Source organism: Opisthorchis viverrini (assembly GCF_000715545.1).
Source record: "Opisthorchis viverrini unplaced genomic scaffold opera_v5_71, whole genome shotgun sequence".
NCBI classification, from domain to species: Eukaryota; Metazoa; Platyhelminthes; class Trematoda; order Opisthorchiida; family Opisthorchiidae; genus Opisthorchis; species Opisthorchis viverrini.
Window position 1 is genome coordinate 1409037 of NW_008751727.1, and position 67927 is coordinate 1476963.

The 67927-nt window shown below is 45.2% G+C and overlaps 2 protein-coding genes across 2 annotated transcripts; both read left to right on the top strand.

The window, feature by feature from the left end:
• Positions 1–11443: 11443 nt before the first annotated feature.
• Positions 11444–49697, top strand: T265_13497 (hypothetical protein; the record flags this gene model as incomplete). Its single annotated transcript, XM_009169112.1, is given in 30 exon segments — positions 11444–11503; positions 11509–11725; positions 12311–12567; positions 12603–12794; positions 12840–12913; positions 16442–16507; positions 17462–17897; positions 17987–18356; positions 20741–21097; positions 22848–23077; positions 23173–23498; positions 23590–23924; positions 26175–26436; positions 27820–28129; positions 28464–28811; positions 28924–29045; positions 30295–30364; positions 30465–30544; positions 33367–33454; positions 35996–36253; positions 36366–36451; positions 37142–37439; positions 38634–38762; positions 39846–40133; positions 41213–41719; positions 42419–42829; positions 43203–43337; positions 46665–46726; positions 46821–46950; positions 49340–49697. Coding segments are annotated over 30 exon segments (6783 nt in total).
• Positions 49698–56090: 6393 nt separating this feature from the next.
• On the top strand, positions 56091–57365 carry T265_04368 (hypothetical protein; the record flags this gene model as incomplete). The annotated part of the gene is made up of 1 exon (XM_009169089.1): positions 56091–57365. One exon carries the CDS (start codon positions 56091–56093, stop codon positions 57363–57365), a length of 1275 nt encoding a protein of 424 aa, XP_009167353.1.
• Positions 57366–67927: the final 10562 nt, after the last annotated feature.

The window sequence follows — 67927 nt, forward strand, 5'->3', positions numbered from 1 at the left end:
AACCAATCCATCCGCATCCTTCTTAAGGGACAGAAAACGAGAACCGACGAATGACCCAAGAGTGGTCTCTGAGGTTTACAGAGAACACTATGTGGGTCAACACCAAGCCCCAGGGTCCTCATCACATCCACTTTTGTCAAGGCGGAACGACGAACAGCCTCTAACCGACTTGGTCTTTACGGTGGAGGACATTCGTCAACCCTTGCACAAGATCAACCCATTCTGCGCGTTGGAGCCCGGTGAGGTCCATCCAAGGATCCTGAAGGAAACGTCGTCCACACTGGCAACTCATTTACACCTAGTGTTCCGTCAGTCGCTTGACGAAGGCCGCCTTCTTTCTGCTTAGAAGGAAGCGAGTGTCGCGAAAATCTACAAAACTGGTGACCGACTATCGCCTGGCAGCCACATGCCTATAAGCCTCACTAGCGTGCCGTACAAGGTGATGGAACGCATTCTCAAGCGAGCTATCCTAAATCACCTTACTTCCTGTAACGTGAAGTCTCCAGCCCAACACGGATTTGTCCCAAACCGTTCTTGTGTGACAAACATGCTCGTGTTTATGAACAGCTTAACCCAAACCAAAAACGAAGGACTCATATCGGATGCCATATTTTTCGACTTCTCAAAAGCAGTTGATAGGGTCCCACGAGGAGACTCAGCGAATGCCTCTATGCATGGTGAGAAAGGACCAGAAAACATCATGAGGATAGATGCCAAAAAGGATTTGGGCACCTGGGCCTCCTCAAACTAGTCCTTCTCACTGCACCATCAGTCAGAAAGGCCTTCGCCATTTTACGGATGATCCGACGCACCTTCTCCCGTGTTACTCGCATGGACTTCCAAATACTCTATGGTACCTACGTCAGACCGCTCCTGGAGTACGCCAAACAAGTTGTCTACTCAGGACGAAGCGCGTCTCGCGATGCTTGATCTCTTTCCCCTGGAGTACCGTCGCCTCCGAGGTGACCTAATTCTTACTTATGCCCTGTTTGAAAAAACCTTGGCAAACAGGTTTTTTGCCGTTGACCCAGCAAACACACGGCTCAGAGCACACACATTCATCAGACAAAATTTTTTCTCATTTCGGGTAGTAGCTGCGTGGAATGACCTTCCTCCGACGGTTGTCCACGCTCCTGCTAGAACCCAGTTTGAAGCATTATTAGACATTTATTTATGCGAATCCTCGCGCTGGCAAGCATACTGCCTCGTGCTGCGAACATAAAGGGCAGTGCTACACCCTTTAGTCACTTGTGCCTTTCAGGGGAAGGACAGCCACTGACCGACAAGAGCAAAACCGACCCGGGAAACTTGGGCAAATGTCTCGATCCTGTGCATCAACCCGTGACTCCGTGTATGTGCAATCCGTGAATCCGTGGGCGACCTTGACGCGCGGTGTGAATTCGTGCGCCGTGTTAGGAATTCGAATTTTTGAGTAATTACGGAAAGGTAAGTCCTGCTAAATTCTCTTCCTGAGAATTTCCTCTGCTTCAGGTCACTACTCAGGTTGTGTGGCCGAAAGTTTTTCATGGTTTGAATTGCGTGCATTTTACATTCCTGCGCGCTGCGTAGAATTAAACCCACCTGAAAATTGAGACGTTATGTTGTTACTGATATTTACATGGGACAGGTTTCAGAGTTTTGATCACAGTAGGCTTCGAAGCTTTTGAAGGAAAGGATTAGAGAACGGCGGCTACAATTCTTACGTGTGCAACTTAGGAGGTGTAATAATAGCCAATGCTCGCTCCTTTTGAGACCATTTCAGAGCCGAGCTGCCATGCCAGCATAAAGAAGCACAAAGGCTGAGATATTACCAGGTTACCTAAGCTTAGGCACGAGCAGCTGAGTTGCCGCTATTTTGTTCTAAACACAAACATTTCGGTCACCAAGTTAGTGCCTTCACCATTGAACTATCTCGACAATAGAAGATAATCTGACTAGATGTTACCGTATATCTTTTACACCCTTTCCAGTGTGTGAATGAGACATCTCTTGGAGTATGAATGGTCTGATGAATTCTTATTTACCATTAAGGAGGGCGTGACGCTTGGACAGGCTCAGAAATATAACGTATTTTGGAGAAGTTAACACGGTTGAATTTTTCGATTTCTTATCGCCGGGTACGAGATGTATTGTTTTGTGTTCGAAGAATTCTGCACGGTGGCGTCACTCTAGATGAAAAAGGACCACTTTACGACATCCGTAAGCTGTTTAAGCACACAATGTGACGTTCTAACACCGTTTACGAGGATAGGCAGTGGTAGCTGCGAAATCCGAGAAAACTCTGAAGAAGCTCGACAACCACAGGTTGTTGCAGCCCATGGCCTGGTAAAGGAGCGTAATGGTAGTATGTGACTGGTAATTCAAGATGAACTCACTGGGTTCACGCAAATTTTTTGACGTGTGCATCAATGATACACAACCACAGGTTCTGAACGCACCTTGATTTCAAAGCGTACACGGAGCGTAACTGGAACCTACAAAGTGCGCACTCGTAATGCATCTGGTGGATAGATGAATTCGAGTCGTGACATAAGATAAGGTCCACTTCAGCGGCGCTCGCTACCGCAGAAATTACCTGGGCTTAATGCTCGTAGGCCTGGATTCGTTTGATTAATTTCAACTGTCAGAGCAACTCACCTGTTCTGTTGGTAACAAACGAACTGCATATGGCGGTGGAATGTTCGTACGTACCCTTACCGTGCACATTTTACTGTTTCACTCTTATCCCTTTATGTTCACCGCTCTCTACTATACATATTCAACGTGTGTACCTTCGACGAATAAGGCCTAAATTATTTGTCAGAAAATCGTCTGCCTGGAAGAGGTCTTTTCACCCAGTCCTATACTGAGTGAAGGAGACCGAAAGGTGGACACTGTATCACCTGGCAGTAAAGTGTGACGTCAGTAGCCAGTCAATTCAGTAGGTTGGATAACTGCCTCCTATCTGGATGACAACAAGAACGCCACTCACACCAATTAGCAATCATATCTTGCAGTATCTCCAGCCAGGCGCAGTGTGGGTCACGCCGCCCCCATCCTTGAAGATGAGTAGCACCGACAGCACCCAGACTCTTCGCAATCTCTTTCATACGCCTCTACCGGATCAAGGGTAGAGGCCATCCCTCTGCTTCCGTCACTCTGGATTGGGTACGGAAAACCGCATTTTCTTCGGCAGGCGATGATTCGGCATTTGTCACATGGCTTAACCACCACACATGGACACGTTCTTCGATCGAAACCTCTGTTGCACAATTCAACATTCGCTTTCCGATTACGTCGTTGCCAATTCCCCGGCACCAGCATCTGCATCTCGACGTGGGTTGTCTAGGCTTGAGCAATCTGGCAATATCTCAGCGCTGGCGCTTTCAGTGGATGGTATGACAGCTGTGTACCGACAGTGTGTTACAGCTGACCGGTTATTTTTTGGGGACAACTAGATGAGACTAATCGAAGGGCTGGCATAACTGGTCTGTCTAGCTTCTCCGCTTATATTTATGACCAACTGGGACAAGCGGCCAAAAATGACAATCCTATACTCTGTAGCCTACTCCGTTTGAAATCTTCTTAGAAAAATTTTGACGACCCCGGCTGACTTCTGGAAGGCGGCTCCTCGCTCCTGTGGCTCTCCGTGATTAGGGTCGCTGCTAATGATCCTTCGCCCCCCTGGACGGTTTTTTTCATAGGCCCATTTACTTACGCATTTTCACCTTACCGATGGAGTGAATTGGGAATTGTGAGCAGCAACAGGCATACAGACATCTAAGTGTTGTGTGATGGGGAACGGTTGGTCTTACAAATTGATTGTCATTACTCTGTATTAACCGGAGACCAGTTTAAGTAATATTGAAAATAATATTCGATCCTTCTGTTGTTGCACACCCTTAAAACTCTGAAGATCACTTATTCAGCGTTTGCTTCCTTGTTCTGTGTACCCAAGCGTAATCACACTCTGTGTTGACTGACTGCAAGCCCCGATTCCCGACCCAGCCAGCTGTTACTGATAATTTAAGCGTTTAACCAACGACTGGCGTTTCCGAACCGGAGACACGTTTGCCTTCTTGCAACGAATTAGGTGGAGTTGGCTGTTCCTAGTAAGTTCAAATATCGGGAGCTATTTCCAGAAATTTGACCTTTATTTAGTTCCAGGTATATTAATCTCCCAATTACAGGTCCACTGTTCTACATCCTCAAGAATTTATGAGGAACTTCTTTGCTTCTACATCTATGCTGCGAAAAGTGACGTTCATTAGACTAGAATTTCTGCACGGGTATAGCTTCAATCGTATCGCTACAGTCTATATAATCTAACTTAGTGTACTTCGTAACCAAACAAACGACTGCTGTATTTCAACGGGCTACTCTAACTGTCATACTGCGAACCTAAACTGCCAGACATCGCAAGTTTCATTAGGACCTTCTGACTAGCCTATATAAAGCGCTATCTCTGTATGCAGCAGATTGTGTAGTATGGCTTCTCCAGGCGTCTTATTTTCAGGGAACTCAATAGAAGGAAGAGGCCATTCTCAGAAATCCTTACATTTATCCTATAAAATCTGTTCTAGTTCTCTCACACCAGCTCCTTCAGGCGAAATACATGCTCCACAATCTTTGAACGCTTAATAGTTGACTGGGTGCCTCAATGCCGAGCACAGCACGGATACGAAACAATATTCCATTCCGGCGGGATTATTTCGATTCGAGAAAGCCATTCAACGAGAATGCTGAGAAGAGTGGCCTCAACTTTAATCAAAAGAAAACTTACTATACCAATTACCAGCTTCTAGTAAACCGGTAAATTTTAGAAGGATGTACTCATCTATCTTAACTAACTCACCATTCGTACATCAGTCACAACTAGTGCTTCTATTAAACATGCTTCTAGCTCTGCCTCAGTAGTAATTTAATATTAGTGAAGATACCTGAACTCGCATAGTTCTATTCCCAATGTATCGCCAGTCATAGTGTCGAACGTCGGATTACACTGCGGCACATTAGGTCTACCTGAGCTCGTTCAGGCTGGATTTCCGAAACCTTCCAAAATCAAAAAGACCTGGGAACTGCTTTTTGCTGAACTTCTAACAATCGTCATCACAGTTGACAACATTAGTTTTGACACTGATGCTTCACTGCCGTACAGCCACAAAGATAACTTAGTTGTGTTTAAAACGCTAAGCTAAAAAGAAGTAGCACACGGAGAATCATCATCATCGTCAGCTGTAAAAACCGCGTACTTTTCCTGCACTGGTTATAGGTGCCACATTTTCACTCGTCGGTGATTTGGGGAGGCGTGGTAGATAGCTGTGCATTGGAGGCCATTGAAGGCAATGGGTTGGATGCCCGGGCGCCACTGAGGTCACAACTTGGCCCAGTCTGACACTGCCTCTAACCATTGATGTGTCCCGTTTCGGGGTTCCTTTTCAGGGTCAATGCAATGACCACCGCAGGTGGCTTTGATTGTACTGGCTGTCATACTTCTCTCCCCTGGCTCTTTTCCACCCTTCACTTGGTTGCGCAAAAATGGCTCTTTGAGGGCGTCGGTCAACTGGCATACACAGCACGTGACCAAGCTAGGACAACCTGTGGAGTGTGATCAGTGGGAGAATTATTTCTTCCGAAAACTATTATGAGTACTTGAAAATTGCTTATCCGCGCTCTCACTGGAATCGGGCAATTCTCCGAACCCGTTACGAAGGGACTGGATCTTACCGTGGTGTGACAGTTTGTGTACCTCGGCGACCCACTAAGCTATACTGGGAGTGTCCGTGCGACACTCAGAGTCTCTTATGCCAGGCCGGTCAATGGTTGGCCTGGTACTGGTTGGGGTTTGTAACACGTGTGGCGAGTTGACGTTCCGTAAAAACGGTAAGGCTTTTACATTTCCCGCCAAACACCGCTGCCTTGCGGTTAGGCTTTCGAGCCAAAGACTGCTTGAGGGCCCTAATCGTCCTCCTGTCTACGTATGGGTGCCCCGACAGTATCCCGGCCCGCGTACAACCATGTCACTGATAACTAACAATGCTCTCATGCCACATCGGCCGTCGCGTGGTGCCATCAGCCGGGTCGTCTTATTCGTTGCATACAGCAAGGTGGGTAAGCGAACACAGATTACTGCTGAAGCTTTCCTTGTTTCTCTTTTACATACGTTTCTCCCCATGTCCCCACTCCATTAATAACTATCTTCTTGTAGGTCTATCACTTAGGACTGATGACTCCGTCCTTCATTGTTTTTGCAAGCAATATAGGACAGCGAAGCATCATTGTTGAGGTCTGATGTCATGTTGTCGATGATGATGAATGCTCCGAAGACATTAATAGTCAAACTTTGAAGGTCTTTTGACGTTCTCAGCTCGTAGCGCCCAGATTTCTGAGCCGTATAGTAATATGGAGCGCACGGCAGCACGGCAAACTCGATTCTTGACAGATAGGCTGATGTTACCACCCCGCTACAGTCGAGGCAGGCTCACGAAAGTTACTCTGGCCTTCCCAATGCGAATGTAAATATACTCTGGCTAGACCATTACCACTAATACAGCTTCCAAGGTAGACAAATTTGTCCACTGCTTCACCCGCCTCATCTTTAAACATGAGGCTGTGGTTCAAGCCCTCCCATTCTGGTGGCAGTATTCTAAAGTTTTCAGGTGCGAAACGCATGCCAAAGTGTGAGGTGGAATCATTTGGGTTATTTAATGTGGCCCGCATTACTGTGGTATTAGGTCCAAGAAGAACTATGTGGTTCGCGTACCCGATATATGTGTGTGCGAAATTCCTAAGAGAATTATGACCTCATAGGCTTTAGAGACTAGGGTGAATGCTCCATAATCGTATCGGTGACGAAGTTGAAGAGGAAAGGTAAAAGAGGACACCCTCGCTTAACACTGCTTAATGTAGTGAACTCAGGCGAGGGCTTCTCGTAGACCTTCACGTGCCAGCAATAATTAGCATGCAGCACCCTACGGAGGGTCAAGAATTTATGAGGAACTTCTTTGCTTCACAGACACTGTCTTAGTTGGTTGGTGGAAGCAGTTCTAGAATCTGCCGGAAGGTGAAAATGTGATCGATGCATCCTCTTGAAGGACGGAACCGAGCTTTTTTTTCTCTCACGGAATTGTCTCTCCATATGTTCAGTCTTCCTGGTAGTTTTTAAACAGTGTCCTAGTGCCCTTTTTGAAGGCAGGAGTAACTGTCGACCTGCCCCATTTTTCAGGCATTTTCCCGTTCACTCCATATATCATGACTGGACTGGGATCCAATCCAGCAAAGCGTGTTCAGCTCTGGGGCTAAATGTAACTCACATGCCATGTATTCGACGGATCATCGCTTCATAATTACCGGACATATGGAGGGAGAAATGTGAAATGCTCAGTTCATCCCTGGCGTTTTGAGATACATAACCACGGTTGGATCTTGCATATGTATTTCGGAGACACAGGATACCTCAATTTAAAGGGACTAAAAGATCTCCGTGAGCATCATCTGTTTCCTAATTTGACATGGAATGCGGACGGTAAAAGCTCATATAGAGAAAATCTTGTGGATTTTGCAGGATATTATTCTGTTTATTTTTAATAGGCAGTGGGGTGCATAAAACCCATCGGTCAGATAACTGACAGTCAATGACCCGGCAACGTTTGCTTGTGCGGAAGGAGTGAGTTGGGGAGGGAAATCGGTGGGCAAAGAACTGTTCGGGCAAATGGTACTTCCCGGTTTCCCAGGTCGAGTTGGGGGGTCTGGTTGAGGTGCCCCCACCTCGAATTTCTGACTCAAAAGGCAGTGGACATTAGGCCTTCCATCTGGGACCCTGCACGGAGTCGGTGACTCAATAGTCTGAACTGCTTGGCTGCAAGTGGCCGGCGTCACCCGAGAACTCAGGGAATAAGTCACCACTGTGTCAATCCTGATGTGCCTGCGCACTTTTGAGCAGCACCGTACTTTGTTTTTTTCAAGTATTCTAACCGTATTGAATAATGTGGTTACGGTCAACCGTGTGTGATCGGAGCGTGCGGTTTTTGGGTCCGACCTTTTCTAACCTCTATCTTCTTCGATGGAAGGCAGCTTCACTGCTCCTATGAATACGAACATTCTGGTCACCTTGGGAAACACCTTACTAACTTCAAACTCTTACCCCGGAGGACTTTGACTCCGCCTCGTAGCATAACTACGCGTCGTACGGGGTCTCACTGTTTTCGGTCTGACTGCACTCACTTTGCCTTCCTGGCATGTTTGCACCCTGTGGAGTAAAGCTCCAGTCACTGCAGCCCACAGAATCGTTGTGGCACTTAAGCCTAACCACCATATCAAGGTGACAGCCTTAGATCGGGAAATGGAGAATAGATCTAGTGCTAGCGTACCACAAATATCATCAGGTGTCTGCGCTTGAAAACATTCAATCAGATGATTTGAAAAGAAATTGAAAGCACGAATGCTATTGATATCGGTTTACCGCAATTGTCTGCACTGTCTCCGAGACACCTCTTCTTGAAAGGTAAATGAACACCAAACTTCTTGCTGTCTCCTTCACATTCTTCTGCCAAGTCACGCATCATCCACCTCGAATTTTGTGCCATTCTGCGTGGGGCATGGACAGCAAAATTCATCGGGGCGTTCGACGTTTTGGCGTGTGAATGAGCCACAACAGTTAATGGTGTTAGATCTTACCTAGTTCAAAGAGTGGAGCCTGATGCCTCTCAGAGGGCTATGGGCTGATCGCCATGCTTCCAGAAGCTGCGAAGATAACGGGAAGTCTAGTTGCCTAGTCACTACATACGCCCTCCGGCAACAGCTAACGGAGTTTGTGAAGAAGACATCAATAAGTAACTATTTGAAAAGGCAGTAAATTCAGCTGTGGTAGCCTTTCGGTGGGTGGCCCTGCACCTTTAAGGAGACATGGTGGCTGATATTGCAAAGTTGCTCGAGCCTAGACAGGAGCAATCTAAAACCGAGTGTTAGGATCAAACCACGGACCTTCTTACCAGTAGTTTCGCTGCTCAATGGTCTAAAGCGCCGTTGACCGATGAGCTCAAATCCAGCACCCAAACATGCAAAGTCATCCACACATGGCATTGACAAACACCTATCACGTCGGTGGCGACCCACTAGTCTACCCTGACAATGAGTGTGACTTGGAAACGTTGGTCTCCAGTGATCTTAGTCTGGCAAGCAACACAGAGCATATGACCAAATGAGCGTCCATGAAATGGATTTCTGAAGGAGCACCTTAATCAGATTTGACACGATTTACGCCAGAACTATCAGACCGATGCTAGAAATTAATATCCAGCCACATTCTTTGAAAGGGATGTTCCACTCCTCATATCCACTCAACATGGAGCCACTAGCAGCATTAGGGGTGTAGCAAATAAATTTTGTTAACTAAGGCTTAAAGCAAGCGAACCTTACAGTCTTGTGTTGTAGACCTCATGGAGACCTTATCCTGATACACAAAATGGTGTCAACCCCCCACCATCCATTCAGGTAACTATTCACCCGTTAAACACACGTTTTTGGTGGTCAGCGTATCACTCTTAGTCACTAGCATAGGAAGGAGAACAACTTCACTTCAGCCTTTGGACTGAATTAGTGTCTCCCAAAACACAGCACAATCCTGAAATATAGACGGCATGAATTCTACCACGAGCTGTCCACCAGTCCGTTGTACAGTGACGTTTCCTGACCAAAAGGGACTTCGCCTGTTTAGTAGTCACCGAAAAACCTAGTCCATCCGTTCAATAATTGATGTTGCTTTCTTCCGTTTTTTCTTCGTTGCCCTTTTTCTCATTTATGTTTCTTGGTCAGTATGCATACTCTTCATTCCTATTCAATTTCGAGATCGTTGAGATAAGAGAACGAACGCTGGAAGATTTTCAAACCTTCCGGTATTCAAATAGCCTCTGACGAAAACCTTGTCGATCTGGAATATGCAGATATCGTTCTCTTCTCCGAAGAGAAGCTGCGGATGTTTCTGATGACTTGACTTAAGTCATCCCGTCCTCTGGTATGCGCTCTGCGCCCACAAAGTGTAATGTCCTACTCGTAGACATGCGGTCATTGAACAAGCCACTTACAATCCAGGTAGAGGCACTCGAAGTTGTGGAGCATTTTACATACCTTGGAAGTTCTGATTTTAGTGGGACAGATAAGGTTAATGTACGATCTCGGGTCGCGTTCGCTAATTTGAGACAAAGCGGTGTATCCCTGGATCTCAAGGGACGTGTGTATCAGGCTACAGTGCAGGCTGTTTTCTTGTACGGCTATTCGAGCCGCGTAACTGAGACGTTTTCATTTGTTCGACAATTTTTGTCTCAGAACCACAGCTCATGTGGGTTGGTGTCGGCGAATTCGTAACGAGGCAATTAGGGAGCAAGTTTTCGGTCGTGCAACGGGTACTTCTATTGAAGAATGTGCCCAGCTCCAGAAGCTGCGTTGGTTGGGACATGTGTTGCGTTTGCCTAACCGTCGTTTGCCGAAGAGAGTGCTATTTTCCACGCCCAATTCAGAGTGGCTGAAGCAGATAGGTGGGCAATCATTATCTTGACAGGGGGATATGAAAGAGATTACGAAACGTTCGGGTGCTGCCGGTGCTACTCGCCTTCCAGGATGGGGAGCGCGTTATCCCCACTAGACCCGGTTGGAGACGATGCAAGATATGTATGCCAACCGATGTCAGTGGCGATTTTCTTATCAGTTTCTGTCCAACTAGCACTATATCCCTTCCCCGTCCACCTTTATTCTTTCCCTCACAATAAGGCTTTCAAATAAATCATAGTTAAGCGGCAGCGAAGCGTCGGTTTTGAACATCGATATCATGCTGCCGATGATGATAGTGATGATGATGACGATGATGATGATGATGATTTTGATGCATTCCTATTCATTTTATCTGAATAACACCATGTTCCCAACGGGGCAGTCAATGACCGTACAAGCGGTAATCAGTTATCGTTACTATTGGCCTGGCATTCCGACTGCCCAGTGTGAATCACTAAGTAGTTACCGATTTACTGAAGGAGGCGAAAGGGCTGAGGTGGTGCCAGGTTGTTCAAACCTAGATCGAGGCAGCCAAAAGTCCAGGCATGGAATCGGATAATGAGCTAACTGGAGTCGCTTTTTTGTGTTGGAGTGAAGATGGTAGCAGCTTGATGAAAACGCAGCTTTTGGTAACGGCATTGAGCAAGGTCTATATCTTTTCTTTAATTTCATCCAATCAGCCGGTGACTATTTGAAAGGCCAGTCAGGTTGGCCCTACAATACCGTTTTCAATGGACCAGCCCAGACCCCAGTAACTTTAATGGTACCATCAGCGTATTGAGCGCGAAGCCTCCCGTCAATTCCATGTAAATTGTTTAGTCGTAAGCTGCGCGACACTCGTGTCTATTCTTCCTTATTTTTACTGATCTTCATACATTGTCATTCCCTTCTCAACTTCATGGACCAGCGGCTATTGTAAATGCACCATTACCAGACTTCACAGCGACAAAAGTTAGTTGGAGGCGAGATGGCTAAAGTGGTTAGAGCGCGAATTTACTGACCGGAAGGTCCGTGGTTCGAACCCGACCTCTGCCTCTGGACTTCCCCTGTCTAGGCTTGGGCAACCTGGCCGTATCCCAGACCTCATGCTTCCTTCTGGTGGCATGGCAGTTAGGCAGCGAAAGAGTGCTACAGCCGATTGATTTTTTAAATTACTTTACTTGCACTTCAGCTTGCTTGCCCAGCTTCTTTTCATTTTCACGTAGGACTCCCAACCATAATGCTACTGGTTTCGAATGCACTGAACCATGTTAAGCTTAAATACATCGAACTATTAAGCGGTTGATCACGACTCACTCGGAATCTTCTTTATTCCAGATTTAACGGATGGCTTGCCTGAATGCGTTTATGTTCTGTACCACACATTACGGATGCGATGATGAGGTTTGTCTACATATGTCATTTTTGATCTCTCCGCTCGCGATAGAGCCTTTTAGCCAATGAGTTGTCAAAAGTTCGTTCTCATGTATCTAAAGGACTCGCCTATTTTTCAGAATCTGGGTAAGTTTCGTATACTTTTGTCTAGTAGCTTCGTCCAAGTGCTTCCTCATCTCCACAGTTGAAAGAACAATTGCAGCGCCTTATCAGCACCTTATCCACCTTCTTGGTTAGTGGTTCACCAATCTTTTCACTCTAATGCCCCATTTAGAATGTACCGGAAACCGTTTGTCGTGAGGTGTTCGTGCAGTTTTTGGCGGCTCAGGAAAACGGTGCAAACGGGTCACAGGTACAACAGTTTCACTTTAACAACGTGTGCTATCTCAACAATGATAGCCATTTTTCATAGATGGACGTATACATGGTCTATTCAACCGTATCCGCCTTTTCTATTGGCAAGAACGTTTGGCTCTTTGTGGCCTTTTGAAGCTTGCACTGTGTAACTGGCATGATGGGTGGTCCTCGGTCGCAGATGCTGTGTTCGCTCTGACTAGTTATGAGACACGTACCGAACTAATAAATGCCGTAATAACAGACTATTTACACGTGGTGTCTGAAACTGAGGAATTTGTAAAGAATCAAAAGGGCCCCACGACTTCTGCAGGGGTAAGTTGCTTCCCTTTAACTTGTGAATTTGATAGCGTTTTGCGCCATGTTTTGGTGGAGCCCTGGTGGACTTTGACGTGGGCGATAACTTTGATCTCATGATATCACAAAAACTGAAAGAACAGGTCGAATTACTCCAAGCGATTCTAATTGGAGTTCACATGGAACTACAACCTTCATCAACGTCGGCCGTATCTCAGTTCACAAAGCTTATGGAGTCTTTTTGGGTATGTCAAGTCCTCTGCTTGATCCCACTTAATCTTTGTTTCTAGTCTCAATCGTTAGGACTCCACCAACCCATCCTACGAGCACTTGTCAAACGGCCTTCTATACTGGATCAAATTTGGTGAGACAGTCTAATTCGTTTAACATTGCTGGTTGCATGGAGTCTTTTTTAACCTATTTTTTACATGGATTTTGCTTGAGATGCATCCAAAGCGAAGTTCACCGGCAGTCGATATCTAGCAGTTTTGTCTACCTAAATGAACATCGCTGCGTTCTTGGTAATCAGTTTCACATGTATTCACTCCCAAACACCTACTTTGGACAACAATATGATATAGGTGACTGAAAAGACGTTTAAGCCGTGAAAATTTTTTGTTTCAGGTTTATGCGGAGCTTTGTCCAATCGTTTTTACGAGGCTACGTAACCTAGTCTTTTTCGTTGTCAGAATCAGGCTCCAACAACCTAGAGTGTGCGAATTGAATGTTATGTTCATCTATGTATATGCGAATCTTAAGAATGGTTGAATCATTCTGTTTTACGTCCCCTGTTGAAGTGGTATCGATCTTCGTCCGAAAGCAAGACTCGCACGTTGACAAAACTGGCACAAGTGTGTGGAAAACCTTACTCGGTTTGGTGTCTGGTCTGTCGGTACGCTCTGATATTATCTCCTGAGCTTATGTTGTAACCGATAGCATGTTCGCTTTGCTGTATCATATGTACGCTTGTGAAGTTCTTCTCTGAGCATTGTTTTATCAGAGGTCGGCCATGTCCTTGTAAAGTTGTATCGTTGGTTGCGAGAAATATGCTTTTTTAATGAGCAAATCGAGCTACTTTAGTGCAAGGTGATGAGTCTGTGTGCCACCAGAACACTTTCATCGCTTTCCCCAGCTACATCATCAGTTACCTTGCTCCATCTGTCTGACTCTCATCCATTCAACAACTCTCTCCTGAATGCGGTCGTTTTTCTGTCCAACCGATCATTGTGTTTTCGGTCCCCCTCTATACAGCTAGATTTCCTCATCGTTCTGAAGTTTCTGACAAATTCAGGAAAATGGGACAACACTCATGCATGCCATGTTTGCCATGAATTGATTTTTGATTCTTCAGTGACCTTGTGTTTTGACATCATGCACTATATATTTCTCAAAATAAACTTCCGTTTGTCACTTATTCGTGTATACAACCCGGATTTCACGCTAGCTATATCGCTTCACATATTTCTGAGGCTTCTTTCTAACAACTGTACCACCGCGTGCCTCTAGAATTCGGTCTGGTTGGTCGGACTTTATGGCACAAGCACCTGATATGGTTGTCCGCTTTCCAAGTTCACTCACTCATGCATGCCATGTTTGCCATGAATTGATTTTTGATTCTTCAGTGACCTTGTGTTTTGACATCATGCACTATATATTTCTCAAAATAAACTTCCGTTTGTCACTTATTCGTGTATACAACCCGGATTTCACGCTAGCTATATCGCTTCACATATTTCTGAGGCTTCTTTCTAACAACTGTACCACCGCGTGCCTCTAGAATTCGGTCTGGTTGGTCGGACTTTATGGCACAAGCACCTGATATGGTTGTCCGCTTTCCAAGTTCACTCCCAATACACCGACCGCCGCTGCCCATGTTTGGCATCTGCCACTATTCCAGCCCCCTGCCATTCTATGGGTGACTAGCAGATAGTTCTCGAAAGAAAGTCACAATTGAAGGATTTGATGTGCTTGGTTCGAGCAGCACTTTTATGGTGCCATGGTGATTTTTTGGTGAAGTAGCGTTCTTGAGTGTCTGGTGTTTTCTGGACTTTTAAACTGTGTAAGCCCATCATTCCCGACGGACACCATCACAACAAAAACAACCGAATCCCCTATTTGTTATGCATTTTTAATGGTTGGCTGCCATGTAACCCGAAAAAGGTACAAAGGCAGTGACATAAGCCTAGACAGGAGCCGTCGAAAAGCCAGAGTCGGATATGAATCACGCGATTTCTGGTCAGCAGCTCGAGCCTCAGCCACCGGGCTAGTTGAGGCTCGTGTATGCCAACACCCATAATATACAGGCAATCTTATCGTTTTTCAGTTGTTCTTCGCAAGGTTCACCTTCGTGCCGACCTCATTAGCACTGGATGATCCCCATGTTCGACCGGACGTGGTTTAATCATCTCTGCTTTCCTGATAGAAGTCTTGCTGGGGCACTGCCTTGTATAGTCTCAGTTCTCGTTTTTCATTTATTCCATACACTTCGTTGTAATAGTTCTTGTCTAACATTTCGACACTTGATGGTGCTTGTTCACTGTAGCGAATCGTTCTCTGCAGTTTTCCTCTGGACACACGGTCCCCATAGATCAATCAAAATAGGTCCTTTCTGAGAATTGCTCTTTTAGGCAGAAACAGTGAAAGACTGTTTAAATATCTTTTTTACGCCACCGTTGATGGCGTATCATTTTCCGACGATTAATTGCACTGTTCCTTACACGGGCCAACAAGTTCCAACCTATGTTTCCATGCAGAAGGTTCCATTTCTCCAGCATTTTAAAACGCTTCCGTAATGCTCGTGATGATGGGTTGAGAAAATTTGATCAGATCCCGAAAAGCTCGGTGATGCGAATCATTTTTTTCTTATTTGGATCAACCAGGTGGGTTTTGCTGGTATCCATCTCCCAAAAGCTTTGAGTGGCTGAAATCTTTTGAATTCAACCAACTATAAACATTCGGTTGACTTCACTGTTCGTCAACTGGTGATTATGATAACTTTCGTTAGTTGAATAACAAACCTGAAGTCCGGTTTAGTCAACAGCTCACTTGAACAAAGTCCACTTTTCGTGTCCTACTCATTGTCAAACTTTCAGGCATTTTCCTCCAGGATTAGGAATTCCCCAAGATTGGAATTTCACACTAAGCAGAACTCGAATATATCGTCAGATCTCTTATATCGTACGTCTGGCTCAGTGGTTAGGGCGCAAATTTACTGACCGGAAGGTCCGTGGTTCGAACCCGACTTCTGTCTCTCGACTTCCCTTGTCTGGGCTTGGGCAACCTGGCAGTATCCCAGCCCTCGTGCTTCCTTCTGGTGGCATGGCAGTTAGACAGCTGAACAACTTACCATTATTTTTTTACGTCTGGAAACGGTTCACGATAGGTATTCACACGTCCCATCTAATCTAAATTGTTGTAGATATTCTCTCCTTTCCTTTAACCATGTGTTGTTATGCACGGGTTTTCAGCCGCATACCATACAATCGTATTTTGGACGAATCAACCCACCAAGGTATGCAATACAATTATTGGTTTTGAACTTCCCATGGTCAGTTTTAAGAACCCACAGAAGGCGATCTTCAAGAACACTAAAACCTTTAGCTGCACGTCAGATGAGCAGAATGGGTGAATTTTTGGTTTCATCTGAGAGCAACTTCAACCTGCGTTTGATTCCAAATCTGATCTGTGGTCCGAGCTGAGCAGCGGTGTCTCTAAGATTCCAAAATCCGATACAAGTCTCAAGGGACCATTCAGAGGTGGCTTTTTTTTCTGAGGCGGTGTGTCCACACGAAACAGCTGAATAAATTCCAAAATATACACCATCATGTACATCGCAATGGCTTAAAAGCAGCTTGTATGAAACAATTTTTTTGTCTCCTGCGTCCATTTCCAGCTTTTTACAAACACTGATTCTTATTCGTTCTGCGCGCTTGGATTGCCCCTCCCTGTTTCGACGCACGTGAGTCTTTGTTGCATGCCAAACGGGACATTTTTTGTTGGTTATTCTCATGTGATGTATCCATGATTGTGAGAATAGCAGCATGTGAGGGTTCCTGTATTGAACTCACCTTTCCCGAGATTGGTCACTGAGATCATTGAAAACGCTTGTGTGTTGTGTTGTCGTTGGTTGAAGTTTTATTAAATTCTTGAAGTGTACGTTGATTCGGATGACGAAGAAGTCACGAACAAGCTTTGGAGAATTTACTTATTTCGCCTTACGGCAACGGCCATGAGTCCTGTTCAAGTTCATTTCTTTGACAGCCTGAACACATTATCTAGCCACTGTAGAGTATATGGAACTTTATTTGCCCTATTCAGCTCTTATCATGTACACTGATTGAGCGTTTTTATCTCTTTGGAAATTGTTGGACTTCACTGATTGCCTTTCAGGTGTCAGCTGTGCCGAAATGACTAGCTTCGCAGGGTGAGCAGGTGCATTCAGGAAGGTGAATAGTGATTTAAATTATGACCCCGCTCCTGACGCTGCTCCCAGGTGAACATGACAGTCTTTTTTCTGATTGCTGCAAAACTCTGTGCAGACAGCGTCACTGCGATTGATGGTAGCGCGGTCTCGTGAGCTCATTTCTCTGTGTTTTTACCGCTCAGGAGATGGTTAAGTATGTTCTTGTGGATTTTTTCGATGAGGTTTCGGCGAGCACAAGATACGCTATCCAGTTCTCCGGCATTATTCTGAGGACACCAGTTACATCGATTGATTTCGATTCGCTGTTTATCAATAAGTCTGAAATAATCCTTCCGATGTGTCCACGTTTTGTTTTTTAAAGTTCTCCGAAGTAACAACTTTTAGCTTCATGTTTACTGTCGTCCTGTTACTACTGAGAAGAGCACGGTTTTTTTTTTGAAATTTGCACATCTACCTTGCATATCTTTTTTACTCTTTCTGGGATTGAAGTGATCCAAGAACCAAGTCGAGGAAAACTCCATCCAGGCACAGTAGAGTTGCCCCTGGTTCAACAAGGACAGCATCAACTTTGGAACCTGCAGCACCGCATTTTCTATCTGATACACGTCTGCTTAATCGACTGCTCGTCAGTCTGTCCGATTTGGGTGACCTTCCTGTTCACGGACCGTTGTTGCTATTCGGGGCTGTTTGCGCTTCCTCGTTCGCTCCACCGTCTGCTTCTTTGTCTGTTGCTGGTGAGCAGCGAACTGATGAAGAGGTTGAATGGGTACTTGCTAGTGGCGTTGGCGAGCAACTTGACCGGGGTGCAATCAGCGAAACTGCTCAATTACTTGCTGGTCAGTATGGAAAATTGGCTATTGAATCGTTACATGTATTCGATTTCCTCATGGAGCAGTTAAATGGCTTCGGAAATACCGATTCTGGAGTAAGTGTGATATATAGACTGGTTTTTATCAACGTTAGTCATTCACTCTTAAATCGGTTCTCACGACTTTGTTGTTTCTACTTATTTAGTCAAGTGAACTCATGGATCACACAGGCACTGTTGTTGCTGCTACTGGATTTGGTTCGGAAGCTCATATCGGACTTGTGGACTTTTGTGCACATGTGGCCGTTTTAGATTTACTTACCCTATTGACGAGAGATGTGGTTCTATGGTCACTTGATTCCCAACTTCCAGATGTGCACCATTATCCCGAGCTGTTTGGTCCTCCGAATCAGACCGCCTTCATTCAACTCGTTGCGAAGACACTGCACGTCGTTGTTCAGCATGTCCAGTACGTCAGTTCGCAGCCTCGACTAAAATCAAATAAGAATCACGAATCTGAGTCCGGTTCCGGCATAGGTAACCGTCTTGCGAGTTTGATCGAATCACTGACTGAAGGTTAGTTCCCCAACTTTTCGGGTTTTTACTGATTTATAGAAATGTTTTGTGTGGTGCATAAGGTCGCGTTCGAGAGCCACATCTGTTTAGTTATCTTGCCCGCCTACAAGTCCAAGAATAAGTCGTAGCTTGGAGCAAGAGTTAAGCAATGCTCTGCAGTCACTTAACTACTCCACCACAAGTTGAGATTTCCGCTTGATCGGCAGCCTCGAATGGAAGGTATAGGGAGAAATACCCCAAAAAGGCTCCACTGTGGTGGTTTTGTCCCATTCCAAAGGGCTGTGGGTGCAGGCACTGGCTCCGGGATGTCCACTTATTTGTGTGTCCTCTTTACGTCAGGACAGTAGGTGATCCTGCGTGCTTCCCACTTTGGTTGTGTTAACGATGCGTCGATGGGTGACTCCCGCACCATGTCAAGCTCGGGTGTGTCACCATACCTACGCACACAGTTGTCGTTGGTTATCCTAGTTCAGTCTTACTTAGCCAGTATTCTGAACTCCCGCTGTCAGTCTCACATTTAATCAAATTTACTTCCGAAGGAAAGCCGACAGAAAGCCAATCTGCTCTCAGTTTCATACTAACTACACTGTCTGGATATTTCTCCAATAATGCGGTGATAAGTTCGGCGATGTCCGATTCCATTTTCAACATTTCCACAAAGATGTGGTGTTTTTCGTCTGACGGACCGTAAGTCGTCACAAAGGCACGATACGGGTGGAATGGCAACACCGTTTTTCACGCGATTCCCTGAATTTTTAATGCAAAAGTCTGCTTAGGGCATTTCACAGCGACAAAGAAACATGCGGCCGGGACCAAATAAATGTATTAATCTTTCTTGGCATCCTTTTTCGGCTTTTTTTAGTCGAAATTTCTTGTCCATAATTTGAGTGTGTAAGTTACTATTACCTGAGGGACCCAGCATTGCAAAAATTTTAGGTACGGCTAAAAGGCAGTACAGGACGAATGCCTGAACAGAAGTTCTTAAAGCATTCTCGGGTCATTTTTCCCTCAGCTTAGGTTTCGGTCATCTAATTTACACTTCCTAGGCTGCATATTCATGTGGTTCAAAAGGCATTACGATCCACTCAAGTTTTCGAAGGCCTCGTCACGCCTTTCGACTACTAGAGAACCGATTTCCTTGAAAGATCCCATTTGTCTAGTCGACTGATGGGTGAAACCAACGAAAGCGGTGATGAGTAAATGCAGTCCATAGGAATCACACAACGGACAGATAGACTGAGACTTTACTCAGTTTCTCATGCGATCGCGTTCATGCATCCACGCAGTTACATTTGGTTTAACTAGCCATATTTAGACACTTTCGTCTCTGTGACCAATATTCGAATCACACCGCTGTCAACTGCAATTTACCCATCTCTATGCTATCGGTGAACGCAAGAGGCATTTGGAACCACTTTATTTGGGATGCCTTTGTTTTCACCACACTGTGTCGGTGGCTTGGATTTACGGTCAGGGAAACAGTTGTGCTGTTGTGAATGTTGTCATATGAGAGCTAATCAACTGTCATTATCTTTCTAGTCGACAACAGTTAAGGTAAGGACAACCGGGCCAAGAAGTTTTTTGTAGGATGAGCGCTGTTATCGTCCTCCTTACTGAATTCCGGCTGGTCTGTAATCAAACCTAATTACTGTGACGTGTAAGGTCATATGTGAATTGCTTAGCGTAGCGTGTCCTTATGTTCACTCAAAAGCCGAAATAAAGGCTACTATTGTCCAATACCGATTGTTATCGTCAATCACAAAGTGGGACGTTGTTTTTGTCGGACTGCACCATTTTCCGTTGGAGGTTTCATAATTTACTGGTAAATGGGATACGGTGATTCATCTTTCGTTACATCGTCCTGTGGGAGCAATTGCGACCCATGGCCAGCTCCACATCCATGGTTGTATTATGCCACGTTTGTTCGAAAACGTTGCACCTCTTTTTGGTATTTTCGGTGATAACTTTTCCACTCATTCTACGTTGATCGACCTGCTATCATAATCAGCGCTTGAAAAACTCCTTACTGCAAATACGAGGGCCTTCCGGATTTTGATTCTCCATATTGCCTCACTTTGAGGGGATTTCTGTTTGTTGAGAACCGTAGGGAAATTGTGTGACTATACCCAATGACCAAGATAGGGGACAATCTCACGACTCTGTGAGAAAAAGATACCATTGCTCCTTCATTGATTTATTCACCTACCTCCTCTACTGCGGATACACGTATCTTCTCCAGCCGAATTTTATTTTGCCGTCAAGCAGTTACTTACTGTCTTCCATTCAGTCTATTTATCACCTTGCTACACTGTTCGTCCTAACTCACCGCCGACTGATCTGTGATTCTCGGCATTGCTTCCTACCACTCTTTCATTTACACTTAGTCTTTCCTCAGCGTCTTGGCATCTTACGGCTATGTTCCGCCCTGATGATCCCCGGGAGGACGGCGTCATCACGTGGTGCAGAAAGTTGCCTGGTCAAATTGGTATCCGAGCTGATCTCTTCTATGCCGTTCTTGTCCGAACCATTTAGTCCAGATCTGTCAGCCATGCTTTCTCGAAACAGCACACCGTGGTATCCGTCGTTGGACAGTGGAGGGGATTTGACACAAACCAATGAGGTGGTTCTCACACAGCCATATACGATTTGGCAAACCGAAAGTCGTTTTGGCGACCACCGCAAATCCTCTTATTCGACCAAGCTTCAGCTGCCCGCTGGAACTCATGGAATCATTCGGTCAGGTATGAGATAGGATTTCGTACTTCTGCTTGGTGGGTCTGTCTATGACCTCGAATGTTTTCAACATATTACCAGTACTGTCAATTCCGTCCACATAACTTCTTTCAAACTTTTGCTGTAATACGCTGCATCTAGCTTCTACAACAGGCGTCCCGGATCCAGGTATTTCGCAGACTACCGGTGTGCACGCTTGGTGATTGGCTGCAACGTTTCCAGCGGCGGACGCCGAATACTCGACCATTCGGTGTTGGATTTGATTTGGCTCACATGGAACTGTTCATAGACCCTTTCTCACTGATTTGTTTTCCGATTTCCGAGGGATATGCCTGTACTTTGTACTATGCAACCACCTTGCTGTTAGGATGATCCGCAAATAACAATAGTCAAACTCTTCAAACTGTAGAAGCGCTATTCTGGATTCTCTTCATTCTCGTTTGAACTGTCCTTTCCCTGTCCTGGAGCGATTATTCCGGTGAACAGATATCAAAGAAGGGAAGTATTGGATTCTGGTTTCGCTCTTATCAAAGCTCATCAGCAGTGTACCATCAGTTGGATGAATTAAAAACCCACGTTTAAGGAGTGTTACTCTCGAGACCAATCACAGTGAGATACTGCACTCAAAGGCTGTGTATAACGGGACAATGTCGTCTCGCAGTTAAAGTCGGATATCTGTAGGCTAATGCTTATTTTCACTCCTCGATGATCTCGACCGCTGGAGTGGTTGAAGAAAACGAGGTAGCGAACATTCCTCCTGTATTGCACCATCATAAACCCCGACTCGGGCTTTGGTGGTGAAGTGTTTTGCTGTCATCAAGTCTACCAACCTTTTGTTAACCTTTGGGATCCACAAGCTGATAAGGGTTCTTGTGAACTAATGGAACTCAAGCTGAGATTACGGTATTAGCTGAAAGTTGGCCGTATGATAAACAAACCCTCTACCTGGGCGTTATCCACCTTGCTTAGGAGGAGTGCGCGGTGCGTTGGACGCATGCACGCATAATCTGTCCATGGAGGAATTATAGATATGAATTAACTGACCCACTGCCTACTGGTTTGCAGGATTCTGAGTAAAGATCAAGCAGCTATCCTTATTACGTTGGTTTGGATTCTCGTGGCAGGGGGGCGAGATAGGTAAAGTGTTTGGGGTGCGAATTTACTGATCGGAAGGTCCGTGGTTCGAACCCGACCTCTGCCTCCCCTGTCTAGGCTTGGGCAACCTGACAGTATTCCAGCCCTCATGCACCCTTTGGGTGACGTGGCAGCTAGGCATCGAAAGGGTACTACAGCTGAACAATTACGGGTGCTACAGCTTAACAATTATTTTTCACTTCTCGCGACGAATTTCAGATTTTAAAACATCTGTCTTCACTGCCCACAACCTATCTACCCGAGCCATTCAAGGACTCAGTGGTCCTCGCACATGAGTGCATGTCTCTTGTGTGGTACTATGCGATCCCTCGAGTGAAGTCTTCGGTGCTATTTATCGGGTTCTCCTAGAGCAAATTATATGCGCTTAAGTTGGTATTTTGCTAACCAGAACAAGATGTTCTGCAAGCTGATGGCATTCGAGTTGCGCTTTGCTGATTCGGTAGTAGCCACGTGTTGTGGGTTCTCAGATTTTCCTACTCATCTCACATACATCTTCAGATCCCTCAAGAGAAACCAGTTGATGTCATCCTTATCAACTAACCCTGTTTAATTTTTGCGCATCTATCCCCCCTCACTCCATATTCTACTTGTTTATTTTGACAGATTTGGGTTTGGTTATTTGGAAATACGAGCACTCCGTTTGGCAAGTGCTGGAATGCGAAATTCAACAGACATGGAGCGTGTTTGACTCCGTCTACAGAACTGAGTTCGAATTGATAGGACTGTCGCATTCGCAATCTTTTGCTGGATCTTTAGATGATCATCAGGCGCGACTGTATACTCGACTACTGCGGCTATTTGAATTCGTTTGTTTTGTCAATTCTTGTGTGCAAGTAAGTTGGCGTCATCCTACTCATCCGTTTCATCCCTTCAGTTTTTCAGTCATTCACCACACACTAAGATCGTCTTATTTCTTGGTATTTGCTAGGCCGACGTCCACTTACCGTTTTGTCTTCGCGTGATGGGACAACTGTGGCAATTACTCATTCATATCCTCGACCTGGCAAGCGAAAGGCAGCTTGAAACCAGGCGATTGCCTAAGGATTCTGAGGCAGATAGTAGAATTCATCGATTGCTACTAAATCGGTTGTTACCAACCATGGTGCGTTTATGGGGCGCGGTAATGAACAACCTGTCGAATGGGGGGTCGACCCGTCTTTTTGAGAATCACACAGACCTATGGGGACGCCTTTTCGGGGATCATGCAACCCTCTTCCCTGGAGTTCTTTATGCTCGGAATGTTCAGTCCACCAAGTGAGTAATTTTTTCGACTGCATTTTCGTTTCTACACTTCCTGTACGACGGGACGCTACAGATAGACCGGTTTCTACATCTGTTCTTCTAGGACCCAACTCAACCTGACCACATCGCACATCACCAAACAGTTTGCGGAAATGAAAACTAGTCTACTTGACGCCGGACGGCCGTCGAATACAGTTCTTTCTTTTGAGCTTCTCATCGCTTACCTTGACTTTGTTTCCGGCCTGCTAGCTCTGACCAAATGGTACAGTGGTGCTTTCGCAGATCCAGCTGAAGTATCACCGATAGACAATGGTATGGAACTGCTGAGAGGCGCCGTTTTGTTCGTTGTGCAACACTTACTTCCGGACTTGCTTCATCCAGACAAATGGATTCATTTTTTGGGTACATCCAAGAATTCATTTGGTCTCCACTGTTTGGGTAAGTTGTCGAGGTTTATGTACACTTGTTCCAATTTTCTGTCTGTTTGAACTTGTATGTCCCTGTTTGATGGCGCTTATGGCATTTGCAATTAAATTCATGGGATAATTAGACTTAAGCCCGATTCTCAACAGACTCTTAGCCCACCTGTTTAACTCAGTCGCATCGCCGTTTGGTCTGTCCACCTACGGTTTGGATAATAAATCTATCACTGTTAAAACTCGGTTAAATTGTGATATACGGCCATCTTATATTCCCTCGTTATTTTCATGTTTCGTGGGGGCGAGATGACTCAAGTGGCTAGAGCGCGAATTTACTGACAGGAAGGTCCGTGGTTCGAACCCAACCTCTGCCTTTCGATTTCCCCTGTCTAAGCTTGGGCAACCTGACAGTATCCCAGCCCTCATGCTTCCTTCGGGTAGCATGGCAGTTAAGCACCGAAAGTCTGCTACAGCCGAACGATTTTTCTATGTTTCGTGGCTAATCTGAACGCCCAATTTTCCGCACATTTTTGTTGCATCGGTCAGCGGCTTTGTTACTCGATCAGCCGAGCAACATATAGCTTCTATTTTTGATTCTACTGTTATGTGACGCCAATGTCAAACGGTTACTCATCCATGTGTGACTCAGAGGTACTCCATGGTCCACTTGCCATAAATAGCAGCTTTGACCTCTCCCTACCATTAAGGGACACATTCTTGCTCATTCCCAACTAGTTTGTAGATATGCAGTTCTTAACTTCTGACTTCGTTTTGAGCGACAGTATCACATGAAATTAAGACAAACTTATAGTACACTTGCAGAACACTATTGCTTTATTTGTCCAAGATTCGCGGATGGATTACTAATCGCCCCCAAGTAGTCACATTCGAGGAATTATCAGCAGCCTTATGATGATTGCCTCTTGTGAGGATGATTGTATTCCGTTTTTAACATGTTACTGGCATTCACATCCAGTGATCATGAAATGGCACTACTGGATCGTGTCACCGAACTCCTTTGGACGTTGTTTCCCATTGGACTTTAGTGTGCGTCGTGTTGCAATGAAAAAATCACTTTGACGCGCATCTCCGAGGACAGTGCAACAGGGTTTCGTGACAGAACAACAAATTCGCGGTAGGCAAAATGCCTAGTCGGCACTGGGGTCTTCTCGGATTCAGGCGTCTTTCAAATGGTTCGTTTGGAGCTTTCGCGTGCAGCGGACGATTTTAGTACCTATCTATTCACCATCACCCGTTTACTTCTAGTTGCTCAGACTAGGCTATTCGTTCTGCTAAAGTCTGCCTATTGTAATGGTTTTTATTCCGCAAGCGGTTTAACACTTTTCTGCGTGGAATACTAGTTTTTTTCTACACTTGGATTGACCATATTTCGGTAATAATCAGCATTGCTGTGTTGGACAAGAGTATTCCGCCTCATTCATTGCTCCATGGAATCCTTTGCTAGTTGTTTAGTCTGGCGTTATTTTCATAAATCCCCATAAATTCATATTTCGTTTTTTGGCTTATCTGACGAGATCCCATCTAACAATATACTGGGGTTTCATTCGTTTCAGAACTCGATACCCATACATACCTTGCATAAGGATCGACATTCAAACTCGTTACTCCTACTTGACTTCGATCATCGTTGCACGACCTTTAGACGGCGCATCGCTAATCTTCTCCCCCCACGCACACACGATTCTGCGCTTCAGTATATTACTACTGTGTTGCCATAGTTAGTGGTTTGGCAGTCGTTGTGCTCGCACAAATACCTAACTGGAAAAGCTCTGTCAAGCCGTAGACAGGTTCGGGCATCAGTCGACAGTAGCGGACTATAGTGTTCAGATATAACAAAACGGGACTGTCCACGATTGGCTGATAAAAAACTTAGCGACCCTGCCCACACGGTTGTTGCAGTCTGGGGCCCAGTATCCAAACTCCCGATAGTTCGACAGGACAAAATAAGTTATCCTACTTGTCCGTGTATGTAGTTAATGAATAAGCTCTTCTTTTTCTTCCTATCATCACTGGGCCAAGAAATGGGCAGCAGATTTTTGGGGAGTGGAACTTCCCACGGACTTGTATGAGGAATAAAATATGTTAGGCTCGATCGTTGATCACATTTGCGGCAATTCACATCGTTGCAGACCGAGATTACTCATTATTTAAACGGCTATTGGAATATGACTCAATAGGTTGGAAATCCACTGAGTTGTTTATCCCACCCTTTCTCATACTCTCGTACTCATACTCTGTTCCTTTCTAGCTGAACGTTGTCTCATCTTGTTGACCGATCTACTAACAACCAGCTGTTTGGATTCCGACTCTTTGGAGAACCTTGATCTTCTATCGTCTGATGCCGTACATGAGGCACTACAGTCCACGGGAAAGATTCATCCGATTGGAAAACTTCGTCAGTTCGCATTGCACCTACTGCTTAACAATAGATCGGCTCTGGATAGTTTACTTGCTCTGTCTTCTATTCCTGTCCGCTTACTCCTTGTTCGATACAAAACCTTGGAGAATGGGTGAGTTGGTGCGTAGGGTGACCCGTTGTTTCTCACTTTCTAGCTTTCGACACGGTCGTCCATTTTCTTTCCCACGTGACCCGCCTAATAGTTCCATGAACTTCATCTTGAACAGCCCGTGGTCTGTCTCTCTTTTTCATATTCCACTAGCTGATATACATCCACGAGACAAAGATTAACAAATTCGTCGTCTGGACGTGACTCCCCAGCTTTTAACCTTTTCTAATGCCGGAAAATGACAATCTTATTCTGCTACTCGCTGTCACAAAGTAGTCAAACAGGTTTACGACTTACAACCCAAACTAAGCTGCTGAAATTGCCCACTGGCCCACACTCTACCTCAAAGGGAACACACGCACGCTGTGGGCAAAACACGGTCACTCCTGTCAACTCCCAAGAAGATTGTTCAATAGGTATAAAGGCAGGAGCAGAGAGTATGCCACAATGTTATGGGCTAATCTATGTGTTTTGGGGACTGTGTCCTGACCTGACGGACCATTGGGTTGCTGTTGATGAATGCCGACAAGTCATTCTGATTGTATACGGTCTTTACATTTGGAGCGCAGGTGATCTGAGTCTTTGTCTGCCGATTGCGTTTTCCTTGTGGTTTTCATGTACCGGACAAAAACTGTCTGGGACAGGAACATTCTTTCATCACTAATAATCTGCGGTGTTCCGACCCAACTATTTGAGCACACGGTGTAGACGTTTCGAACCACTCTGAGTAAGACACAATTTTCTGTGTTCAATATTGTATTGAGTCGGTCTACCCAGTCTCGTGCTAACATTTTGCACGGATGAGCATGCCTAAACAAGTAACTGAGGTTGCCATATACTTAAGCTGTTGTAAATACACCGAAAGCGAGTTCGCTAATATGGTGTGATACTGGAACCACTATGGGTAATGCGAATCCGGATCCCGGACACCGAGGTTTCAGTCACTTTAGTTTTGGCGAAGTCATGATGAGCTAGTTTGAGACGCTCCTGAATGCATACGTTCTACCTATCGTCTTCATACTCCTTATCACCTATGATACCGTTGACGAACACAGGTACTTCACCGCCTTACAACCATGTAGGTTAGTTAGAAAGAGGTCTATAGCGAAAAAAGGACAATGTGTTAGCTAACAGCGGTTTGTGATAATTTTTCTGAGGTGCATACACCTTCAAATGCCTACTCAGACAATCTCTGATGCACTGCAGTTCGTGTGAACACCGGAAAATAAGTTTTTTTCTACTAAGACCTTGCACATTCTGGTTGTCGGTGTTTGAATTAATGTTAGAACGTCTGAGCATTCCTGATGGGCTAGTAGGCAGCCCCTCTATCATCTCTAATTGCTGTTCATTTCACATCACAAGTATTGGCCTCTTTGTCTTCCTCAGGCTCATCATTACCACAGCGAATGGGCAGTCCAATGCGTGCGTAAACTCCCACGGTGGACGTATGGCTCGAACTACTTGGCTAGCGATTATTCTTGTGCATCATCTGCTGAATTTGGAATATGCTTGGTACACTCGACACTCAGGTTCCAGCTTCTCCAATCCAGTCCAACCTCTCCTCAGTGAGATTCGACGTCGAGTGAACCCGTCTACAAGAGAGCATTATGTTGCCACCCTGTTTCATTACATCTACTATCCGTACAATGTTGGTCTGTCGCGAGCTGCCGTAACTCTGCTGAAGTGGATAATTCAGGTTGGTCCTTGTTATTATACATTCAAACTATATACCAAGCATCGAGCTCTCATGTGTTTTTTCTTTCTCCTCAATAAACTTAATGTGTAACCTGTGTGAGCGTGAATGGTACACTAAGTAGCCCACTGAAACAATGCTTATTCACATACGGAAGAAACATCAGTGCCGTTTTTCTTCGAATTGGAAGGATCTAGAAAAAATTCGCTAGTATCTTAAAAGGTCCAATCTGGACTGCAGTTTTTGTGTTCAGATTTTCGATTCTGATTTCACATTCGAACAATTTATTCGCTTCGCACCGATTGAGCTGTGTTTTGCACCTCTTTCCCAATTTCAGTACTCAGATATGAACGTGGTCGAATCGCTCGGTGATCAAACTTCCTTTGTTCGCTCTATTTGTTTTCAACGATTGGTCTCGTCCACTGATGATCAGCTTACGAGGGCCTGTCTGTTCGACTTAATTGCAGAATCCGTACTGTGTTGTGGTGAATTCCAGGATAACAATAGTCAGTCATCGGCGCGAAGACCAACCGGATTCCTCCGTCTACTCATTTCCAGTCCGCCTGTTAGTAGAGGTGCGCAAGAAGATCACTGGCTTGGCCTGATGCCGCTGGATGCAGCTGAGAAAGAACAGCAAAAGCCGGACTTGTTCAAATGCTGTCTTGCTGTACTAAAGGATGCCCGGGTATTTTTTTTTACAGTAGTTGGCTTATTGTCATCGATCTATGAGGTTTTTCTTCATATGGACCATGTTTCACTGAGCAGTTATGTGGATGTCCTGCCTTATTTTACTTCAGGACAAATCCAAAGAAGGATCCGTCGACCAGATTACAAGCCTGTGTCTCCGAAACGTGTGCAAACTGATTTCTGCCTTCTATCTTCAAGATCTACAATCATGTATCGACACAGTGAAAAAAGAGTGAGTGTTTTTTGTCACATTCCAGTCGCTCATGGCAGATGGCCTACATCAGTTTTCTCAATCGACGGCCCGCGATTTCCGAATAAGCAGTGAAGTATGGTTCATGTCAGGCGAAAACTATTGTGGATAATTTCGAAGTTTGGTTGATCTGTTTGACAGTATGTGTAGACTACCGGACCAGCACTGGTTAAGTTGTGAGCGAAAGGGGACTAGAAAATGAGTGCAACGGGACTGGTCTGTCCCAAATACAGTAGCTCAACCTAAAACGATGCCTGTATTGGTTGTTGATCAGGTGGCTGTTGATCTGTTCGCTGAGCTTGGCAATTGACTTACAAATACTTCGTCACCGTACGAGGAGACATCATCAGTGCGCAGTTTGGTGAGTGCACTGCGCACTGGCGATGTCTCCTCGTATGGTGACGTAACGTTTGCATGTCAGTTGCCTAGCTCGGTGCACAGGTAATTGGCCACCTGATCAATAACTAATATACTCATATATATTTGTAATGTACTACTCATAAGGTTGCTGAAAATCCGTCGACAGCCCACGACCGGTTTCGCCTTTTTTGGGGCTCATCAGGTAGGCAAAGTCCCCGGGTTTCCGCCAACCTTATGTCCTACTTGAAACCCAATTGCACGAAATTAGCAAATACACACTCATTTGCAAACTAATTTGTTTTTTTTCGAGAGACTCACCTGGAACCCAGCTAAATCTCTCGTTTGTGATGTTTTCAGGCAACTGAATGTGCTGCACCTAACTAATATACTCACATGAGCTACCAATGTTTCGACATATTACCGATATCTGTATTGCATGAAATGGGGGTCAGACGGTCGAAATACCGTGTTTCATAAATGAGCACTGAAAAAAGGGCAAGCCGCAAGGTCATAAATGCATATCAGTTGACAGTAAAAATAACTTAGCAAGCGGGATGTTTCGGAAAGTCGCTCTGTGGATGAAAAATAGTGCTTAAAACGTATGCGCAATCACAGCTGCTACCCAGTAGGTATTATCATTTTGTCATCTGATTCGACCATTTGAAGTGCCATCCTGGTTAGACTATGTTTGAGGGGATTTTATCAAGGGTTAGCGTTACGGCTTCTCTCGTTTTCTTTCATTTTCGCTCGTTTATTTTCACATGATGTCCATAATGGGTATCCTCCTAGACGTATTTTTGGCAACCATACGTGTCGTTGTTTTGACCTTAAAACTACTTCATTCTAGTTCGTATTCTTTTCTACCACTTAGGCCAAACTTCTGGGAACTAGTCACTTTCCCGTTGATGAATTTCCTCCGTACGGCCAGAAACAACGAAAAGGTATGCCTCTTCTCCGTCTTTTGAACCGGTGTGTTATTCGCAACGTAGCAAAACATTTAATCCATTGGTACGTGTACTCTCCACTCGGGCTTTATTTCAGGTGGACTTGTCAAACGTGGAGAATGAACTGTTCGGTCACATTGTTAGCATATTGGCTCTGGAGCTCTTCAACACAATCTTGTAAGTCATGATTCCTTGCATCATCATCTTTAAATATACGCTTTTGGTTGATCTAACTGAGGAGGATTGTGTGGAACGTGGTCTACAGACAATCGAAGCGAGATCTGTAGTCAATTTCATGACGCCCATGGCTATTCGGAGTCAAATCCAAATTTACTCTCTCATTAGCCTAATCAGATGGCCCTGGCGCTCACTATATGCATCATCACTATCTTCAACAGGAAAGCAATACGCACAGATGACGTACTGTCATACATCTATGAAATGAAGGACTATTTAGTAAATGGTTGAGAAAGCTTCGGAAAACGATCCATTATTTCGAGGTGAGACGCCATCAGTTGGACTGATCCAATATTGTTTGCGAAACACACTTGACACGAGTCCGATGCACAACCACGGACGTGCTAGGCCATCAGAACATGCTAGCCTGGCGCATCAGTTACATACCACACTCTGTGGAGTTTCGACCCCCTCGAATTGGAATCATGTGGACCCCAACCTAGAGGTGTGGAAAGTCCAAACTACTCATCCTAACAGCCGCTGCTTCGCCTTATCACGGTCTGTTCCAAACGCGATGGGTGGAGAAGAGTGTTCCTTTTGTTGTGATATGATTAGACCGATGCAGTACATATTCCAACTACCTTAACCTGATCCTCTTCATTTCTATCGGTTTATTGATTAAAATTCGCCACAAATTATTCACTTGCGCACCGTTGCGTTGTTCGGATGTTCGGAGTTATCGTCCACAGTCTTCGGACGGGGGAGACCAGTTTCAGTGAACATAAATTAAAAATTAACTTTGATCCTTTGGATTCTTTGAGATTTGTTATACTGACGCAAGTTGGGAAACTTTGTCCGCATCCAGACAAAAAGCAGAAGGGAACTTGGTAGGTCTTGAGATAAGATGATAATCGTCAAAGAACGAAGCAATGTCATGGTTCTAGTCCACTAGATGTATCTGGATACCACGGTTTACGGTCACTTGACGTTCATGTTCTATGGTGATGCTGATGATGAATTTCAACAAAAAAGAAGAACCGACCTTGCCGAATATCACTTGTGGGAAAGCTTGGTGACAGCCATTCCTAACCCCTTACAACACTGTGTGTGTATGTTCCTTTCCAGAGTTGACTTCTCTACAAATATGAAGGCCTCTCTTCGGACTTGTATTCCTTTGTTAACAGCAGAATGGTTCAACAATCGTTTTGAATGTTTCACTTGTTTATTCATCCACATTTTCTCCCTGGTACTTCTCAAAGGATGCTGTTTGTCGGGTTTCAGTGACAAAATAATGTCAATACTGTTTCCGTTTTTTTCGGCTCATATTGGTCGAACAATTCGTATCCTATGCGACGGTAGCGAAGCATTAATGTTGAACATTGATGTTATACTGTCCATGATGACGCTGGCTTTTTTCATTGAGGAATGACCAGATAGTAGAAATGACTATTATCTGCAGTGTCCGCACGAGTCACTTCGTTATCGTGTGTCATCGTATGGCGCCTCGATGTGGCCAAGTGAAATTACGAATAGCAACACATGGTTTGGCCCCATGATGTACCTCGGATCGCCTGACTACTTGTCAGCTATCTGCATCGCCATGATGTTATCGAGGTTTTACTTTAGTGAACGACTTGGAACCATGGCCACGGACGCAATATGTTATGTTACACAATTATGGGGCTATTCCTTCACTGTTGCCAGTCACAGCCACGTAAGAAAATGCACATTCCACAATGTGAAACTACAGCCAACAAGGTAGTTTTGTTCACCACTCGCTTGAACGGCCGTCATCGTGTCCTTGTGCAATTATTCTGGTGAGTTCATACCAAAGGGGGCAGCACTGCATATCCTTCACCGTGCCGTGTTTTGAACCTCGGAAATCTGACACGTGAAACGTGCGTGTTACTCCTACTCCACCAGTGCACGCTGGACGCATCTGAATTCTCCCTCGTAAACAGGTGAACCTGTTCACATTTGAGCAATGTGAACGATGTAGATTTCTGATGACGCCTAGTCTTAGTGTTCGTTGTATGAACACGTATTGGAATCACATCTTGCTTGCTGAACGGGTGCTCTGGGTGGGTCGGAAACGAACTACTCTGTAGTCCATCATTTTGTCCTCATCTGCTTCAGGTAGATTTCGGATATGATTTTTTTTTCTGATAGTCATTTTCGGGTTAAACTGGTTTTCGTTGGATATCAATCTCAACTAAGAAGTTCACAGTTTCTTGAAAACTCAAGTGAAAACCATCCAAATGACTGTAGTCGTTTAGGCCTATGGCCAATGTATTGTTCTTGTGGGAATATGGTCGCTCGCGGTTCCCAACCGACCTCACTGTTTACCCATCTATTACAGTGCATCTATCTGCCTATCTATCTCAATCCGATCCCAGAAAGAAACCGTGCATTATGTTTCCCCAACGGCTCTCTTGACCTACCTTGAATGTGAAAGTTAGCTCCGGAACCTCCCGGTGTGACTTCTGTGGATGTGTGTTCTAGTCGTTAGTGTATATCGGACGCGTTTGGCCTAATTATTTTAGGAATTAGTGCCTCATGGGGGCAAGATGGACAAAGTGATTAAAGCGCGAATTTACTGACCGGAAGATCTGTGGTTCGAACCCGTCCTCTGCCTCTCGACTCCGTGTCTGTCTAGGTTTGGGCGACCAGCTTTCGAGTCTCCTTCGTGTGGCGTGGCAGCTAGGTACCGAAAAGGGGCTACAGCTGAATGATTTTATTTGTTAGTGTATCATGTACCAAATTATGAGTTTTCATGCTTCGACATTGCGTTGACATTTTTCTTACTCTTTCGGTTGCTTCAGTCAGCAGTGCAATTTCAATTTGGACCAAAGTTTGGATAAAATCTTGTCACAACTGGTTAGACAAAACGCCTACACGTCGTGGTTCAAGGTAAATGATCTCGGTCACATTCTTCTTTCGACGTCAGGTTGTCGACTTTAATTGTTGTTTTCGTCGAACATATGTTGTACTACTGATGGACTGCCTCCAAAGGGAAACACCCAAGCCGACGAAGACAGTTTTGTAGCCCGGTTATTTTTACTGCAATCCGTTCCTGCAGAAGCGCCTACCTGCATTGAACAACAACCCTGCTTCAATACAAATAATCGCGATGAGAGTATCTTTTCTCAGTGATCAGTAGATTTTTGTTCGTCGTCACACCACTCTCGTTTGAACGGTCGTGCTCCTGTTCTGGCGTAATTATTCCGGTGAGTCCACACCAAACAAAGGACACCAAACAAAGGACTCGAGTTTCGCTTTTATTAAGGCTCATCAGCAGTGCAAGTCCAATGGCCGTGCCGGGATCTGAACCCCGGACATCTGACATGCGAGGCGAGCGTTTAACCACCACTCCAGCAACGTACGTTGGACACATCTGAATTGTCGCGTCTGAACAGGCGAACGTGTTCATGCTTGAGCGATGTGATTAGTGTGCCCGAACCATCGAACGACGACCCAGTAACTGTCCTGGTTGTGACGACCGATTGACCCGCCAGTTAGGACTTCCTAGTCAGGTAGCGTGACACACGCTTGAGACCCACTGGGCAACTTTTCGGTTGCATTTTTGGGGGTTTTTGCGGGATAGGTATTTTTGTTCATAGCCACACCACTCTCGTTTGAACGGTAGATTGTCAGTAAAATCAGTAGATTGTCAAGTAAGGCGATTGATGGTGTTACACAACCGCTGCTTCACTCACGTAAAATACCAGTGGTTGTAGTTGACTGCTTGGCCTCTAGGGTGTTTTAACTGAGCCTAATCACTATTAATTGAACGGCTTGACCAGAAACCATAGGTTACGAAGCTAGTAGATTTACTGCAATATAGGTCGACATTTATCCGTTCTTCAGTAGTTGCTGTTTTTTAAATGCATCTTGTGATCGTTGTTCGGAGGTGTTTAGGTAACACAAAAACACTCGTTTATATTTACCCTAGACTGGACGTCTTTGCTAGATTGGGTACCATGAATTATCGCATCAGAATTACAGAACACGCAGATTCATAGCCAAATTTGAATCTTTTGTGTGTGTTTTGACGACAGGGTTCGAACAAGCGTCACGTGTTCGTCCATTCGACACAGACTAGATACTTCAGTGGCTCCTGTGTGAGAAAAATTTCGTAAATTTACTAAATACTAATTTAATTGCGGTTAATAGACAATGGGGCCGCTTGCACGGAAGCGGTCTAGTGACGTTTTGTCTGTAATTTGTGGACAATTTCAAAGGGATGTTGGCAATCCAAGAACCTTCGGGATAAATGATGCCTACAGGTTACCGAGCCCCAGGAGGGGGGTTGTTGTGGCAGTCCCGTTTTTAATACTTGACTCAATAGTTTAGTACATGGAGTGGCAGGAAGAGGAAGGATTTTTTCAGGAATTCTATCCCCAGCATGACCTTCAAAGCGTTTTTTTTTTCGAGGGGTTCTACCCGGACTGACAACCCCGATAGTCTGACCCGTTAGGCTACTGAGGCTGACCTTGTTCGATAGTGTGGGGAATAAGGCATAGATGCATAGATTCAAACGCACACAGATGTGTATAGAGGTGCACCGGGCTCTTGACATGTGCGGATTTTAGGAGTGACTTTTTGTAACCTGTTATTCCTCATGTGAAGGCAGAATCGCTGCTCTCATAGCTATGGGCATATGAGTCGACGAGAAAATGCTTCCGTACTCAATAGTTTAGTACATGGAGTGGCAGGAAGAGGAAGGATTTTTTCAGGAATTCTATCCCCAGCATGACCTTCAAAGCGTTTTTTTTTTCGAGGGGTTCTACCCGGAGCTGACAACCCGATAGTCTGACCCGTTAGGCTACTGAGGCTGACCTTGTTCGATAGTGTGGGGAATAAGGCATAGATGCATAGATTCAAACGCACACAGATGTGTATAGAGGTGCACCGGGCTCTTGACATGTGCGGATTTTAGGAGTGACTTTTTGTAACCTGTTATTCCTCATGTGAAGGCAGAATCGCTGCTCTCATAGCTATGGGCATATGAGTCGACGAGAAAATGCTTCCGTACTCCTATCGCACTCCCTAGATCGCCTCATCACACGGCCGTTCGCCCATGTGTGCGAAGACTAAATATCCGAACCACAAACTAAACTGAGTAATTCCGCAAACACACAAAATCTATCGGAAAAGTGGATTTTCACTATCCAATTTTAGGTTTTTGGGGAGCTGCTCATAGGTGGTTTTTTAGTTATTGAGGAGAAGCTTTTTTGTATCCCATGAATGTCCTGTTATGTGTATTGGGGTAATTTGTCCCAAGGTTACAAGGTTTTGCTTCCGCGGTATCGACTCATACACTGCTGATTGCCTATCAGCTCTCTCAGGATGTTATTCTGCTCGGCTCTGACCGACTCGTGCTCGCTTTGATCCCTCTGTATAGTGTTGTGCACACGTTAGTTCTTGACTGCAAATTGTGTCTTCACACAGCTGGTAGCACACCGTCTGCGACAGCATTCACGCACCATCCCAATCAACACCCGATCGAGCCCAGAATCCCAGACTACTCAGCAGCAGTCAACACAACTCGATGCACTGTATGATGCAACTTGTCGTTGGAAATGTCTTTTGGTTCTACATTTGAAGCTCATCCAAGCCGGGTTCGAGCGACCAGCGACCTCTCTGTCAGAAAGTTCACTTGATGTCAGTCCTATCGTCACGGAACTGCTAACTTGTCTACATTTGCTGGTAAGCTTATGCGTTTCCAATAATTTTGTAAGCATCCGAGATGTTTGATCAGATGTAACATCCCTCCGTACATTGTTTCCCATCATTAAAATGCCTTCCTTTTTTCTTATAGAATGACATTGCCTTCGAATCTGGTACATCAGCTCTGGCTGGACAATTGGGTTCCTGTCTAACGACTGCACTGCAACATCAGACTCAGTAAGTTTGTCACTGTTTGCTCAGACTGAGGCATCATGAACTTTTTGATATTCAATAATGCGTTGAAAGCACAATGCCACTGGCAAAGAAAGCACCAAAGTTCGCAGATCTTTCGTGACGTTGCTGTTTTCGTTGGTTCCAACATGATCTTCGAATTGGGTAATGCTGTGGGACGCGAAAAACGGGCGGCCGTTCGTCCACCCTGCTCACTGTGGCAACTAAATCCGATCGAAGAAATAGTATTTTGAGAGTCTGCTGTAGGTTTGGTCGATGATAAATTGAGTAGCCTAAAAATCCAGCTTAACGGAAGGGCCGGACCGTTTGTCCACTCTCTCAGGCGATGTTTGCTGAATGAATCCTCGTATGATTTTCTTTCTCGCATTGAAGTTTGTCCTGGCTATGTTCTGGGCTAGTTAGAGCGGAATGACTGACTACCTCTGTCCAGATCACCATTTACCGATTGCACTGCGCGTTAATCATCAGCTATTACTCTCCACTTCAAAACGCTGCTGCCTTGCTTCAATATACCCCGGTTTAGTCATTAATTATATGGCTTCTTGAGGGAAAATGGCACCAAACTAAACTGCTTGTATCTGAGAGAACATAGTTGTTAACTCCCGGCTACCCCACGCCTTTTTATGCTCATTCTAACGAGCGCCCCCTGTACACATGCAGTTTTCTACCTTTCAGATGTTTTCTTAAGCAACCCAAAACTCCTCCCACGGATCTGGAGGACCGTCTTGGTCAAGTGCTTTATTTGGTACTCCAGTTCCGACCCGATTCCGACGAACAAACTCAACACATGCACGTAGAGCTGTTGGCAAGTTGTTCTCTGCTCTTGCAAATGACAAAGGACGAAACAGCGATGGCGGATAGACAGAATTCCAAAGGCGATTTCCAGCAGTTACGCCTAGATCTGCTGCACTGTGTGTTCGCTTACATGGCTCCACTTTCGCTTTGTACAAAGTTAACTGTCGCAGATGAACTCGTAAGTTTGCGATACTGTGGTTGCATATCCTCAAGGGAATCGGCTTGGTTTTTCTTTTCCTTTACGTTGATATCCTTTTTGGGTGAGCGCACATCAGGTTACGTCTTTCGTTTTGTATCAGTCCTCATCGATGACAACGCGATCGAGTCGTTCGCTCACTCTTTCTGTGCTTCTTGGTAAGACTCAAACTCTTTCCATTTTCCCCTGTAACATAACTGCTCAACCTCCAAAGAGAGACTCATCTGGAGCGTTTAACCCCCCTGAAGGGGATCGTGTGCCTCGCAGAGCTGTTTTCGCCCAGCCCTGTGCTAAGTAAAAATGACCAAGAGGTGGACAATCTATGGCTTGGCAACTAAGTTTGAAAGCACTGACCAATAAACCGAATCGGATTGACAACCGTCGCCTTCCTGGATGGGGAACCCGAGACTCAACTCATCAGTGGTTAATGACAATGGGGACATGACTCAATCACGCAGTCATTGACGTTCCCGCATCAGAGCTATCATCTTCAACGCGTAGCTTCCAGGTTTCCCGTTCCCTCAGAACGGTATACAGTGCAAATTAGCCGATCATGCTATTGTCTGCAATGTTTTTCATATCTCCCCCGCTCTCCCATTTTCCGGTGATGGATACTGTAGCAGCTGAAACCAACGTGCCCTTCACATGGCTTATAGCTGATAGGCTCAACTGCAATCGATAACAATCGTTCAGCTGTAACACCCTTTCGGCGCGTAGCTGCCATACCACCCGAAGGAAGCACGAGGGCTGGATTACTGCCAGGTTGTCCAATCCTAGGCAGGGGAAGTCGAGAGGCAGAGGTCGGATTCGAACCACGGACCTTCCGATCAGTAAATCTGCGTTCTAACCACCGAGTCATCTTGCCCCCTGGCTCGACTGCATTGATCCTCGGGAAAATCATCCAACTATGGCGGAGATGAAAAAAACCTTATCGGTGTTTTTTCTCTCTCAAAGTGATTATTGTATATTGTTTTGTGTAACGAGGTCCTGAAAACTCAACGGCTAGGCCTATGCTATCAAAAAGGTTGCATAAAATATTCATATTGTATTTCGGCCTTGTCTGTTTATGCTTCGTTTATTGTCACCCGTACGTCTGTAAAGTGCATGGTTTGGAGTATCGTGAAATATTTTTCGCCTCTAAGTTGCTCAAGTTCTTGTTTTATTCGCTGCTTTTAGGCACTTCGTCAGTGCATCAACTTGGTGATGCAACTGTGGACGGTTGTCGGACCCGATCTGGTCTCAGATCGACTGGTGCAGACGGGGATTCTGCATAATCTTCTCCAAACCATGATACAATATTCCAAAGTACGATCCTCACATGTGTTTTGACATTTCCTGTTGTGGCTTCCGCTTCTTTGGGAGAGCATTTTGCTGCAGATGTGCGTTGGAGTGTGCCGCATCTGAACCATTTTTTTTTAATTCAGGAGAATTATATTCCACTTAGAACAGCCTAGCTCAGATGTGAATTTTTAACACCCTACTCTTCCACTTGCTAGTATTCTGTACTACTAACAACGAGCTGTTTTTCGCTTTTTCCTACGTTCACTTCATCATTCTGGTGATTCAAGAACTTAAAGGCGTGTGGTTCGCCTGGCGTTCGCCGTATGAGGAGAGGCGTCCAACCTCCCTCAAGTGTTCAGTTGCTTATGCTATAAACAACTTGCCGCACCCATCAACTTACAGATTCATACAGTTCTGGTTTCGTTTGTCACTGAGGTGAAGCAACGTCCATTTCATGGTTGGTCTGCCTCGTATTTTCTGTTCTCCGATGTTTGGACCACAGATGATCACAACACATTGCTCCTGGCAGACTTTCCTCTATTCTCTCAGATTCTATGTAGGCGCTTAGCTGATATAAAGAGCTTACTTTAACTTGACTGGACTGTGGTTGCCTCCGCCGCCAGCGTTCAACAGTCTGCGCCTAGATCTGCAAACGTAATGCCCGAATTTCTATTCCAACGTCAGATCTGGCAGTGGTGATTACGTCCAATTTGATGACACATTCTTGTTGTCAACTGGCGACCTTGGCACTAACGCCATCCTCGACATGGGCTTCGAAACTTCACATGTCTGAACCAATACGGTCGACGTTCCCAGATATTTCGGATCAGTTTGGCTACACTACGGCAATGTTTAAGAGACCATACTTGCTAGTTGTAACTATTTGCGCTATTCGCTAAGGCTTGGCTTCTGCATACAGCAGCTTGCGCTAACCGAGGAACCACCGAAATCCAGATGGCATAGGTTGTTCATACATTCCGCAGACCGATTTCTATATTTCAGCCCGTTACAGTTGGTGATTTGTTTTTTTTTGTATTCGTTGGTTTTGTACCGTATCTCTTAAGAAATTCGTTCGTCGACTTTTATCATGACCCCCTTACCTTTCAGATGAGGAATGGTGCTTCTCTCTGTCGTGATATATTAAGTCTGGTCAGTATGCTTGCGCTTCCATGTGCAGTTCAGATCCCCTGTATGAATCGTCGTCTCTATCCGGATTTGGACGAATCCCAAACTCTTTTGAACGGTAAAAAGGGGGTGAATGGCAGAAGTGCTCAGTTTTTATTCTCTGGTGCTGAGTTGGTCGCATCCTACGGACCGCTGCTTTCACAAGCGTTGATATGGCCCGGAACCGAAGTTCTTGTACAGTGGATTCGAGAAGATGAAGCCACATTTGCTGTGAGTTGTCCACAAAGCGATTTCTACCTACGCTATCCGCTGGAAGTTTAACTTTCAGAAGGTCACCTGTACTGGTTATCTACCTCGTGTAAACGACGCATATGCCTATTCCCAAGGCTTTATGTAGTGGTCCCTGGTCCTTAAGCTCATTTATGTGGACCAGTCTGTAATTGAAGTCGGTGTATGCCGAGAAGCACGAATCTCCAGATAGGTCTGAACCTTCCGGCTAGTTGTTGAAGTCTGAGCCGTTCAGTTACCACAAACGGCTGGTCAGCATAGTTATTAACTCACACTGAGACATTCAGATCACGTGGTCATGCGTTAACTGAACTCTCGATTCACCATCTCCCAAACCGAAGTTCCACACGTCTAGTGAATTTATCCTTCCTTCGGGCTAATTGTAGACTGACGGTAGTGCAAGGAGGTTTTTTAACGGTTTCAGTAATCCATACTCAAAAGCGTCTGCAGTGATTCTAAACGTTGGATATCTATTTAATGATGAGATGTGTGCATTGATCTATGCACTCCTCTATCGCAAATGAGAAAAGTGATTATCAATATGATGGGTTGTACTGAATTTCCGGATACTTTATCCGAACAGAGTTAGTGGGATTCTGAATGAGATTCGGGCTCACCATTATTTACGTGATATTAATATATGTCGTGTTATCACAATCTGAATTCCACCGCCAATGAAATGTGTGCTAACTTTGGATAGCCATGATGGTTCAAGGCTCTTGAAACACTCCAGTGGTTAAGGCACAAGTTACTAGGCTGGTCGCCTGTAGGGTAAGTCACCCCTTGCTTGTGTGTAGGTTTCAGCAGCCTTGCAGTTCCTCGGCACTCATGGTTCTGTCGCGTTGCACGGTCGAGGTGCACCGAAATGGTGACATGGCTGAGTTAATTTTAAGGTTCCTTTTACCAAGTTTGCCCGTTTTTCCGTGTTTCCGTATTACTATGTAAATCTTCGTTCATTCCTTCATCCAGTTTTTGTTCTATTTTTCCCGATTCATACCCCTAGAGGAGTCTCCGATAGTTTGTTCACTTTCGTTTGTTGTCTTCCTGTTCCCACCCTCCAGATGTCACGCACTTCCCTTCCCGTCAATTCTGATATCTCTCCGTTGTCCGTCAGTCCTAGCGCTGTCCCCTGCTCGATCCCAACCAAGGGAGAATGGACAGCCTTGCTTCTGACACAACTTCGATTCCTCTGTTCTTTGTATGACGCCCTTGGTGGTCTCGCTCATCCTTTCGTTGGACAACTTTTACACACTTTCTGCAGTGAGAACTATTCTCAATTTGAGGCTTTGCTCACTCTATGGTCTGAGTCGCTTTACAACGGTGCTTTGTTGACCCCCACATTGCAAAGACCGTTGCCACCGACAGCCTCCTTGTTGCGTGAAGGACTGTTGTCTCCCTCTCGGATCCAACTGGCCGAAAGCTTGTGTGCTCTTTTATGGCGTGTACTCCTGTCCGGACAGTCACTTGGCATAAGCCCAGTGACTTCGGGATCCGGTCTTCCGACACTTGGCATGAATGTGCTGTTCCGTTCCGATTCCAGAGCAAACGAGAATCTGTCAGCTGATACGGTACGTCAAATGATATGAATCCCAAATTTTCCTGCTTGAATCTTTCGAATGCTGATGTTCGTTGCGTTGCAGCTCATCGAACTAATCCCCGTCGGTCTAATTATTTGCCCTTACAGACGTATAAACTCCGGTATGTAAGCAGGCTTCAAATTCGATAACATTATTAAATGAACCGTGCATGTCCTATCGTTCACGATACTTTACTGCTGCTTCGTTCGATTAGGAATATCTCTTCAGGCAATCTTGTTTATTGAACCTTCTCACCAGTTAAGAACACATAAGTTTGTGAGCCATTGTTTGTCCGACTTGTCCCAGTTGAGCTTCAGGGCTACACGCTTATAAATGTGAATTTCCTAGGGTAATTGGCCGGACAACGTGAGTTTCGGCTGATTATTTGACTACTTCCTAGAATGTGTAAAGCACTGCGCCTAAGCACAGTTTTCATTATAAGTGTGGGAAACTTGTTTACGCTGTCTCATGGATTTTATCTCCAAACCAATAGTGTCGCGAAGTTCGGATTACTATTCGTGGTTACCTCAGGGCCTTTGTTCTCAGTTGCCTTGAAGAATCTGTTTAGCCCTTGTGAAATCACCACGTTAGTCTCACCACACCTCGGTATTGAGGGTGACGATGACCGTTCATAGTCAACTTTTCGAACAATGTGAAAGTCCATATCACTTGTTGCTTTATCCACTCTAGATACGCTATGCGGCATCGTACGGACCAGCATCCTCTCCACAATTTGCTGCCGCAGTTTTCTCCATGGCTGAGTTTCAGATTCATGTGTGCACTGTCCTATTTGAACGTCCTGGCTTTCGGCCAGGAGCCAAGACCTTAGTGGGCGGAACTCCGAACCACACCCCATCGAAATCTACTCAGATGTCCGACGCACGAAGCCGTTCGACGGCGTCCCCGTCCCGACCACTCACACCACTGCGGAAGGCAGGTTTGGATAGCCCATTGTTCCCTACTACAGATGCGTCAGCAATGACGACTGGAAGTGACTGTACGGGAGAGGCAGAGCTCGAGTGCCTAGTTCGACATTTGGTCACTTCCCTTAGCCTTCTCATAATTCAGTTACCTTCATTGGGCTATTTGAGCCTACTGAGTGTGAGTTTTTGTACTTCTTTATTCTTTCATCTGATGAGTTCGATGTTGTTTCCTAGGTTAATTGCTCAGTTTGTGCATTTTCGCGCAAACATATCCGATGGCAGAGAGTAAGGGAACCTTTTGAAATAACATAGCACTAGCGTGTTGAAATACGTTTGACATCCCACCTAGTACGGTATATCAAACTTACAACTGGCGGAACAAAAGACAAGCCCCGTATCCCGGCTAATGTCGGCTTATGGCTTGCTCACTCCAAATAGTCCTAGCTCTCCTGACTTCGCTTTGTTCGTCTGTTGCCACTGTTCCCGCTATTTCAGCTAAAAGGGTTGTCCGGATAATAACTGTGATGTCTTTTGTCGTTTTTTTTTGACAGTGCGAAGAACTGCACGAATTACGAAGTCCCATCCAGTTGGTGTTCAATTCGCCCAACTTAGATGACGGCAGTTTCCGTTTAAGCTTCGGTGGACTGCTCAACCTAGCTCATTCCCTTGGATATTTAATCAGCAAGGTGAATTTCTGTTCGCTTTTTATGATTCGATTTCATTGCTCCCTCCCTTTATTCTATTCTCCGATTGTCTATAGTGACGTATTTTTTATGGTGTCGCACGGATATCTAGTGAACGTTTCTCCGCATCTGATACGAAAGATCTTGACAATCAATTGCACACTTCCATTTAGTATAGTATCTATCTGCTGTATGACCCACCAGCTTTGTGATTCTATTCTCGGTTAGTGGCCACACGTGTTTATTGGCCTCTCTCCATTTCCTAGGTGTGTTCATAAAATCGAAATCTTGAGGCAGTGTTGTACACAACTGAGGTTTGACGACAAGGATAAATGACAAACTAAGAGGATGAGTTAGATTGATTGTTTAAAGTTACCAGAGCTAGTAAGAGGAAGGCATTCCTTCGATGGTCTCGTGAAAACTGCCATTTTCATCCAGATTAGGAAAGCCGGAGCAGCTTTTTGGAACCTGCGTCACCTGTGGCGTATGTGTGACATCAACTTAACCGCCAAAGGTCGAGTTTATAATGCCGCCATACGTTCGATATTACCTTACGGGTCAAAAACCGCTTCGTGCCGAGTACGTCAAAAGGTTTTTAGTGTTTGACCATCTGTGTCTTCGGAGCATTGTCCGCGTCTGGTGGGAACACCGGGTCGGTAATGCTGAAGTACGTCGAATGTTATCCGGAAGAAATAACTCACCCACGATAGATGAACTGATCACACTGCATACGTTGCGCTGGCTTGGCCACGTGCTGTATGCCAGCTGACCGAATCCCTCGCACAACCAAATGAAGGGTGGAAACGAGACAGGGGAGGTCAAATAATGACCTGGCAGCGAACTATAAAAGCCATTACCAGAAAATTTAGCTGCCCTGATCACTGCCGCCTTCCTTGATGGACGCCCCGAGACAGGCCACATCGATGGTTGAAGACATTGTCAGATATGGTCCGGTGGCGCCCTCAGTGGCTCTCATGAATCCAAACTATTGGATTCAACGCATAGCTCCTTTCCCAACCCACTTAACACTCCACTGACAGTATTGTATTTAAGGACCAATTTGCCAGCTCCCTCCTTCAATGCGCAGCTACCTACCCCATCTCCCCGAATCATCGGTGGACGAAACTGTGGGATCTACAGCCACTGTGCGACAAGTATGCAGTTCTTGCGGCTGATAATGATGATGATGAGTAGCAAGTACGAGGTTCTTCTCCGCTAGAAAAGATGAACAACTGACAATCACCGTCAATATACGGATACACCCCAAGCAATTTTCGCGTCTTTTTAATGTGCAGCACGTGTACTGCACAAGGCCGAGATCAGTGAGATCCTTAAATAACTAGAATATGAGATATATTTCAAGAGGTGTATCTCACTTAACATCTCAGCATGAACATGGTTCACTTCAGAGGTTATGACAATATGTCCATTGTTTCACACGGAGAAATTGCATGCAAATAACTGTCGAGGTTGAGCACTGCGTTGTAGAGTAGATTTGGCCCGTCCCAAAAAGCCTCATAAGCTACGCGCTTCCCATTAAGTTGGAAAATGCTTTCATTCATGTGGTGTAGTTTGTCCATTGAACATGCCTGAATCCTGAACGCTTTTGGCGAACCCCAAGTAGGAGACGTGATGGCCGAATGGTCACTGCGTCGTGACCGTTTGTTGTTACTTCACCGTGTGCACTCGCGTCACCTTATGTAAGCATATCTCAGCTCTCTTGTCGACCGCACCAAAGTTCGAATGTCAGAAAACCACGGCCGTCGGACAGTTGTGTGAATTTGACTGCTGTCCGGTCTTTCAGAACCACCATATGCCCTCTCATAAACGCTAAACGTTATATATCCAAACTGTTTTGCGGTTGTCGCCGCAAACCAAAGTGTCTGAAAAATACCCCGATTCAATTTACACGGTTTAGTAGGTATCATTGGTGAACTGCAAACTGTAGTTCACCAATACAATTCTGTATTCGTACCTCAAATTTACCTGACTTTGATTCTGTCTGGCGTAATTCAAAGACACCATACTAAACGCACTTGCCCTACTATTCGACCTTGTGTGCTAGCCGGCTCGGTCCATCTAGAGTGGAGGCATCTGTTAATGAAAGCACGTCTCTAACACTTAGCTCAATGTATTTTACGCGCAACCTGGCGGAGTTAGGTTCCGTCCTAGCGAGTGCTAGTATCCAGTCGGTTGGAATGTATTATGATTCTCCATCCTTGACTGTTTAGCCCAGTTGTCGGTTTTTTTTGTTGAAGCAGCTTTGACAATCGGGTGCATTGGAGAATATTTCAGATAAGGAATTCCAACAATCGCACTCGACACTGTATTACTAGGTTTCTTCTGAGTGTATCTCCTGGTCCACCGTTTCGCGTAAGTGTGTGGTGCTTCTACTGATGTTTTCGCATTTTGTGATCGGAACTCCGTCGTAGGTTGGATAGTTTGGCAATCTTTCTCCCGTAGTGAGCAATTTTTGAACTTTCAACCGAGGTTTCATTCTGCAAATGTGCTGAAAAGGCGAGGAGGAACACTGAGCGATATCCACATTCCACGAACCCGTTGAGAGTTGGTTCCACTCTCAACTGTCCCATTCGGTCGCTGTTGAATCTTACTTGACCTCGTGATAGTTTCCCCGTTCATTTCCTCACTCCGCGTATGTACTTTTGATCTCCAGTTGTTTTGCTTGTCCGTACCCGCCACTCACCTTGCCGCAGTGGCGGTCCTTTTTGACACTTGTGGATTGACATGTGTGAATGTGCGCCGCTGACCTACTTACCCATGCGTGTTCATGTCCCATTTGCCGAGCCTGCCTTGACCTGTTTTCTCACGAGTTCCGTGTGATCGCATACCCAATGAGAAGCACGAGACTGAGCCATCATTCCGCTCGCCGTTGTTTGGTATGCGGACGTTGACTCTGCGCTGTGCCGGTCAGTGACAGACCTGTGAACTTGTTGACGCTGCGGACTTGAACAATTGAAGTTTGTTGTACATGTTTGCTTACCCTTGCGGAAACAGTCCCGTAGAATTACGAACCCAGTCCTTTCCTTTGAGATTCGGGATTGTCGAACCTACGCGTCACTCAAAGTTCCGTATCGGAAACCTCAACACTCACAAATCGTCGATGAATAGCCTGAACGGTCTGTATTTGGACGCGATATAGTGCCACTCTGCGTCGGTGATGAGTGTTTTAGGAATTCTGCTTCAGGATCAACAATCTGCGTTCCAGCTCGGCTGTAAAATTACACCGGAATAAAAAATGACCATTTTTAGACATGTTTTGCCCCGTTGTTTGCTAGGCGGTGTTGATTGATCTTTTCTGTCCCGTTCTAGGTATGCGGTCAAACCAGGCTGGCGGAAGTAACTGGGGCTAACAGAGACAAAAACAGACTAAGGTAGGTTTTCCTAGGCACTGGTTCCTCCTCAATAGAAAAAAACGTTCCCTCCTGCGTGGTGTGTGCTTTCTTTCAGATCTCATTCCCATTTCAGATCACTTCTCGTGCAGGCGCACGAAATGACCGTATCACTTATTTGCTCTCAAGCTACTCTGGTTCTGGCTAGCGCGCAGACATCGCCTTCAGATAAGCAGCTTCTACTCCGCGAACTGTCCGGTGAATTGGTAAGACATTTTTTTCGGGATATTTCTTCTGTATAGGTCAATCTGGTTTGATAAAATGACCCTTTTGACATAAAGGGTTATGGTCAAAGCAATCTGTCGTTGAAGTCCTATGTTTGGGCTGTGAATTGATTTACAGCAGTAAACCAGCCATCCGTACAAAGTAGCTACAGAGGCATTAACTGAAGGAAAATATACGTCAACTCGGCGTATTCCTAGTGAAACCACTGCGGTGCCATCAACAGACTATACATTCTACATTTCAGCTGACATTGAGCTGTCACTAAAAGTTTCCAGGAGTTGTTAGCTGAATCAACTTGGACGCATCATTTCACAGCGGAGCATAACTCACAGAAATGCTCTGGAATTTTAACGCGCATGGATGCGAGCACACTGCTGATTCCACATGAGTGTTCCAACGAGCACAGAACCACGTCAACTGCGCTTGCTTACGTGATGATCAATCTGAGATCATCTACGTGGACAGTTGTTGTCGACGATGTTGGAAGTTCAAACCAGCTAAAAATAGTCCATCCACAAGTTCACCAGCTGATCATCATTATCGTCCCTCACTGTGTCATAGGAGAGAGGATCTCCCAACTTTCTTTCCTGGATGTTTAAACGGCCTGCTTGCCTGTCGGGTTCTCCAACAAGTACAGTAATGTCTGAAGATGCTCACCGGAGAAGTGCATGTAACTGGTCGTGGAAGTCTTCCCTGACCGAACCAGCACCATAGTCTGTCGGTGCGTACGCTTAGTTAACGAACGATAACGTTGTGACGTCGTATAATGGTTACGCCCGCACTGAGCCTGCCAGACTGCGCGATGAGGAGAAGATGGAGAACTCGGGACACGGCTGTATTGTCAGGACAAAACATACAGAGCTTCTGTGCAAATATATCGGATGACTAAGTGGCCAGATATGCTTGTTCACTTGTTCGTTCTGTACAGCCAATGGCGGTGTTCCGGCCGTGAGCAATTTCAGCCCCACTCCACTAGTCTTATGTTGCTAAGCCGTGTTAGGTAAGCTCCGCCAACGCACTTGCTATCCGAAACGTGTCGTACGGATGGTGACCTTGGGGGTGCGTCACTCCCTGCACATGTGCTTTTTTCACGTCTGGGCGCATCTTGACAGGTATATTTTCGGAGTACGATTTCTGTTGACCTTGAGAATCCTCACCACCCGGACAGTGTGGAGTCGACTTCATTCAGCCCGTCGGTTTGGCACGCGATTCACACATCCGCGAGCCGGTTGCTAATGCCACTTCGCCTTCCGATAAGCGTAGCTGAGACGTGACATTTGAGGCTAATGACTGGGATTTTAGGAGGATTGTGGTGCAATCATAGAGAAAAATTCCTGCAAGACAACAAACATCGATGTTGCTCCCAGCTAAGGTGCGGGTTAGTGCTTCTTGTAGTCCAGCTCACCTCAGTTTTATGGTCGGTGAAGCACACAAGAGTAGTTGAACCACGGGTACGAAGTCAGGTCTTGCATTCATTTGTCATCTCGTTCAAAACGTCGCGGTAATAAGGCACAACAGTTCCAAAAACCGAATGCTTCTGATGTTTTTGGAAGTAAAACCATTTTCTGTTTCTATTTATTCTGTTAGTCGTACTGCCATTTACTGTCAGTCGAGTTGCTGTCTGTCAAATCACCATCTCCAGTTCGGTTTTGCGCTTGGGCAGTACCACCTGTCACCCTATCAGGACCGCACGTCTCCATATCCTTAGCCGCCCTCACTAAGTGCGTTGTGCTGCAACCTTCTTGTTTGATTGTTTTCTAGGGACATCTGCTCGGTGACTAACGAGCTGGTGCACTTCTATGATTGTTAAAGAACTATGATTTCTTTTTTTCTTGTTTTTTTTGTTTCTTGTTAAAGCAATTTAATGGGGTGAGATGGCTCAGCGGTTAGAGCTCGGATCTACTGCCCGGAAAGTCCATGGTTCGAACCCGACCTCTGTCCAGCCTTGGGCAACCTGGCAGTATTCCATCCTTCGTGTGGCATGGCATCTAGGCACCGGAAGGATGTTACAGCTGAACCAAGGAACTCAGATATGTGAAGCTCAATTAACGGTCCTTCCTCTAACCTTAATTCGAACCTCCGTAGCCATTGTTCATTATGCTGCGTTTTCGAATGAACTAAGTTTGTCGTGATTTCTGTTGCATTTTGTCCGAGTACAAGGTGAGGTGGATGAATCTAAACTCTTAGATTTCTGACACCGTTCTTTCCGGTTTCTTGTGTCTGCGTTGATGTGCGATGCAAACCGGTGAATGCTGAGCCGGTAACCTCGATAGCTTTCTGTGCTGAGTTTCTACCTCAGTCGCTACCCGAATTCTTGACGCATGCTTACATTCTCGTACGACGTCCCTTCTATTTTCACCACGCAAACAGAAATCCTCCAATGTTTTCGGCCGTCCAGCACGTCGAATTCACAGATCGAGTATGGCACGCTCCTCGCGCAGCCCTAGGAGTCGTTCGTCTAGTGTTGTTCATCAAAGACCTCACGATTCCTCTCCACACACATCGACATCAGTTTCGGTCGTTGGTGCCGCCGTGGCCGAATCTGCACAAGATTCTATGGGTACTAAATTGTGCACTTCTGATCTGACCGCATTTGATTTTGAACAAGCTGTGGACCGTTTTGCCGAGCTACTTCGGTTGACCGTATAAATTGCTCGATGCCATCCCTTGCTCCCACTCTGTTGTTTTATGTCTGCCGGGACCTTTGTATAAAACACCTCGTTTTCACACATGCACTTGAGCGTTTTTTCTCTGCTTTTCTATATTGCGTTTCATAACATTAGATTATATGATATCGGATCGCCACTCGAACCCATAAGTCGGGCATAGGTGAGGAGTTTTTGTGTACTGGACAGCTATGAGGCTATGGAAACACTAGTGTGAATTCAGGCGTGTCCGACGAATGGCATTCGCTACTTGGACTAATCGCGGGAAAGCTGGACAGCCGCTCACGCATGAATACCGTGTAGGCTTGTTGAATTCCTTCGAACAAAGTCAGGTCACGTTAAGTTGCTTACGTGGTTTGACCGGCCAGTGCCAGGGACTATGAAATCCACAGCATCCCAATTCTACAGGTCCCTCAACCACCTACAACTAATTACAGTGTTGGCCGAAAAACTGAACACAGGCCGTTTGGCATGAAACTGGGTTGCACATTTCCACGTGACTTTGAACCTGATCCTTAAGTCTGCTGCCTTCTCGAAAGCCCTTTGTTACCTCAGAGATTCGAGACAGCTTGAGCTTTTTAATTACAGAATTAATGTACATGAAGGTACATCGCCTGTTTCGATTGGTCATTCTAACTCAGACTCATATACGGTTTCGCGTCTTGCTGTCTTGCTGAACTTTTCAGATCCCGGTCGTTTCTTGTCCATATACCCAGCCACTTGCATTGCTAAATGTGGAAACGATAATCGAACCAATATGTCGAACAACACAGATGCGTATGCACGCTTTGCGTATTGGGTCGTCGGTACCGAATTATGAATGCCAAGAATAAGATCGCTTTGTTTATAGCCTCTACAAAACGGTTTAATCACGTGGTTACAAACTGATCGGTGAGTAAGCATAAGAGACTGACACGTTATATCTTGCCATCGGCGGTGTGGTACTGATGAGCCAAATGCGTGCATCCTTTGGAAACCAGTGATTGAGCTATTTATAGGTGAATGCCCCTTCTAATCTGAAACATGAATTAACCTCGCGCATCCTTGTTGATGTGATATTTGAAGAACCTTCGAACCGGTCGTCTGACTCACAACTAACTAGTGCAGATAAATTTGGTTGGTCCAAAACTGATATACAGCTGATATTGCCAACGAATTCATTGCCATCCTGCACAGAGTAAAGGCGCAGTCATCAAACATATTTTTGTATCGCGAGGGCTTAACTCCAGGGACTTCCGAATGTTGAAACCTGATGCTGCAGTCAGGCCAAGTGGGCTTCTAATGGAAAAGCCTACTGGTTGAGTAGGAAAACAGGTGTGTTCTCATCTTGGCCTAATTCTTAAACACAGACGGATCGAAGGTCGATTGGTTGTTCTCCACCGAAGCTTATGGAATTCCGAAAACACAGACCTCATACCGATCCAACTAAATCTTCGCAAAGTAAATTGACGAGGTTGTCGGATGATAGTTTGAGTCCGGTCATTCAGAAAACTGCAAATATAGCACCAAAGGTTTGCCAAACTTAGCTTATCACATGGCACCGACCAATATCAAGAACATGTGTGCATAATAGATCTACACTCACTACTTATCAATATCCCCCGCATCAAACCGTCGGTTTTCAAAACTTGATCCTGCTTTGCACTAATATAGCGTAGGCTTCCGAATTCACCCAGGTAGTGTCCATGACTCTGCTGTGCACACTTCTGATAAACATTTAATGGTTGTGATAGAGAGACACGTGTTGGAGCGCTGTGTCGATAATACACTGGTGATCTCGAGGGGTAAGATCCTAGTCGTGAGGTTTATCCAAAGCCCTTGGGGACAAGACTGCCTCACGTATATGGACTCACCCATTACGCGCAGTTACGACGGATTGGTTGGACGTGATCGGAGAAACGGACGTTTCTCAAGTTTTAATCTTCTCACCGACACGGCGCACTGAGGCTGAGCTATAAATGTATCCTGGGCCGAAATGGATATCCCAACCACTCCAGTAAACAACAATGTGAAACAAAAGAAACCTAACTGTGAGTATATCTAGAAGGACCATATTTACAGAGCTCTTCAAATGGGGTGATTCAAATCGTGGAAGTTTTCAGCAACACTGTGAGTAGTGTGCTACGCCTAGACAACTGAACATCTAGTTGCATCGCTAAAAGTGACATGCGATCCCCTGAAGTTCCGGGTTCTAAACACGCACTGTTTACCGCTGTGTACGTCAGCTCACATGTAACTACGGAGAACGTTACACAAGGCGGACCTATAGGTGTCTCTATTCAAGTAAGAAGGAGCGCGTCTCCCTGTGGGTCCAGAACCTAACAATAAACGAAAACTCGGGACGCTTTCCCATTTTAACTCACATTCTCAGTTTGGCTACGGCCGTTGCAGTGTGTGTCCAAAAGAAACTCGATAGGAACCTTAAGTTACCTTGGGTATAACAAGGTGTTCACTTACTGGTCTCTAATCAAGTGGTTAGGTCTTTTTGCAGAGCCTGTAAAAATTTTCGTTGTTCGTGATTCGAGTAGCTGTGAAATGCGTGCATCTACCAGTACGTCCCCCAGTTGTGTTGTTCGAAACGGTATTCTTTGATCCTGTGAGGAACAGTACAGCTGAGACGTCCTTGACTGACTGCGCTGCTGAACAACGTCGACGACACCTGAAATTTTTTAGCAAACTGTCATCGTCAGCATTATCTTCCCAATGTCCTGTGAGGCCAAAATGTCCCTCAATATCTTCCGTGAAACATGTGCAACAGTCACCTTGATCTCTGTGGCACATGTGTAGCCGGCACATTCACCGGCTCAGCTCAACAGCAACTTCAACAATTGTGCGCAAAATGGATGATAAGGCTTGTACGATTGACGAGAGGTTCCAGTGTACCCTTGGACGGTAAAGTGTATTTGGACAGCCAGCGTTGTTTGAAACGACCGATCGAATACTTTGTTGGACATGTGGTGGTCCTAACGTCTGACTTGACAAGGTCGTAGGCCTTCTGTCGAGTCAGTTGGGCGCTCAGTCTTCGCACAATGGGATAGAATTTTCGAAAGCTGTGACGTGTCCCTGATGAACTAAAGCAATCAGGCAGTTGAGTTCAGAGTACCAGTCCAAACTTTTGAGCCCCATTTAGGCATCTCGGGGTTTCAGCGATGCTGGGAAACTAATCCATGAGACTTTCCTGCAAGAGGTATGATTGCCTCAGTGGATAATGAGATTTGGTGGATGCAAAAATATGAAAGTAGATTAGGATGGTTTTTGTTTTGAGAACATGCGCAACGAAATGACACAAAAGGTTTTGCAGCTAAGATCATTGTGCGGCTAATGGACCCCGATCAGGTCAAGTGGACGGCTTATGTTTTCTACTACTTGAAACTCATTACAGAGTTGAATTTAGTTGAGATAATTTTTGACGTTCCCAGTTTCGCTGTAAACGAAATTTGGGCAATTCGGTTGTATGGGAACGCAGTACCTTTTGCGATATTTAGGGCCATACTTTTACCCGACAGATTTTGCGTTATGCCTCTGTGGAAGTTTATCTCCGAAGACTGACTTTTGTGCCCTTTTGGACGGCATGTTTTGATTTTCGGATTTTTTGTCCGCACCTGAGCACAAATGGTCCCAAATGCACTTACTGCACTCAACACAGAGAACATTTAATCCTCTCCGTTCCCGAACGAACAAGAATCGAGACATGCCATTCAGAACCAAGGCTGGTTCATTGCTTACTGAGATTCTACCTTTACATCCACAACTCCTTTTAATGCGCTAATTCATTCGAACGTTAGTTTAAACTATCCAATGTAGTCATTTTGACTATTCGCAGAAAATGCTTGTTGACCTCCAAGTTCAGTTGTAATACGCACTCATTAGCAAGCTGTCAAAACGAATTCTTACAAATTTTAAGACCAGAGTTTTATTTTGTGTACATACAGATTGCAGCAATAAGCTTACTTGGATTGAAGACCTCAGTGGCACGCAAGAGTGCATGGATGTGATATTATGATGTGCTTTGGAACCTTAATAGAGGAGCAATCCCGATCCCGCCTGTTTGTACCACTTATCCAACGAGAAAGGAAATTTCACATCACAAACAGTTTTTAATACAGAACTGTATGGTCCGGTCACCATAAGTATCCTTTGGAAATCGTTATTCACGGGTGTTTCCGAAAAGGCTGTATGAAACGCGGTCAAGCTGACATTTCATCGAGCCTAAGGACGCATTACGATAATGAAATACCCACATTCATTCACATCAGCCTGTGATAAACACTAAAAAATCATTGCCTCATTTGAACAGGGATAGCAATTTGTATGCCTTGGGATTTATTGTGCTTTTAGCCACTCTCAGTCCCAAATTTCGTATTTAAGTTTGTTTTAGGGGAGTAAAATGCACTAATTTGTGCTCCTTTTGGGGGCACCGGTCTCATGAGGAAACTGACGGCGCATCAGGTTTCCCGTAAAGCCCAATAGTGTGGACAGAATAGTCCATGTGTTTAAGTTCAAAGCGCGACATACAGTCGAAGCGTTGGTGCTTTTCGACTTCGGTTAGAATTCAACCTCGGCAACATGAAAGGCAGAACACTGTGTGTACTGTCCTAGGAACCAGTCATTTCTGCCTCACCGACATCATCTTTTCCCACCAGTCCCAGTCTGCTTGCTCGGTAAACTGATGGTGTCTCAGCATGAATGTCCCATATCTAGGTTTCCAAACCGTTCCACTGATCGGGCGTTTTACGACGGATGGCATGATCACTCGGTCACAAAATTGTTGGTTTCACAAGCATTAAGGACACTGATATGATCTTGGAAGGTTGTGTGGAAATGAAGTGAATGGTCGTTGGTTTGTTAGCTGAGATGGATAAACGATTCATCACCAATCGAGGTGACGTCATCAATGCGTTTTTGAGCGCAGCGATGGGTTGGTGGTTGTACGTTGATTAGTGTTGTGTGCATGTTATTGTACATGCTGCTAGCAGGGGTTGACCTTCGATCACGACTGGTTGTTCGGTTCGCTTGGTTGTTCTGTTATCCTGTGTCCTGATTGATCGATGATCACGTGAATTGTGAGCCTGGCTTCCCATACCCTCGTGCTCTGATCGATGCTGGAGTGACCCCTGTCGTTGACCACCCCGGATTCCGCATTGTAACCTTTGTTGATCCGACTTCCTGGTTTGTGAATCCGATATTTGGCACTTCTTGAGTGTTCCGGTGGAGGAGCGGGTCCTTTGCATGTAGGGGTGCACCGGCTGATCGAATCAGCCGTAGAATACCATGCCTCCAGAAACGTTTGCAATCAAACCGCACAGATCAGCAAACAAACCAACGACCACCTATGCTTCCTGAGCTACCAACATTCTCTTCCATAGCCATGAAGTGAATGTCAGATGCTATGGTTGATCAGATTTCTTATCTTTATTGAACAATCTTCGGTGGCTTATACTGGCTGACCGCCTATCCTAGACAACACTACAAGCCAGTCTCCGGATGCTACTACCTACCGTTCAACTATCCGCTAAACACAAGCGGGCGTGGAATGTAGTGCACATAGCGGTATGAGTTTAAACTATAATTCGAGGCTTAGAATAAGTCATACCGACATTGGGCCACTAAAATCGCTGGAATACTCAGCCGTAACCCTGGGGAACTGATAGAGTGATGACCAATCAAAGCACAACCAACATGAGTGAAATAACGGATGCAAAATATCAAATTACTAACCTCTGAAGGTGATCCAAATTCGCGGCAAATATCAGCCAACCGTGAGCTAGGGTAGGGAACACAGTCGACGACTAAGCCATGCGAGTGTGATGAAGATCCGGTACGGGTATGCTTGTACCGGCCTGTCAAATGTGTTATAGGACACCACAACTGTAACCTGAGCTAATCTCATCAGCAAGCGAGGTATGCGTTCCTCGGTGCGCATATGATGGTAGCATACGAACGCGCTCAACTGTTGTGTATACGCTTGTCTTTGTTTGTCTATGGACATTTCCGTGTGCTCTGACTCGATGGATCGGATGTGCAAGACCTCATCGTGGTATAAGATTACATGACTCCCAATAACGACAAGAACAGCAGCACCGAGAACAAGTTGCGTCTGGCATCTCAACCACTCCAGCGAGAATATCAGTTTTCCTCGGTCAACAAGCTACAACCAAAGCGGACACACGTGATCCACCCCTTTTACTAAGCGCGCGCTTTGTACTCCAATTTCCACTGAGTCAGTCGCTTAGCTCTTTCTCTCTCAGCATCAGTCGCCTGTCGGTAATCTGATAGGTTGCTTAAGTGGGTTGGTTAAACCAAAACCGTACAAATGCAGAGCAGACCTACCACAAAGCTAATTTGCGTCCCAGTTTGGTACGGAAATGTTGTGTTGTCTCGTTGATGGCAATTCACTGCTGCCGATAGCCTGACTACCGAACCAACAAACTATCACTTTGTTAGGAACTATACATATGTCACAAATGGATAATACTGACAAGACTCCAGTCAAGCTTCGGGTTATTGCTAGCCCTCACGCAGACAGCAGTTCAACTAGCGCACCAGATGATATCGCAGTAAGTGAGACTCGGTGTACTTGGTGCCATCGTCCCCGCAGACTGTTTACGACAGAGATTACGTCACACGCGAATTCGGACCTTGGTGAAGCACCAGTTTGCTGTTCACAAATTTGCTTTGATCAACTCCGGAGGGCCCAGTTTAAAAAGCGTCGTTGCAACACAGGATCTTCAGTTCCACTCCCATCTCTAGTAACTTCTGGAAGGCCGCCTTACGTTCCGTATTCCCACCTGGGGACAAACAAAAGTGATAGTAATGTGATCGGAAAGAGCGTTTCACCGGTCCTTTCCCAAACTATGAAGTCAATACCACAAGGAACTCGTCGACGTCTGCCCCGTGTAGCTTCAGCCGATCATCATGCCTCCGCAACTACCTCATCCAAAACGCGGGATATTATGCTAAACTCTAGCTGTTCAGTAGCACAGGAGCAAGGTGTTTTCACTCAAGCCAGTACTGTAACATGTCCTAAACCGAAAACGTTCCTCAACCAAGCTGGATATTCGCAACCCAATTCGGAAGCTACGGAACACGAATGGCCGAAAGTTTCCACCGGAAGTCCATCATTTTCGGCACTCTCGGATCTCCTCTATTTGTGGCTCACATGTGCAGAATCTTCCCAGCCATCCGCAGACCCTTATCCCCCAACATCCAACAGGCTCGGCGAAGTACCTTCAGCTTCGGTAAGTGAAACACAAGCCGAATGCTCACCCGTGATCGTTCCTGTCTTTTTGCCTGTTTTCAAGAACGCTCCGGAGATACTTGATATTCTTCACCGATATGGATTTCACTCACAGTTTGCGTGTCCTCTGAGAAAATCGTATGAAAATGCGTCCACACAAACATCATCTGATGATGACCACTCCTCGTATCATTCCACACGAACGGCGCATATGGACTCTGAAGATAGTGTTCTGGATCTGCGAATTCCAAAACCCTCGGTTGAATTCACTTCGACAACAGCCTCGTCACATCGCAACGCACCAGTACGTTTGGTCCGTTGTGGAACTTGGTATCAAATGTCCAGCGTGAATGGAAAAGCTAAAAAATTGGTGAAATTTTCCCCGATTTCAAGCAAGACCACAGTCCGGAGGAGACGTGGCCAAGTGCATAAATGGCACAACAGAAGTGTGTCGGGCCTTGTGAGAAAAGAACGGGATGTGATAGATTGGTAAACACATTTTACGACATACTTTGCTTTCTCCTAAACGTCACTATAAAGTAGCAATGAATGAGTTGTGTTAGACTTTTTGTTTATATGGCCTCGATAATGACAGGTGTCCAGTGGTGAAGCTGGAGATAGTTTGACATCCATCGACAATCGTAGCCCATTCGACGCCGAACCCGGAAAATAGCTAACATTGTCTGAAAACATAGTTACCGAGAACCGCCCCCCAAATACACAAGTCTCTTTTTGTCAGAACATACAGATAGAAAGCTGTTCCTCAGGCCACCGCTCAAAAAGGACCCGTTCCTCAAGATGCTGTTAATGCGTACAGAATAACAGGCAAAGCACGTTTGTCCTGTCAAATACTGATAACTCCTGGCCAAGCAACAGTGGTTGCTCGAACGGGTGTAAAAATTCAAGCGGAACGAGTATTTTAGGCACCAGTAAACTTATCTTAATTTCGGGCAGTGTTTTTCCTCGTGAATGCCAACGGCAGATGGACCCCATCAGTGGATGATTCTAGGTTCTCAGTCGGGATGTTTCTCAGGAAAGCTGAGCACTTGTGAATATGTGTCCGATCTAACTGAGTGCTAATCACACTGCTGATCAGCCTCTCATGGCCAACAGTTCGACTCCTGGTCGGAAGGCTGCGGATTCGAAACTCACAGTGTTCGTGAGAAACACACCGCTGCTTATTCCCAACGAGAATGAAACAGCTGTACAGTGCTTCTCGGCTGTTTACTATAGGTTGGAGTAACTGACACCACCAAATCTCGCGCCCCTCTATCACATGTAATTAGTTGAATCAGTTTACCCAAACGGCCATCGATCTTCCCCGGGAACCTAGCATTTACGGGATCATGTGCTTTATATTGTTTTTACTGGTAGTGCCAGAAGTATCCCACAGCCGTTGTTTACCTTAGAAAGCCCCCAGTCCAATGTCCTGACAAAAGTGTACTAAGCTGATCCTGATTTTTACCCTGTCTCTATGCTTTTCCGCACTTTCGTGGGCACTTCCTTGCAGGCTTTCAAACGTCATACACATCATTTGGCCAAGTTATCCTAATACTATTAGTGCACTGTTGATGATGGCCATAATACAAATCAGAAGTTATGTGCACTAATAAAGGTTTTTAGTATAGTTGACAATGGTGAGATGCCACACGTATAAAAATAAATACAATGCAAAATGGGAGCAAGTCAAAAGAGGAACTTATCGTCTGTGAGAGTTCCTTGGTGAAAGTTCGGACGGCGGGAATGTGTTTTCTCCGCAGTATGGCTGCTACACGTGTTCCATAGTTGTCCGTGCACTTGTGGGTAGTGGTTGACTTCTGCTCCCTGCGCGCGCGAGAGTCTGTGTGTTGACTGTGTTCGGTTTCCCTAATTGAATATCCGTTTGCGTGTACGTGGGCGTGTCAGCACATGAGTAGTTGCTACGCTCACCAGACGTTACAGACAATCGATGTCCGATGAGCCACCTTAATGTGACGTGGTTTGTGAGTACGAAGAAAAGACCGGTCTCGTGATCAAGTGAGCGACTGTGAGCTGAACAGTCAAGTGTGTAGGTGACTCGGTTGCCTGGTTTGGTTCACTGCAAGGACATATCAGGCTCCTCTGATTACAGTAGGAACCTGGATGTCTGGCAATGTTTTCGCCCTTAAAACAACACTTACTTTTGCAAGCTAGTTATTAAAATAATTGGCTTCACTCAGGATACCGGTCTCAGAGGAATACTGTGGATGGTCATATAGCAGCTATGCCTAATAAATGAAAGACATGACACGGTACAATACAGTCCCATTACACCATTAGTGGCCCTTCAAATCATTTGGGTCGGCAAAGGAAACATTTACGGTAAAGTGAAGAAAAGGACCCTTCGTGTGCACACAAGTGAAGAAAAACAGTGACTTTTCCTTGCTTTTTCCTTTATGCCATTTGTAAGCCCCATAAAGGATGTAGCTTACTGATCAGGTTTTCGGAGTTTAGGCTGACAAAGGGGACTCTGATACTTTCCTCTTTCTGATGATCATGACGTCACAGTGATGCACTGGAAGATTGTCTATTACTTTTGGCGGCCAATTTGGGATGCATCTGAATTCAAAAGGGCCGTCACAGTAGAACTACCACCAACGGGGGACATTGTAAACACTTGATTTGTGTCCAGGCGAGTTTCTATTCAAAATTGGTAATAAAGCCCTTTTGTAAGTGCTTTGACAGCATCCGTACATTTTGAAAAGCCGAAAACTAGACGAATTTGAATTTCATATTCTGGCCTGTACAGGCAATAAACGGGATTCAACATGGGAACAGTGCACCATATACACTGAAGCAAACATACTAGTGGGAAATTCTGTGTTGTTCGGAACAAAGGTGTCGTTACTGCAGTATATCTAGCCCGACACGTCAGACGCGAGATGTGCACCAGGCCAATTCAGCTAGAAGGATTGAAAGCAGTTTTCTTGTGCAAAGTTCAAGTGTGAGGAATTGGTTGTTGACGGCCCAAGATAGCGTGACACTGTGTAAGCTGACCGCTTTAGAGGGGGGTTGCCGTAATTTGTACACGATCTGACATGTTGTATCTGGATTAATGAAGTGTTCCATGTCTAATAGGTTAGCTAAATGGGACTCTGAATTTCGTCCCAGCAGTTGTAGTGCTGGTGGTTCATCCTTATCCTGTAGACGTAGAGTAGATGAAGTTAGGCAAAGGAACGTGTAACTTGGCAGTGCGGAACGACTTCTAGTCAGACTCACGTTTGAAATGAAATATCCGAAAAGTCTTTTGGGTATGGTTACTTTTGTTTCGGTTTTGTCCTGCATACCGAAGAGGTTAGTCGTTTTGCTTTCGGGTGTTTGTAATAGTGTGTAATTCGTATTCCAGAGTGTCAGCTAAACATAGTTTTCAAGTGTTTGCAGTCAGACAGCAGAGATCTCCTTCCTACTGTAGAGGGAATGACCCGTATTTTATCTACTCAAGATCATCTATTGATTCATATTTCTTTGGTTAGAGGTATCCATTGCACTAGTCATTGTTACGTCCACTGATGAAAGCTGGTTGTTCGTCTTTATTTTCGTGATCAGTATCATAGGACTGTCGAAATAATTTGCGAATCTGTCTAAATCTAACTCTTCGTCGATGCTACAAAATATGTTGTCGAAATACCCATGACACTAAACTGGTCCCGATATATCTTCGGTCAACTCTTTTCACAATTCTAATCATACAGATGCCAGGGATTGGTAAGCTCAGTTTTTACTCACGACTAATCAGTTTTTTGGTGAGTCTGTATTATTACAATTGAACAGTGTATTGGGGATGCAAAGCAAGAGGAATTCATTCAGCCTATCTGTTGTCGCGCAATGTTTGAAGCTTCTACCTGTGTGCATAGGTAGGCAGCATTCTTCAGCATAGGTCGGTTTATAAATAGAGAAACTGTTTCAGGTGAAACAACGGTTCAATGACTGACATTATTCTCGCCTACGTCATCATCAACATCATCATCGTCACCATCAAAGACAGCAACATCAGTGTTGGCAATGATGCTTCACTGCTGTATCTCGCCTATGTGATATCTCGCAGACTGCAGTGAGCTATTTGTTGTCGGATAGTCTCAAACACTTCAGCGGTAGCGGGGTGCGGGAAAATGGTCAAAACAGCAGTCGGGGGCATCAGACATCTTGTATTATAGTTCTTAAGCCAACCCTACAAGAGTGATGTAACTAGGCCACTGGGTTCCAGGAGAAAAGGAGAAGAGTGCCAATAAACTTGACAGCCGTTCAGTAATGGAGTAAACTGAAGTTGTAAATTAGCGAGACATGAGTGTTCCCCATAGGCGTGAAGGTCAAGTGGGAAGGTTCAACCTAGTCTTGGAATGAATGGACTGGGACTGCGTAACTTGCCGCTCAGTAGTAGCGACGTTTTTTTGTTACAGGCTGCCAAGGTTAGTCGAAGGTCCAGACGAGTAAGTGTGAGGCAGCTTCGGAAGTTGTACGACGCGCTGGTACCGAATGAACTAGCCACTTTAGCCGACCTCAGTAAGGCCAACTGTATATTGACGGAGTGTGAACTTTTGGACGGGTGTGTAATAGCCTATTCTACTGATGAAGTGGGGGGTTAGTGTGTGGTCAAACATCCACATGTTTGACGGAAGGTTGATTTGGAAACTTCTGGGCCGTGTCCGTTCCTTATTATAGCCTGTTCAAACAACGTCCAGGAAAGCATAGGAGGACGCTTGAGGATGTTGGCTTTTTCAAAAACGCTTTGCAAAATAGGTATTTACATTTGTGTTGTTGTTTATAGAGAACTCAGCACTCGACGGTGCTTCTCCTTCCACGGGTGGTATGATTGGACTGACGTGACTTTGAAGCACTCAGCATCTCACATAATTTAGGACTAGATCACGTGTTATTCCAGTGTGATAACCTTTCATTAACTTGTATTGTTTGTCTGTGATCGGTTGAAGTAGAGGGAGAAATTTGCACACATCAGGCAACGATGATACTGATGGATCGTTTGTAGATAGTTATAAGCCACTTTTGGCTTTTTCATTTGTTGCTTCTGTCTAAGTCACCTAGTGCCGAAACTGCATCAATGCCTGTGAGCTATCGTAAAAAACGCGGAGAAATTCGCACAACTCTAGGCTTTTCCAACACTGTACCCGATAAGTTCACTTTTTTATTGCTCTCCGGAAATCTCCATTTGAAGCTTGTTTTTGTTACAATTAATCCCTAAAATTAGCCTTGAGACCTTTTTAACAGCCGGTTTCTGGATATTCTCTGCTGCACCAGTTTCCATCATTTTCGGAGGCATTTGGTTTCTTTGTCCGAAACCAAACTATATTTTAGCTGATGTCTAACCGCCTATCTGGCTGAATTATGTTCAGTTTTCAGAGGAATAAGGCGTTTTGCATCGGGCGACGAGGAAATTCTGAAACCTACTGCTTATTTTGTAGGCCTTCTGAAACACCATATGCTGGATTCCTTGTTGTAGGAACGGGCGTGCTCATCTCGACCCGTTTAGGTATGACGCATCTGTAGGATACGACCTTTAAATCTTTGTGTAAGCTAGCTTAGTGTGATTTGCGGGTCATAGAGTTTTCTCTAATGCCTAGGTTTAGTGAAAATTGACACAGGACACGAGAAGACCGTCTCAATCGATTTAGGTGTTCGGGAAATGTTGAAAATCAATATAGAAAGCCTCGCCAGTGAGCGCTAATGACTACGGTAATGCATCAGGTAGCGCAATGACATCTGTTGCGTCTGAATCCAGTGCTACATTGGAACTATTGGTGATCAGTGCAAGGATGCAATAGACGTCCGCCAATGTACTGAGTTCAAACCGAACAGACCACAAATTGCGTCTGTCGTGAACTTAGACTTCCCACATGTGAAGTGGGGGAGGGGTAGTCGGCAAGTAGAACAATAGAACAACGCCTCGCACTAGACAGAATGATGTCACCGAGTTGGAAGTACATTTGGTTGATAGACATGCAGAGACTGCGACAAAAATAACGGACATTGTTTTGGCTATCGAGTGCTATCTTGGGAACTGACAAACGGACAGCTCAAGAACAGTCATTCACGGGGATCCACTTATGTATGGAGGCTTCACCTCGAGAGTTCTATCAGTGCCGGCGTAACACACACTGCGACAAATGCGCAGTCATCTGGAATTCGTTGACGGTAGCGTCCAGATAACGAAGGTATCTGAAGTTCAACTAACGTAACTGGATATTGCGTTTGAGCTTTGGAAATGCGGTAGGTTAATACTGATAGATTAGCCAATCAGAATCAGAGTTCGCCCGTTGCAAATTGCGGTGAAAACAGAGGACTAAGGTCTACGAAGCAGTGAGAATAAAAACTGAATGATGATAGTTGCGGAATTTTATGGCCAGTAGCCGAGTTATTTGAGACCAGCTAGCTTTCTAATATGGATCAGTGTATTCAGCTAAAAATCCCTTGATTTCAACATGATCGAGATTCCTGTCAGATCGGTCAACATGTACCCAACTGACATTAACAGACCAAGAGAATGTGGCATTCTGATTTATCGGGACCATAATTCTGTCCAATCTGCTGAATAGTTGAAAGTGCGCAGAGGTGATTTACAGCAGAGTGACCATTATTCTTTGGCCTGATCTGCTAGCAAAACAAAAACAGTGGGTCTGTGAACCGCACACAATCGCTATTACCCCTCAAAATAGAAAAAATGACGGCATTTGTGTAAGAATGATAGAGGAGAATGTGAATATCTGGGTAAAAACACTTAAGATAGATATGTCCACAGAAAATGAATTTTCGGGTCAAGCTTTTTCTACAAAACTCTCTGAGAGAGGCAAAAGCATGTCGAAGAACACGTTCCGCCAGCAGGTCGGAATGCTGTTGGTTGTGTATGATATTGGCATCAGTTGCTTCACTTCTGGAGTGCACACAACACTGGAATGTCAGATGGTTCCGTCTCGTGTTACACGTGCCGCCTTATCGTCTATCGAGAAGAGCGTTTTCCACACCAGACTCACAGTGACACTCCAAGGTAGATCGACAGTGAAATTCACTCAGTTACCACCACTTGCTTTTAGAAAAAAACGATGGAGCAATAAAAACAGCAATCTGTTTTCACTCGAATACAGGTACTGAGCAGTCTTTAATCACTTTTCATTTCATTTTGTTTAGCTCTGTTCATCCATATGAGTCCCGTTAACTGAGCCACTCGTCATTGGCAAGTAGATAGAAGAAAGAAGCTGAAAAGCTGAAAGTGAAGTGTGACCATTACAGTTGCAAAAGACCTCTGAATTGCCCAAAATCCGCATTAAGGCTACCTTTTTAGTGAAGATAAGGGATCTTTGAATACCGCAGCAAAGTCAGATTCAAAACCTTATCCTTAAAGAAGCAACCACTGTCATCTAAACTCGCTGCAATTTGGCGAAACAAGGCGGTATGAGCGAGAATTAAGGTAAGTTCGACGCTGCAATTCTGAGCGTGGCGAATAGGCCGACATTTAGCTAATCGCTTTCCACTTAGCACTACTGATTGGTCATCAGTAGGGCAATATTATTAGCAGTCGTGGTACGTCCTTCAGTTGATCGGATGCATTCACCACAAGGGGCGGAACTTCCCTTATGTTTCATATTCACGACTCTGTGGAATAAGCCAGAAGAATAACCCACGAGAAGTTCCTGTTTTTCCACGCACGTTTTATGACTGTAAAATGGAGGGATATTAGCAGTTCGTCAAAATTCGGAAGTCGGTTCGGTTCATGAGCTATAAAACATGTACCAAGGGCATGTTGGTTCCGCTTACTAAGACATGGTCAGTTCGTTCGTATTGAATCGGTCTGGTTGTTTAAGTGACAGGAATCTATGCAGCTACGCAGTGAAGACGATAAATCTGATACAGCAACGACACTGATCATCAGTGTCATTAATCGTTCACGAATTGAGTACCCAGGGTCCCAGTCCGTGAAGACGATAAATCTGATACAGCAACGACACTGATCATCAGTGTCATTAATCGTTCACGAGTTGAGTACCCAGGGTCCCAGTCCGGGGAGGTGGCAGTTGACAGCCCGACTGAGTTTAGTGGTTAGGGCTTCCACACTTTGTAGCCAGTTTATGGAATATCATCCTCCAGGTCGTTTCCATTTACCACATGGCTGGGATTCACTGAGTTTCCTCTGATATAAAACGCCAGAGTTCAGTAGGATTATCAGCTTTCTCTTCATTCATCGAATTATCGGAACTAGAGCAAACCGAATCTGCACAACCATTTGTAAGCTATATCATTTACCTTCTTTTGAGCTATGTACCCCTGACAACAAACAAAGTTTGATCAAGTTATGATTCTCCCACGGCCACAGCATTACAGATAGATTATCAACATTCTCCGTAAAGCAAGTGCACTTGAGTATGATATACCTCCAGCAAACTTATCAAAACCCATCCGAAGATAATCGTACTGTGAGCATCCACATGTTTCTTCGAGGTTATATTTTGACTTTCTGTGATACTTCTCTATCTTTTACATGGAGCTGCAAAGATTGTATGGCACAGAGGCTTGCAGAACTATTCGTATATATGTTCTAGCCAGTGCAGTCCATGATGGTTTGTCACGTCCTCCGGCAAAGCAACATCTCCTCTATGGAAGACGCGACTTCGTAAGTAGGTACTGCCCATCCGTTGCTATCATCAGTCACAGGAAATGCTTCGCAAGAAACTACGGATGCGGAGTCCGTTGAGGAATGCACAAAAACTTAGAGACGTCTGAAGGTATGGCTTAGTCGTGCGCTCACTGGAGCCCATGCACTGTCCGGTGTACCCCCGATCTCTTCATCAACGGGAAGTCAGTCGTTTTCACTGTACTTATTCTTTAGACATGACAGTTACTGTTATTGAAGCGAAGCTACTCAGTCATCGGTGAACCAAAATGCGGCGGCTAGGGCTGCGGCGATTAACAGGTGATGATGCTGTTGAGAAAACCACTTCAGGACGATAAAGTTCCTGTTGTAGATAATCAACAGCGTATTAAGCGTGATCTCCTAACGGAAAATATATTCGGCGCGGCTCAGCTGGTAGTTTCTTCTCTCCGGAAAAAGTTTCGCTTCACCACTTGGCAGAGCTCTCACCGTGCTGCTGCGAAAAGTAAGGTAAACTGAAACGGGCAGACGGGTAATATAGCACGGTCTGGAGTTAGTGGTGGCCGAGGACAGGACCCCTTTAGACTGTTTGCACAGCTAGATGCCACTAAAAATATCTTATCCATAAAGGAGAAAACGGTTAATATGTTCAACAAGTGACAANTCTCACCGTGCTGCTGCGAAAAGTAAGGTAAACTGAAACCGGCAGACGGGTAATATAGCACGGTCTGGAGTTAGTAGTGGCCGAGGACAGGACCCCTTTAGACTATTTGCACAGCTAGATGCCACTAAAAATATCTTATCCATAAAGGCGAAAACGGTTCATATGTTCAAACAAGTGACAAAATTGTGACAGAAATGTGCATTGCGATATCCTAGCAGCTGTTACAATGCCAAAATTTGATCAATACAACCTTTCTGAAAATGAACAGTGGCTTGATTTTCGCATCTCACTAGCTCTTGTGTCGTTACGACTAGGTGGAGAATCATAGCTATCGGTCTATTTGATGCACCTGAATTTAGGCAGTCCGTTTATAATCCCCTCTTAAAAACCGAGAAATGATCACCGGAAAACCTAGCTACATTGCACTTCTAAATTTAAGTGCAGAGGTCAATGAGTTGCTGAGACACAGAAGGTCCTATTGGCTAAAAATCCTGTCAGAAACTTCATCTGCCAGTGAAACCTCAGTTTTAAGTCTTGTACTTTTTCTGAGAACTCCTTCCAGGATCCCCTTGATGGAACCGTGTAAAAAGTTGACGAGGTGACATTCGACCATTGTACATTCAAAGCAGGTGGTGATCACCAGTTGTACCAAGTACCAGAGTCCTCCAACCACCTATAAAGATGTTGGTGAAAATTGGAGCTACACAATTTACCAATGTCATTGACTGACCCTGTACCACGACGGCGCCTGGAGCCATCCAACCCGGCATCATGGAAAAGCTGACAAATTTCTCAGTCCACCCAAGTTTTTCATCTCCTCCGTTTGAGATTCCCATCAGTTCTCACAGTAAGTCCTCGTAATCATCAGGAACCGATGTGTAAACTCAGGGAGTTCTTTGATATGATCGTGATCTATGGGGATAGTTCAACTATGGTCCAATAATTGGACCGATGGAACTGTGGTCACGGTTTACTTTGCAAGTTTGAGGTTCCGCAGACGTTTGTTGCGTTGTTGCAGCTCGGGTACCTGAAAGGTGAGCACTGATCAGTCGATCAGGAGGTTGTCGTTGACTCGAACGAAACGCATAAACACCAGGGGATACTTCCACAGTAGTTATATTAAGGAACATTTTGCATCGTTTTGCTAATCACAACAATGCCTGGACGTCCACGAACACAAGCACCTCAGGAGAATCAACTGTTACACACACAAAGACGTCCAATAAATCTGTGCCTAGCACTGGCCGTCGTAGGTGAACACAAGGCTGGCGGATGTCATTAATAAGCTTCACAAGTTCAGTTAAAAGCAAGTCACCAATAGCAACCCAATCATGTATTCATTTGGATCATATCTCCATCAATTTCCGATAAACAGTCTGAATTAAAGATTGCCTTTCCTTCTGGGGTAGGCAAATTGACTCTGATCACGCCTCGATTATCAGTTCGCGGTTCCTCAGGATAACACATGCCAGAAAAGAGCAGCTTCGGTCATCAAATTCAGTGGATCTCACTAGCCCAACAACATCCAGCTGACCTAACTGGGAATATAGAGGCACACCGACAACAGCAATCATTTAGAGGCTACACTGGCTGGAACTTCGTTCCACAAGGTACAACAATGCCAGGAAGGCCAAAGGGGAGCAGCCAGACCAAGAGCAGCGAGACCCCGTACTACGAGTAATCGTGCTACGAGGCGGTCTGGGGGTAAAGTCGTACTGTCCTCTGCGACAGGAGTGTGAAGGCAGTAAGGTGTTTCCCCCAGGCGACCAGCATGTCC